At 47.6% G+C, this 72,089-nt stretch overlaps 1 long non-coding RNA gene across 1 annotated transcript; it reads right to left on the bottom strand.

Moving 5' to 3' along the window:
- Positions 1-32,339: 32,339 nt before the first annotated feature.
- Positions 32,340-39,702, bottom strand: LOC143936031 (uncharacterized). The gene is made up of 2 exons (XR_013263605.1): positions 39,126-39,702; positions 32,340-34,541 (listed from the first exon to the last, which is right to left on the bottom strand). It is a non-coding gene; the product is annotated as an uncharacterized LOC143936031 (long non-coding RNA).
- Positions 39,703-72,089: the final 32,387 nt, after the last annotated feature.

The following is a 72,089-nucleotide window of genomic DNA, read 5'->3' as shown; positions in this document are numbered from 1 at the left end:
TTTACACTCGAACATTTGGCACACAGAAGCCTACCTTTTTCCAGAAAAAAGTGAGGACGGCATGATGGAAGGTGGAGTGGAAGACAATTGTGAGGAGAGAGGAGAGAGGAGAGAGGAGAAGGAGAAGTAGAAGACGAGGCTGGATGGTGAGAGCCTGGAGTGTGGCTTTGCGGGTTCCGTTGCTCCCACTGGGCTCGGTGATGGCAGCTCATGTGCTTAAGGCGGTCATCCCTAGGTGAGTGTTGGGCTTACCGCGACTTATGCGTTGACTGCAAAGGCTGCAGATGGCAACACTATTGTCAGCAGAAGGCACGTTAAAAAAAGACCACACTGCAGAGCCATGTGCCGGCAGCCTGGGAGCACCAGATGTAGACCGTACATGGTTGATGCCTCGCTCCTGATACATTAGCAGTCTGGTTTGTCCCTCCTGTGCAATGTAAGTTCCGCCTGCTTCTCCTCCCTATCTGCTGGTCCATATCTCCCTCTGAACTCCCCTCCTCTTCCTCTCTTGTGGGCACCCATTTGACATCACTAGACACGTCATCATCGACATTACCTTCCCCACCGCTATAATTAGAGATCTCGGAGTAGGCAGCAACACCGGGAACCAACCTCCTCCATGGGCTGGTCTGGGTACTGTCGTCAGACTGCTGAGTGGCGGTTGTTGCTACCTCCTCTTCTTGATCCAATGCCAAGAGTGGCTGCGCATCGGCACTGTCTTGTGATGGATCGGAAAATAATTCCTGTGACTCAAGCGGAGGGTATATGGTGGTTTGGGGGTGCACACAGCAGAGAGTGAAAAAGAGGGTGCAGATCGAAAGGATGAGGAGGGTGCAGAAGAGTAAGGCTGAGTGAGCCACTCAACCTAGTCTGGTGCGTCCTTTGACGTAATCGAACGCACCTTCTGCAATTTCCTACTTTGGCTCAAGCCTGTTGCTCCTGCCCTACCCCTACCATCCCTGCGGAAGGGCCTGCCTCTTCCTCTGCCTGTCATTTTTTAAATGACCCTGTGACAAAAGTCTCTAGAGAAGTGCAGTATGTATGTGGAAGAAGGTATATAACACCCCGCTTCAATCTGTCGTTTTGGGGGGCCACTGGTCTATCACAACAGGTATAAAACTTTTTTCTAATTGCGTTTGTCACTCTTTGTAGTATCGCTGCAGAACCGCTCAGCAGTCACAATGCTGCACAGTGGAAATGCACTATACTATGCTTTCTATATTTGCAATTATTTTATACGTGTATTACACCCCTATATACTGCACACCAAATAGTACACCTATACCAGTCCTTAAAAGGAACTTTGTGGACCGAACAGTAGCTAGCTAGTAGCTAGTGGATTGCAGACTGTCCCTGCTCCAAACACCAAGCTGTCCCTCCCTACACTGAGAAACGACAGCTGCAGAATCGGTCAGCAGCACAGCAGTGCAGTGCACTATAATATGCTTTCTATATTTGAAAGAAAGTATATTATACATGTACAACCCTATATACTGTACACCTATACCAGTCGTTAAAAGGACCTTTGTGGACCTAGTAGCTAGTGATTTGCAGACTGTCCCTGCTCCAAACACCAAACTGTCCCTCAGTCCCTACACTGATAAAAGACAGAATCGGTCAGCACTCAGCAGCACAGCAGTATAATAGGCTTTCTGTCCTGGCCTCGCCCCCCGTACTCCAGGAGTCTATGGGTAGCTATCCAGGCAGATAACCCTTTTCTGCGCACACAATAAGTGACTGCTGCAGAATCGGTGAGCACTCAGCAGCACAGCAGTCAGCAGTGCACCATAATATACTTTCTATATTTGAAAGAAAGTATATTATAGATGTATTACAACCCTATATACTGTACACCTATACCAATCCTTAAAAGGACTTTTGTGGACCTAATAGTAATAGCTAGTGATTAAACTGACTGTACCTGCTCCACACAGCGTCCTTTCCCTACACTGAAAAAAGACAGAATGTAAAATGGCCGCCAGATCAGGTCTATTTATAAGGTAGGGGGTATGTCCAATTGTCCATGTGCTGAAATGTCTCGATTGGCTGTCCTGTACCCCATGATGGATGTGTCATGGGTCAAAGTTCTTCACAATGTAAACGCATATGTCTGCCGCGCGAGCAGTGCCAGAAGTCCGCTGGTTTGGCGAATCGCGAACGAGCAAAATTCGCCACGAACCGACCGCCGGGCGAACCGCAAGGCCTACACTAATAAGGACTATATATCTAACTTCTGGGTCTGTTTTTTATTTGCACAACCTCTGCATGTAGAGATTTAGCCAGCAAAACTGAGATCCCTCGGGAGTAAGCCGTATGAGTAGCATGAAAAGATTGAGTGAACCAGGGCCACCCGAGGGACCTTGTTTTAGAATCAACCAAATGTGTTTCCTGGAGATAAATAATGTGGGGACACTGCTTTTTAAGGACTGGGAACACTAGGGAGCGCTTCTGGGGCGAGTTCAGTCCTCTAGTGTTCCAGGAAATTATCTTTAGCAGTCTAGCCATGGTACATTAATCAGTATAAGGTATATAACCCGAGGGCTAGTGGCAGAGATGCACCATTGCATGCCATGCCATTCGGGGGATATACCACCAGAGACATACAATAACAGTCATAAGGCACAATTCAAGTTAGAGCAGCACAAATACATATGAAAAACCAAAGTGCAAAAACAGAAAGTGTTCAGAAACCTGGCCAAAAATAAGGTCAGCCAAAAAGAGAAAAAAATTGGAAGTTCCTGAAAAACCCTTGGCCATCCCAAACATAGCGAGCCTTGGATCCCTGAATGTGAAAAAAACTTCACTTGAGTGAAGAGAGAACTGTTCTGTGGCCTTGCCCCTAACTGGTGTGGGGGTTTGTGGTGTCTGGTGTGTCTCCCGAACCACAAAGCAGGAGTTGAGAAAAAAATGCCTCAGCATTGAAGCGGTCCAGGTTCAGGATAGTCAACACTTGCTGTTGAGGGGATATAAGAAGGATATAATAACTTAGTAACATCTTCAGCAAAGTGGATTTGCCTCAGGAAATGAAAGGGTTTTGATCTGAATTGGTTCAACTTGAACAGGTTGGAAACATTAGGGTTCTATTTCTAAAACCAATAGGAAAGGGGTTCTGGCGCCGTCTTGACACCTGAACCGGGCAAGCTGTCCCGCTGCGGATGGCAATGCGGGTGGCCGGTATTTCACCATGTGCTCCAACTTGAAGTATCCCCACAGCTGTGGGGAGTATTGCGGTGCCGGTCCAGAGGAAAATGGATCTAGGATGGCTGCAGGATTCGGTTTGGTAGCTGGAGCTGTGCCTCTAGATGTCTGCTCTCTTCACCATCAAGCCACACCCCCGTGGGAGTATTTTCTCACCAGCGCTATAGTGAATACCGTTTTAGCGCTAATTAGTGCTAATTACTGCAATTAGCACAAATTTGGGGTAATTCATGCTAATTAGAGCCACAGTGTTATAGTAAATGACCCCCATAAACTCCATAGTGCTATCTGCTGGTTACTTTATTAAAAACATCCCCATAATTAGGCCCTACAAGTAGGGATGAGCTTCGAGTTCACGGCAAACCCATGTTTGACTCGGACATCACCTGTTCGGTTGTTCGTCTAATTGTGAATGTTATAGGTCATTAACGGCAAATTCGAGTGGCGCGCCACAACCCCTAATTCACTGCGGCATCACAGTGCATTGCTGGCTGATGATTGGCTAAGCATGCACTATGACCCGCATGCTTGGCCAATCACAGCTCCGTCTGTACAGAGAGCTGTAATTGGCCAAAGCCAGGGTGGCTTTGGCCAATTATGGCTCAGGAGGTTTAGTACACGCCCCACACTATATAAGGCCGCCTGCATGGCGACCTTGTGTAATGTGTTGCGGGGGCAGAGAGAGAAAGACAGAGAGACAGTGTCATTTGATTTAAGTTAGATAGAATAGGTAAGCGAGTCAGTTAACTGCAGGTACAGTGTATGGAGGATATATATGCATCCTAGGTATTGTGTGTATTCAGTTTAGCTAGATCCATTCCTGCTATTCTTCCTAATATACTGACAGGCAGGCAGGTGATTTTAGTACTTGCAGTATTTACAGTTAGCGTGCTGTGTCCTCTGCACAGTGTGCACCTAAAGCAACCTGAAGACAATTTCTGGTGTTCTTTTGATCCTATTAATACCACAGGCAGGCAGCTGCAGTATTTACAGTTAGTGTACTGTGTCATCTGCACAGTGTGCACCTAAAGCTACCTGAAGACAATTGCTGGTGTTCTCATAAAAATAATACATCCCAGCTTTGTGCAGCTACGTCTCACTGCAGGCCATTAGTATGTCTGGAAGGCTAACAAGGAGAGGCAGACAGTCACAAGCCAATAAAAGAGGGCAAGCAGGCTCTGTGTCTAGAGGCAACAGTGCTGGTCGTGGACACAGTGCATACTCATCAGCACGTGGCCGTGGGACACGCTTGTCCTTTTTTTCTGCAGCTGGCCACGTTGAGCCGCAACATGCTGAAGACTTGGTAGAGTGAATGACCAAGCCCTTCTCATCCTCTCTCACCCAGGCTCAGGGTACTTTGTCTGGCAAAGCAGCTGCCAACGTGGCCTCTTCCCTCGTCTCATTGGCATCAGTCACTCCTTCCCTAGCCCCACCAAATCCTCCTGAGGAGTCCCCCGAACTGTTTGACCACAGTGTTGGGTACATGCTCCAGGAGGATGCCCAGCGTTTTGAAGGCTCCGATGATGGTATCCAGTAGGGATGAGCTTCGTGTTCGAGTCGAATATACGTTCCACTCAAACATCGGCTGTTCGCCCGTTCGGCGAATTCCGAATGTTATGGGCCGTTCACGCCAAATTCGTGTGGCGCTCACGGCCCACAATGCACTGCATCATCGCAGTGCATTGCTGGCTCATGATTGGCCAAGCATGCACTGTGACCCCGCATGCTTGGCCAATCACAGCGCCAGCAGCGAGGAGAGCCATGACTGGCCACAGGCAGGATGCCTGTGGCCAATCATAGCTCAGGCTGTGTAGTACACCCCCCACACTATATAAGGCCGCCAGCGCGGCGGCCTAGTGTAGTGTGTTGGCGTCTGAAGCAGTTAGTGGGTGTTCTGTGTACCTTCAACACAGTACACACCGATCGTTATCGGCCGATTTTCGATCTTGCTCTTCTGTAGTGGTTGTTGTCTGCTTGCCCTGACCGCAGTATACACCGCTATATTTACCTCACCTATATAGCTAGTGATCTATCTTTTATAATAGAGCTTGCAGTCAGTAGTGTTAGGAGCTTGTGCGTGCTGTCTGCGTGCTCTGTACCCAGTACACACCGCTATATCCACCTACATAGCTCTTCTCTATTTGAGCCCACTTGCCATCTGCAGGAGTTATTGGAAGTTGTGTGTGCCTCCAGCACAGCACAGTATACATCTGTATATACCCCTTTATCTCTGGTGTTCTATAATAAAGGCATCTGCAGGAGTTAGTGGGTTTTTTGTGCCTCCAGCACAATATACACCTGTATCTACCGTTTATTGCTGTTCTCTAATAGAGGCATCTGCAGGGCTTAGTGGGTGTTGTGTGACTCAATTACAGTATACCTCTTTATCTCTGGTGTTCTATAATAAAGGCATCTGCAGGAGTTAGTGGGTGTTGTGTGACTGCAGCACAATATACACCTGTATCTACCGTTTATTGCTGTTCTCTAATAGAGCCATCTGCAGGGCTTAGTGGGTGTTGTGTGACTCCATTACACTGCTGTTTTACCCAACTCCCTTCAGGCCATTACCATGTCTGGAAGGCCAGCAAGGAGAGGCAGACAGGTGCGAGCCGATAAAAGAGGGCAAGCAGGCTCTGTGTCTAGAGACAACAGTGCTGGTTGTGGACACGGTGCATTGTCATCAGCACGTGGCCATGGGACACGCTTGTCCTTCTTTTCGGCAGCTGGACATGTTGAACCGCAACATGCCAACGACTTGGTAGAGTGGATGACCAAGCCCTCTTCATCCTCCTCATCCTCTCTCACCCAGTCTCAGGGTACTAGCAAAGCAGCTGCCAACGCATCGTCTTCCCTCCTCTCAATGTCATCATCAGTGACTCCTTCCCTAGACCCACCACGTCCTCCTGAGGAGTCTCCTGAACTCTTTGAGCACAGTGTTGGGTACATGCTCCAGGAGGATGCCCAGTGTTTTGTAGGCTCTGATGATGACACTCAGCTAGAGGAAGGAAGTAGCGTGAGCGCAGAGAGAGGGGATGCTCAAGAAGGACAGCAATCTGGCAGTCATGTTCCACAAGCTGCAGCATACTGCCAGGTTTGCTACAGCGATGAAGAGGGAGGGGATGATGAGGGCACTGACTCCACGTGGGTGCCTGGTAGGAGAGAGGAGGAGGAGGAGGCACATGTCCAACGAGGCAGGATGCCCTCCGGGGGCCAGCTTAGGGGCAGCACACCGACTGAATCACACCGCAGAGCTCCGCCTGTGCAGGGCGCTGCCTCTGCGCGTTATTCTAAAAGTTCTTTGGTGTGGGCCTTTTTTGAGACGAGTGCATCAGATCGCACCGCTGCTATTTGCAACATATGTCTCAAGCGTATCTCACGTGCCCAAAACATCAGCCACTTGGGCACCACATGCTTGACCAGACATATGTTGACCTGCCATGCAGCTCATTGCCAAGTGTACCTCAAAGACCCACACCAAAGAACAAAGCGGACCTCACCTTGCTCCTCATCAGCTGGCATCTCCAACCCCACTAGACCTTCAGTCCTCTCTGAAACCTGCTCTGAGAGGAATGAAGGTGTAGAATTAGGTGTGTCACAGCCAAGTGCTTCCGGGCACTCTGCTAGCAGTACACCCACGTCCGATTATAGCAGGCAAATGGCTGCTGGACCGGCGAAAGAAGTTCACTCCCAGCCATCCACATGCCCAGCGGTTGAATGCTAGCTTGGCTAAATTGCTAGCACTTCAACTGCTGCCTTTTCAGTTGGTAGACTCGGCCCCCTTCCGTGAGTTTGTACAATGTGCGGTTCCTCAGTGGCAGGTCCCCAAATGCCACTTTTTCTCACGGAGGGCGATTCCGGCTCTCTACCGGCATGTGGAAGGCAATGTCCTTGCCTCGCTGGACAGGGCGGTCAGCGGTAAGGTGCATATTACCGCTGACTCATGGTCCAGCAGGCATGGACAGGGATGTTACCTGTCTTTCACGGCCCATTGGGTCACTCTTCTGGCTGCTGGGAAGGATGCAGGACAAGGTGCAGTAGTGTTGGAGGTTGTTCCGCCACCACGCCTCCAAAATGCTACTATTGGTTGTGACACACCTCTCTCCTCCACCCCTCCTCTTCTTCTTCCTCCATGGCCTCTTCCAGTGCTCTGTCCTCAGAACCAGCGGTGCTCCGTAGGCGTTCCAGGGGCTACGCAAGTACGCAGGCAAAACGATGCCATGCCGTGCTTGCGCTGGTTTGTTTGGGGGACAGGACCCACACTGGGGCGGATGTTTTGTCAGCTCTGCAGGGGCAGGCCGAGAGGTGGTTGACGCCACGCCAGCTTAAGCCAGGAATGGTGGTTTGTGACAATGGCACCAACCTCCTCTCCGCCCTCCGACAGGGACAACTAACCCATGTGCCCTGTGTAGCTCATGTCTAGGGATGAGCCGAACACCCCCCGGTTCGGTTTGCACCAGAACTCTCGAACGGACCCCGCGTTCGTAACGAACGTTAGAACCCCATTGAAGTCTATGGGACTCGAACGTTCGAAATGCAAAGTGCTAATTTTAACGGCTAATATGCAAGATATTGTCCTAAAAAGGGTTTGGGGACCTGACTCCTGCCTCAGGGGACATGGGTCAATGCAAAAAAAAGTTTTAAAAATGGCCGTTTTGGCGGGAGCACTGATTTTAATGACGATTAAAGTGAAAAAAAAAAAGTGAAATATTCCTTTAAATATGGTGCCTGGGGGGTGTCTGTAGTATGCCTGTGAAGTGCCACGTGTTTCCCGTGTTTAGAACAGTCCCTGAACAAAATGACATTAAACGGAAATAACACCATTTAAAACTGCTTGCGGTTTTAATGTTATATCTGATTCCTGCAATATGGTTGAAAATCATTCAGAAAAATGGCATGGGTAGCCCTCCCTGCCCATTACCAGCCTATTTGTGTCTTGTACGCATATTAAGGGGAACCCCGTACCCATATTAAAAAAAGGAAATGCGTGTGGCCCCCAGGCCCTATATACTCAGAACAGCAGTATACAGGCGGTGCAAACAAGACAGGGACTGTGTAGGTTTGTTGTGTTAAGTTGAATCTGTTTGTAATTTTCAACTGGTACATTTTTAAAGTGTAGCTCCAGTCAAAAAAACTATTTTTAAGCTTTTTGGAAAACATAGGGAAGGGTTATCACCCCTGTATAATTTGTTTTGTCGTCCATCTTTTTTCATCTCACTTGCTGCTGTCTCCTTGCGTTTGCAAGTAGGAGATGTTTGTAAGTTGGATGTTTGAAAGTAGGGGCCTGCCCTATATGCTCTGCAGAAATGGCGGAACAAGGTGTTGGTTTTGCCACAACATTGTAAGCCCTCAAAGTGACTCTTGGTGGGCGCTGGAGCGCCCTGCTGTGAACGATTATATCAAGAATTGTAATCACATGCCATTGTTGAACAGTGGTAGAAAAATTTACCTTTGGTGGTTGTGGTGCTGGTGCCACAACATTATAAGTCCTCACCGTTACTCTGGGTGGGCACAGGAAGGGGCCCTCCTGTGAAATATTATATCAAGAATTGTAATTACATGTCCCTGTTAAACAGGGGCAGAAAAATTGGGCCTTAGGCACTGGTGCCATCACACTGCAACCTCTGCCATATACTCTAGTTTTATTGCAGGAATTAGCCCTGCTGCAAAGCATTGCATCAAAAATTGTACTTAAACGCCCCTGTTAAACAGGGGCAGAAAAATTGGGCCTTAGGCACTGGTGCTGGTGCCATCACACTGCAACCTCTGCCATATACTCTAGTTTTATTGCAGGAATTATACCTGCTGCAAAGCATTGCATCAAAAATTGTTCTTAAACGCCCCTGTTAAACAGGGGCAGAAAAATTGGGCCTTACGCACTGGTGCTGGTGCCATCACACTGCAACCTCTGCCATATACTCTAGTTTTATTGCAGGAATTAGCCCTGCTGCAAAGCATTGCATCAAAAATTGTACTTAAACGCCCCTGTTAAACAGGGGCAGAAAAATTGGGCCTTACGCACTGGTGCTGGTGCCATCACACTGCAACCTCTGCCATATACTCTAGTTTTATTGCAGGAATTAGCCCTGCTGCAAAGCATTGCATCAAAAATTGTACTTAAATGCCCCTGTTAAACAGGGGCAGAAAAATTGGGCCTTAGGCACTGGTGCTGGTGCCATCACACTGCAACCTCTGCCATATACTCTAGTTTTATTGCAGGAATTAGCCCTGCTGCAAAGCATTGCATCAAAAATTGTACTTAAACGCCCCTGTTAAACAGGGGCAGAAAAATTGGGCCTTAGGCACTGGTGCTGGTGCCACCACACTCCAACCTCTGCCATATACTCTAGTTTTATTGCAGGAATTAGCCCTGCTGCAAAGCATTGCATCAAAAATTGTAATTAAACGCCCCTGTTAAACAGGGGCAGAAAAATTAGGCTGCTGGCATCACCCAGAACCAAAAATGTTCTTCCAACATATCAGCGGAGGAGGAAGAGGATAGACAATCAACATAACAGGACAGTCACTCAGCATCAGCATAGGCAGTCTTGAAGGGATGTGGTATTTCAAAAAAAATTATTCGGTTACATCAGCTTCAGGTGCTTGGTAGCTGTGGGTGATCCAAGACTGATTCATCTTGATGAAGGTCAGTCGATCAACTGATTCGGTGGACAGGTGCACCCTGTGATCTGTAACAAAGCCACCAGCAGCACTGAAGGTGCGTTCCGAATGAACGCTGGATGCAGGACAGGCCAGTAGCTCAATTGCATACTGTGCAAGCTCTGGCCAGTGATCCATCCTCAAGACCCAGTAAGCCAGAGGATTTTCAGTGGGAAAGGTGTCCAAGTCTGACCTTGCCTCTAGGTATTCCTGCACCATGTAAATTAGACGCTGGCGATGGGTGCTGGAACCAATCATACCTTGGGGCTGCGGACTAAAAAATTGTCTGAAAGCATCAGTCAGACGGCCACCTTCTCCACCGCTCCTTCTGACTGATGCCTCAGCAACACGTTGTCCAGGACCAGGAGTTTGTGACCTCCCAGTCTCTGGGAACGCGTTGCACAGAGCTTTCTTCAAGGCCTCCCGGAGATGTCTCATCCTCTGCTCCCTCTGCGATGGCAAGATAAGGTCGGCAACCTTACCCTTGTACCGTGGATCAAGGAGAGTGGCCAGCCAGTAATGGTCCCTCTCCTTGATCCGAAGAATACGAGGATCCTTCCGCAGGCTTTGCAGGATCAGGGAGGCCATGCAGCGTAGGTTAGCTGAGGCATTCGGTCCGGAGTCCTCTGGGTCACTAAGGACAACATGATCCGCAGCTACCTCCTCCCAGCCACGTACAAGTCCACGTGTTTCTTGGGACTGTAAATCATCCCTATAAGACTGCTGCTGCTGATGCTGAGTGCCAGCCTCCACCTCCATGCTGACACAATCATCCTCCTCCTCCTCTTCCTCCTCCTCACCCTCTTCCTGTGTGATGGGTGGCACAGCAGGAACACTGTCTGAATAAAGGGGGCCTTGAGAGGCAAGGAAGTCCTCCTCTTCCTGCCTCTGTTCTGCCTCAAGTGCCCTGTCCATTATTCCACGCAGCGTATGCTCCAAGAGGTGGACAAGAGGTACAGTGTCACTGATGCATGCACTGTCACTGCTCACCATCCTTGTGGCCTCCTCAAACGGTGACAGGACAGTGCATGCATCCCTGATCATGCCCCACTGGCGTGGTGAGAAAAAACCAAGCTCCCCTGACCCTGTCCTGGTGCCGTAGTCGCACAGGTACTCATTGATGGCCCTCTGCTGCGTGTGCAGCCGCTGCAGCATGGCCAATGTTGAATTCCATCTGGTGGGCATGTCACATATAAGGCGGTTCTTGGGCAGGTTCAACTCCTTTTGGAGCTCAGCCAGCCGAGCACAGGCATTAAATAATCGGCGGAAATGCACACAGACTTTCCTGGCCTGCTTCAGGACATCATGTAAGCCGGGGTACCTGCCCAAGAACCGCTGCACCACCAGGTTAAGGACGTGAGCTACACAGGGCACATGGGTCAGTTGTCCCTGTCGGAGGGCGGAGAGGAGGTTGGTGCCATTGTCGCAAACCACCATTCCTGGCTTAAGCTGGCGTGGCGTCAACCACCTCTCGGCCTGCCCCTGCAGAGCTGACAAAACATCCGCCCCAGTGTGGCTCCTGTCCCCCAAACAAACCAGCGCAAGCACGGCATGGCATCGTTTTGCCTGCGTACTTGCGTAGCCCCTGCAACGCCTACGGAGCACCGCTGGTTCTGAGGACAGAGCACTGGAAGAGGCCATGGAGGAAGAAGAAGAGGAGGGGGTGGAGGAGAGAGGTGTGTCACAACCAATAGTAGCATTTTGGAGGCGTGGTGGCGGAACAACCTCCAACACTACTGCACCTTGTCCTGCATCCTTCCCAGCAGCCAGAAGAGTGACCCAATGGGCCGTGAAAGACAGGTAACGTCCCTGTCCATGCCTGCTGGACCATGAGTCAGCGGTAATATGCACCTTACCGCTGACCGCCCTGTCCAGCGAGGCAAGGACATTGCCTTCCACATGCCAGTAGAGAGCCGGAATCGCCTTCCGTGAGAAAAAGTGGCGTTTGGGGACCTGCCACTGAGGAACCGCACATTGTACAAACTCACGGAAGGGGGCCGAGTCTACCAACTGAAAAGGCAGCAGTTGAAGTGCTAGCAATTTAGCCAAGCTAGCATTCAACCGCTGGGCATGTGGATGGCTGGGAGTAAATTTCTTCCGCCGTTCCAGCAGCTGGGGCAGGGACATTTGCCTGCTATAATCGGACGTGGATGTACCACTAGCAGAGTTCCCGGAAGCACTTGGCTGTGACACACCTAATTCTACACCTTCATTCCTCTCAGAGCAGGTTTCAGAGAGGACTGAAGGTCTAGTGGGGTTGGAGATACCAGCTGATGAGGAGCAAGGAGAGGTCCGCTTTGTTCTTTGGTGTGGGTCTTTGAGGTACGCTTGCCAACGAGCTGCATGGCAGGTCAACATATGTCTGGTCAAGCATGTGGTGCCCAAGCGGCTGATGTTTTGGCCACGTGAGATACGCTTGAGACATATGTTGCAAATAGCAGCGGTGCGATCTGATGCACTCGTCTCAAAAAAGGCCCACACCAAAGAACTTTTAGAATAACGCGCAGAGGAAGCGCTCTGCGCAGGCGGAGCTCTGCGGTGTGATTCAGTCGGTGTGCTGCCCCTAAGCTGGCCCCCGGAGGGCATCCTGCCTCGTTGGACATGTGCCTCCTCCTCCTCCTCCTCCTCCTCCTCCCTCCTTCCAGGCACCCACGTGGAGTCAGTGCCCTCATCATCCCCTCCCTCTTCATCGCTGTAGCAAACCTGGCAGTATGCTGCAGCTTGTGGAACATGACTGCCAGATTGCTGTGCTTCTTGAGCATCCTCTCTCTCTGCGCTCACGCTACTGCCTTCCTCTAGCTGAGTGTCATCATCAGAGCCCACCAAACACTGGGCATCCTCCTGGAGCATGTACCCAACACTGTGCTCAAAGAGTTCAGGAGACTCCTCAGGAGGACGTGGTGGGTCTAGGGAAGGAGTCACTGATGATGACATTGAGAGGAGGGAAGACGATGCGTTGGCAGCTGCTTTGCTACTACCCTGAGACTGGGTAAGAGAGGATGAGGAGGATGAAGAGGGCTTGGTCATCCACTCTACCAAGTCGTTGGCATGTTGCGGTTCAACATGTCCAGCTGCAGAAAAGAAGGACAAGCATGTCCCATGGCCACGTGCTGATGACAATGCACCGCGTCCACGACCAGCACTGTTGTCTCTAGACACAAAGCCTGCTTGCCCTCTTTTATCAGCTCGCGCCTGTCTGCCTCTCCTTGCTGGCCTTCCAGACATGGTAATGGCCTGAAGGGAGTTGGGTAAAACAGTAGTTGGGTAGTTTATATTGTGCTGGAGGCACACAACACCCACTAACTCCTGCAGATGCCTTTTTTATAGAACAGCAGAGTTAAAGGGGTATATACAGATGTATACTGTGCTATGCTGTGCTGGAAGCACACACAACTTCCAATAACTCCTGCAGATGACAATTGGGCCCAAATAGAGAACAGCTATGTAGGTGGATTATAGCGGTATGTACTGGGTACAGAGCACGCAGACAGCACGCACTATCTCCTGAGTGACACTACTGACTGCAAGCGCTATTATTAAAGATGGACCACTAGCTATATAGGTGAGGTGAATATCACGGTGTATACTGCGGTCAGGGCACACAGACAATAACCAGAAAACAGCAGAGTTAAAGGGGTATATACAGATGTATACTGTGCTGTGCTGTGCTGGAAGCACACACAACTTCCAATAACTCCTGCAGATGACAATTGGGCCCAAATAGAGAACAGCTATGTAGGTGGATTATAGCGGTATGTACTGGGTACAGAGCACGCAGACAGCACGCACTAACACTACTGACTGCAAGCTCTATTATTAAAGCTAGATCACTAGCTATATAGGTGAGGTGAATATAGTGGTGTATACTGCGGTCAGGGCACAGACAATAACCAGAAAACAGCAGAGTTAAAGGGGTATATACAGATGTATACTGTACTGTGCTGTGCTGGAAGCACACACAACTTCCAATAACTCCTGCAGATGACAATTGGGCCCAAATAGAGAACAGCTATTTAGGTGGATTATAGCGGTATGTACTGGGTACAGAGCACGCAGACAGCACGCACTATCTCCTGAGTGACACTTCTGACTGCAAGCGCTATTATTAAAGATGGACCACTAGCTATATAGGTGAGGTGAATATCACGGTGTATACTGCGGTCAGGGCACGCAGACAATAACCAGAAAACAGCAGAGTTAAAGGGGTATATACAGATGTATACTGTACTGTGCTGTGCTGGAAGCACACACAACTTCCAATAACTCCTGCAGATGGCAATTGGGCTCAAATAGAGAACAGCTATGTAGGTGGATATAGTGGTATGTACTGGGTACAGAGCACGCAGACAGCACGCACTAACACTACTGACTGCAAGCTCTATTATTAAAGCTAGATCACTAGCTATATAGGTGAGGTGAATATAGTGGTGTATACTGCGGTCAGGGCACAGACAGTAACCACTACACAAGAGCAAGATAGTAAATCAGCCAAAAACGATTGGTGTGTAACTGTGTTGAAGGTACACAGAACACCCACTGCTTCAGATGCTAACTAACACACTACACGAGGCCGCCTCAAAGGCGGCCTTATATAGTGTGGGGCGTGCACTACACAGCCTGAGCTATGATTGGCCACAGGCAGGATGCCTGTGGCCAACCATGGCTCTCCTCGCTGCTGGCGCTGCGATTGGCCAAGCATGCGGGGTCACAGTGCATGCTTGGCCAATCGTGAGCCAGCAATGCATTGCGCCATCGCAGTGCATTGTGGGCCACACAAATTTTGCCGCGAACGGCCCAAACGTTCGGAATTCGGCGAACACACGAACGACCAATGTTCGAGTCGAACTTACGTTCGACTCGAACACGAAGCTCATCCCTACTCACGTCCTTAACCTGGTGGTGCAGCGGTTCTTGGGCAGGTACCCCGGCTTACAGGATGTCCTGAAGCAGGCCAGGAAAGTCTGTGTGCATTTCTACCGATCATTTAATGCCTGTGCTCGGCTGGCTGAGCTCCAAAAGGAGTTGAACCTGCCCAAGAACCGCCTTATATGTGACATGCCCACCAGGTGGAACACAATGTTGGCCATGCTGCAGCGGCTGCACACGCAGCAGAGGGCCATCAATGAGTACCTGTGCGACTACGGCACCAGGACAGGGTCAGGGGAGCTCAGTTTTTTCTCACCACACCAGTGGGGCATGATCAGGGATGCATGCACTATCCTGTCACCGTTTGAGGAGGCCACAAGGATGGTGAGCAGTAACAGTGCATGCATCAGTGACACTGTACCTCTTGTCCACCTCTTGGAGCATACGCTGCGTGGAATAATGGACAGGGCACTTGAGGCAGAACAGAGGCAGGAAGAGGAGGACTTCCTTGCATCTCAAGGCCCCCTTTATCCAGACAGTGTTCCTACTGTGCCACCCATCACACAGGAAGAGGATGAGGAGGAGGAAGAGGAGGAGGAGGATGATTGTGTCAGCATGGAGGTGGAGACTGGCACTCAGCATCAGCAGCAGCAGTCTTGTAGGGATGATTGTAGGGATGATTTACAGTCCCAAGAAACACGTGGACTTGTACGTGGCTGGGAGGAGGTAGCTGCGGATCATGTTGCCCTTAGTGACCCAGAGGACTCCGGACCGAATGCCTCAGCTAACCTACGCTGCATGGCCTCCCTGATCCTGCAAAGCCTGCGGAAGGATCCTCGTATTCTTCGGATCAAGGAGAGGGACCATTACTGGCTGGCCACTCTCCTTGATCCACGGTACAAGGGTAAGGTTGCCGACCTTATCTTGCCATCGCAGAGGGAGCAGAGGATGAGACATATCCGGGAGGCCTTGCAGAAAGGTCTGTGCAACGCGTTCCCAGAGACTGGGAGGTTACAAACTCCTGGTCCTGGACAACGTGTTGCTGAGGCATCGGTCAGAAGGAGCGGTGGAGAAGGTGGCCGTCTGACTGATGCTTTCAGACAAATTTTTAGTCCGCAGCCCCAAGGTATGATCGGTTCCAGCAACCATCGCCAGCATCAGATTTACATGGTGCAGGAATACCTAGGGGCAAGGTCAGACACCTTTCCCACCGAAAATCCTCTGGCTTACTGGGTCTTGAGGATGGATTACTGGCCAGAGCTTGCACAGTATGCAATTGAGCTACTGGCCTGTCCAGCGTTCTTTCGGAACGCACCTTCAGTGCTGCTGGTGGCTTTGTTACCGATCACAGGGTGCGCCTGTCCACCAAATCAGTTGATTGACTGACCTTCATCAAGATGAATCAGTCTTGGATCAGCCACAGCTACCAAGCACCTGAAGCTGATGTAACCGAATAATTTTTTTTTAAATATCACATCCCTTCAAGACTGCCTATGCTGATGCTGAGTGACTGTCCTGTTATGTTGATTGTCTATCCTCTTCCTCCTCCGCTGATATGTTGGAAGAACATTTCTGGTTCTGGGTGATGCCATCAGCCCAATTTTTCTGCTCAGGGGCGTTTAGGTACAATTTTTGATGCAATGCTTTGCAGCAGGGCTAATTCCTGCAATAAAACTAGAGTATATGGGAGAGGTTGCAGTGTAGTGGCACCAGCACCAGTGCCTAAGGCCCAATTTTTCTGCCCCTGTTTAACAGGGGCGTTCAAGTACAATTTTTGATGCAATGCTTTGCAGCAGGGCTAATTCCTGCAATAAAACTAGAGTATATGGGAGAGGTTGCAGTGTGGTGGCACCAGCACCAGTGCCTAAGGCCCAATTTTTCTGCCCCTGTTTAACAGGGGCGTTTAAGTACAATTTTTGATGCAATGCTTTGCAGCAGGGCTAATTCCTGCAATAAAACTAGAGTATATGGGAGAGGTTGCAGTGTGGTGGCACCAGCACCAGTGCCTAAGGCCCAATTTTTCTGCCCCTGTTTAACAGGGGCGTTTAAGTACAATTTTTGATGCAATGCTTTGCAGCAGGGCTAATTCCTGCAATAAAACTAGAGTATATGGGAGAGGTTGCAGTGTGGTGGCATCAGCACCAGTGCCTAAGGCCCAATTTTTCTGCCCCTGATATGCCAGACAATGTCTAAGAGACATTTTTTTAATTAATTTTTCTTTGAAACTACAATCTTTTTTTTCATTTACTGCTTGGCTTGGTTTTAGGTGTCTCATAGGTATTTTTGCTTTTTTTTTGTTGGGCCTTTTTCGACAACAGTGCAAACCCAAGTTCTGAGCGAGATGAGGTGACAGTCTCTTCTTCAGATAATCTTATTATGTTGTGGGTCTGCAAAACACACACCTTGTTTTTGTTGCTAATGTATGTAGTGCATTACTGACAAAATTTTCAGCACCATGGCAGAAATATGTGGGGTCAGGAAAATGGTATGATTGGGGAAATGTAAACATCATTGTAGGTGTTATTTACTAAAGGCACATCCACTATGCACTTGGAGTGCAAAAGTGCACCTGAAACTGCACTTGGAGTGCAAAGTGGATTTGCCTTTAGTAAATAACACCCATTGCTACAGAAAACAACAACTTTACTCCAAATACTGCTTTGGCACATTGAAAAAGGAAGCCACACATTGTTGATAATTTCACTTTTTAATCAAAGTTTAGAACAGGGTTTTACAACAAACCAACATATTGAGTGTATAGAAAACATTATTTTCGGTAACATTTTTGTAACTTAGCATTTTTGTGGAAACAGGCATGTATCAAAGCATAACATACAGAACACAGGAACTTACAAAGTTCAACTTTGAAAAGTGAAGACAATATCAGACATAAGTATGTACAAACTGGGCTGATATTGCCTTCATCACATGGGGTGTCACCCCTGGAAAAGACAAATTTGGAAGATGCACACAGTGTGTCAACATGTGCTATCTCCCATCATGGGGGATCAATGTACATGTTTTGAGGGTGCAACCCCTTCATCTCAGCCACTTTCCACAAAACACGTACATTGATCCCCCATGATGGGAGATAGCACATGTTGACACACTGTGTGCATCTTCCAAATTTGGCTTTTTGTAAAATACAAAAGTTGTTTGTTAAAATAATAAAAAACCCAAGCTAGTTTGGGGTGTTTCAGACTCTCCCCAAAACATCAATGATGTTCTTCATTTTATGTTGAACATCATTGATGTTTTTCTGTATATTTTCTAAATTGTGATTGCATCCCATTATCTCCCCATGTGAAATGTGATTCTTCTTCCACATCACCTAAAAAAAATAAACACACCATGTATTATAAATATGCTAACATACATTGATTAGCTTACCGTAAGCTGTGGTCTCCGACACTCACCTGTTGTGGTGACAATTTGTCCAACTTCGACAATCTCTCCTTCCTCCTCCTCCTCTGCTTCTGGTGTTGGAATTTCACCTTCTTTGGGAGGTGTGGGGTCCCTGGTGTCCTCAGACTTCCTGAGTCTTCTCTCCCCTATGAGAATGTAAAAAAGGAATACTTAGCACACAGAGGGCAGAAATAGGAATATGAAACATTGCTTGGAAGCGTCGTCCAATTGTGTTTTTTGGCCGAGTTCAAAGGTGAGAACATTATTTTGGACACTTTCTAAAGCTGGAATACTTACCTGCAGTGTGAAGAAATGTAGTGAAGTGTAATTTGGGAAAACATCGTTTTGGGAGTGGGCTAACGAACAATGTTTATTATGAACGAATGAACCCATGAACTTGAAAGTGGCCATTTTAAACTGTACAACATTAAATCAAAGCACGTGGAGCAGTATGCAAGCAATAATAATCATATGAACACACGACAACTACTTACTTTTTTGAAGAACTTGCTTGATCCTTCTGTACTGATCGTGCTCCCTCTGTTTCAGGTCTGACCAGCGTTTTCTCAGTTGATCCTTGGATCGTCGTACCCCAAAATTCTTCTGAAGACTCTTCACAACTTTAGTCATGATCTTGGCCTTTCTAATATTTGGGTTTGGGTAAGGTCCATACTTCCCATCATAGTCGTTCCTCTTCAATATGTCCACCATCTGCTACATCTCTCCAAAAGACATATTTGAAGTCTTAAATCTTCTCCCCCGGGATGGGGACGTTTCAGGCTCCGGGCTTTCCTTGCCCTCCTCCTCGTTAGTGGAGCTCTGATTGCGCACCTGCTGTGTCTCCGCCATGTGCTCTCCCCACTGCGCCGAAAGAGAAGGGGCGGAAAAATAGTCTAGAAAGAATGTCAGGGGCGGGTGGAGTTTCACGCATGCGCACTGTATATAAAACGCAACACGCGTGTGTCGTACGTACAATCTGTGAGTAGAGAAAGGAGGACCGGAAACTACGATCGTGCAAACGAAGGTACAATTTTAACTTGGTACATCACTAGCCTATACTGTTTCTAGATTGAGGCCTATATTGGCACAAGATTATAGAGAGTTTAGCCTGAAATTATTAGGTTTTGTCTTGTGTTGTGTCTTGCAGACAAGATGGATCCCTTCAAGGAACCTAATTTTCTAGAAATAATCATTGATATGCTCAGGGAGCTGCCCTGCCTGTGGCAAATGAAAAACCCCCTTTCTAAGGACCGAAGAAAGAGGAAGGCAGCGCTGTAGAAAGTGCTTGGTTTGGTTAAGATCATGCTTCCCACGGCAGACATGACCTATGTGATGGCCAAAATTGGTGCCCTAAAGAGTACATATCTCAGGGAGCACAAGTTCCAGGATTCCCTGAGATCAGGAGATCCAGACGCCATTTATATCCCCAGGATGTTGTACTACGAGAGGCTGCATTTTCTGGCAGACCAGGGGGAACCCAGACCACCACTCCCCAGTCTTCCTTTAAGGCTTCCTTCAACCCCAGCTGAGGCTTTCGATGTCCAACCTGGGCCTTCCAGGCAACAACATGTGGAGGGGCCCAGCTTGAGACAGGTATAGTGATGTTAACTAGATGTTATCAATGATTAGTAAGTTGTGATTTAACAAAGTGGTTTACATCTCAATAGACAGTAGTGACCAAAAAATGATTGGGACAAGAATGAAAAATGCTGGGGTCAGAATGATAGTCTGTTCTATTTGGTAACATTCAATTTGCAACAGTCATGAGCACAAAATTGTGTGATTGATGAGCAAAAAACTAAAACTATGTCCCATTTTCATACACAGGAAGACCTCAGCTGGGAGGAGGCTGTGGCAAGTGGCAGCCGGGAAGAGGCTGTGGCAAGTGGCAGTCGGGAGGAGGCTGTGGCAAGTGGCAGCCGGGAGATCCACCATCGCCCCCCTCTTCCTGTCACAACTATAGGAGCCGAGCCACAGCCTGGAAGGAAGCCTGGCGGGAAGTGCCTAAGGAAGACTACAGAGTGATGGCCTGGGTAGAGTCTGGTCTGACAGAAGATGCAGCCTCTTGTAGGACCACAGCCTGGGGACATAGATGGAATCTGCTCTTCCTGATCTCTAGGACTTCTGGACCAGACTGCTCTCCCTGAGATATGTACTCCTCAGGCCACCAATTTAGCATTTTTTAATTATTTAATGTCTGCCATGGGGGCCAAAGGCTGCGCCAAATTGACCAGTTTCTCCAGCGTTGCCTTCCTGTTTATTTGTTTGACACCTAAATAAAGGGTTTTTTTTGGTTAAAGAAATACTTGCGTATGTGTTTTACTTAAAAAAGGACAGTTTATTTGTGAGCAGGCAGGTACATTTAAAAAATACAAAGTGAAATGAATAACAAGGGGCACCAACACCAAACAACCTCCTGTAGATTAAAAAAGAAAAACAAAATTAAAAAGATAATAATGGTGTTGTGGTAAGTTTATAAAAAAAATAAAAAATTGGGTAGATGTGACAAATTAAAATATTGTATTGCTGAAATGAGTAAAAAGAATAAAGAAATAAGTTTGTGAGAAATGTGTGTAAATATGAGCATCAAAACAACTTCATTCTTGCAGCATTGTAAAGAAAAAGAGAATGCGCTGCATGAAAGAATTTTTAACATTGCAGCGTGACGAATGTGCTATATCGATTACGAGCAGTAGTTTTACCTGAGCGAGCGCTTCCGTCACCGAAATTGATTGTGAGCATGCGTGGCACCTTGTCTGTCGGAGTAGGCTACACATGATCGGACTATGTCCGATCGGAGCATGTTGTCGGAAAATTTTATAGCCAAGTTGGAAAACTTGGTCCGTCGGATACTCAGACAGAAACAGTCCGATGGAGCTCACACACGCGGTCCATTGTCCATCGAAATATCCGACCATGTGTACAAGGGCTAACTGTACATCACTTGTTCCATTTTTGTCCAGGGATGAGGTTTAGGCTTGCGGATCCCATGGGTTTGAAGAAAATCTTGCAGGTTTGAAATTCGTGGTCCTGGTGACTTTATGCAGAGATTTTTGAAACCATGATGCACTCGATGGTCATTGAACCAGTCTTTGAAGGATCAATAATGCCACGTACACACGTATCAGACTATCCGGCGGACTTAGTCTGGCAGACAAACCGCCGGACTGTCTGCTGGATTGTCCGAACGAGCTACCCGCCCACACACGGTACTTTTGCAGCGGACTAGGTCCGGACTATCCGCCGTACTTTTGAAATGAACAGACTCACCCACACACACACAGAGGAAAGTCCGTTCATTTTGAGCGTGGCTTCAGGTAGCGGGGACCAGTGAAGGAAGCGTCGCTGGCCCCGTCACCTGGTATGGAGTTAAAGGTTAAGCCCTACGCCGAAAAAACAGCGTGGGGGTCCCCCCTAGGTCCATATCAGACCCTTATCCGAGCACGCAACCCGGCCGGTCAGGAAAGTGGGTGGGGACGAGCGAGCGCCCCCCCTCCTGAGCCATACCAGGCTGCGTGCCCTCAACATGGGGGGGTGCTTTGGGGAAGGGGGGCCGCTTGGCCCCCCACCCCAAAGCACCTTGTCCCCATGTTGATGAGGACAAGGGCCTCTTCCCGACAACCCTGGCCGTTGGTTGTCGGGGTCTGCGGGCGGGGGGCTTATCGGAAACCGGGAGCCCCCTTTAATAACGGGGCCCCTGGATACCGGCCCCGCACCCTATGTGAATGAGTATGGGGTACGATGTACCCCTACCCATTCACCTGTAAAAAAAATGTTAAAAAAAATACAACACACAAGGGTTAAAATAGTTTATTGCACCGATCTGGGGGTCTTCCGTCTTGGGGGTCTTCTCGCCGGACTCCTCCGCTATCTTCTGCTAGCTCTTTTACGAGTGGAGGAGCCCGGCTTTCTTCTTCGTTGCCGCCTGGGGATCTTCTTACGACTTCGGGGGTCTTATCCCACTCTTCGGTTCTTCTTGCCGGGCCTCTGCGCCTTCTTCTACAGGCGGTGGCCCGGTCTTCTGTCGCGCTGCCGCTGTTGCCCTCTTCTCTTCTTCTTCTCTTCTTGAGCTGTTGCCTCGTCGCTGTCTCTGGCCACAATGACAGGCACGCGGTGTGCGGCGGGATGCTGGGACTGTGACATCATAATGGGTGGGGACATCATCCGGCAATGTCCCTATATAAGTCGCCGCACGCCACGTGCCTGTCATTGTGGCCAGAGATAGCGACGAGGCAACAGCTCAAGAAGAGAAGACAGCGACAGCGGCGACCGAAGACTGGGCCACCGCTTGTAAAAGTGCTAGAAGAAGACACGGAGGCCCGGCAAGAAGAACTGAAGAGGGGGAAAAGACCCCTGAAGTCGGAAGAAGACCCCCGGGCGGCGACGAAGAAGAAAGCCGGGCTCCTCCGCTAGTAAAAGAGCTAGTAGAAGATAGCGGAGGAGTCCGGCGAGAAGACCCCCCAAGACGGAAGATCCGCGAATCTGTGCAATAAACTATTTTAACCCTTCTGTGTTTGTGTGTTACATTTTTTCACAGGTGAATGGGTAGGGGTACATTGTACCCCATACTTATTCACATAGGGTGGGGGGCCAGTATCCGGGGGCCCCCTTATTAAAGGGGTCTCATGGATTCCGATAAGCCCCCTGCCCGCAGATCCCAACAACCAACGACTAGGGCTGTCGGGAAGAGGCCCTTGTCCTCATCAACATGGGGACAAGGTGCTTTGGGGTGGGGGGGCCACGCGCCCCCCCTTTCCCAAAGCACCCCCCCATGTTGAGGGCACGTGGCCTGGTACAGCTCAGGATGGTGGGGACCGCTCGCTTGTCCCCACCTCCTTTCCTGGCCGGCCGGGTAGCGTGCTCGGATAAGGGTCTGGTATGGACCTAGAGGGGGATCCCCACGCCATTTTTTCGGCGTAGGGATTCCCCTTTAAGTCCATACCAGGTGACAGTGTCAGCAATGCCTCCTTCGCTGGTCCTTCGCTACCTGGAGCCATGCTCAAAATGAGCGGACTTTTCTCCGGGCGGGAAAAGTCCGTTCATTTCAAAAGTACGGCGGACTAGCACACACACTGCCGTATTGTCCGCCGGACTAGCACACACACACGGCCGTATTGTCTGCCGGACTGCGAGTCCGGCGGACATATTTTGGTGAAAAACTACTTTCTTAGTCCGCCGGACTTTTGGGTAAAAAAAGTCCGCCGGAGCCCACACACGGGGGGATTGTCCGGCGGACTTGAGTCCGCCAGACTTGAGTCCGCCGGACTTTTCCACCAGATTGTTTGATCGTGTGTACGCGGTATAAGAGGGATTTTGCAACTAGAGTGTCAATGAAATGGAAGCTGTTGTAGGGAAAGAATATGGAAACCAGCAAACCACATATTGAGAGATTGGGGCAGTTTGGAAACTCTGTACTGTGCTAGTTCTTTGGGCAATCATCCCAATTATTTGTTTTTGGGGCTTTTTGTCTTTCATTTTCTTTTGAACTTGAATTGAGGTCAAAAATTACTTTTAGCTGCTGTTCCATTCATAGAAAACTTTTTTTTGCTGCATTCCCTTAAAAAGGAGGTTTTTATTTCAGGTGGGTGGAATTTTGGTGTTTTTTTTTGTTTGTGGGTGTCATAGGGTTCTTTAAATGGATGTAAGCTGGAGCAGTAACTTCCATTAGCTTCTTTTATTTTGCAAAGCAACAAGTAAACCATCATGAGCTAAGATTGTAGTCCACGGCATGACTCCCCTCCCACATCCTGGGAGGAACATTTAAACAGGCCTGAAACAACATAAAACATGAATACATAATAGAATGCAACACAATATATACAATAGATACAATATTTACATTATAAATACATGCCGGTATAGAAAAATAAATATCTTAGACACTCAAGGAAATGGTGCATAATAATAATCCTATCTGACACTGTATAATTAGCACACACCTGAGCACACGTTAGTTCTCGTAACGTTGGCTTGGTATTGGAAATCAAAATGGTTTAAATGTTTAGGCACCATTCACATGGGCATTAAGGCATTCTGCAAATTCCCGTTGCAAGAATCTATTGATTTCCACAGTTAGGTTTGGCAACTGTATGTGGATAGCTGCAATGACAGGCTATCCGTAGCTGCAGCTATTCGTGACTGTACACGCAGCCAGTGATTACCTGAGGTGATCACAATGGAACACACACATAAAGCATCTAGCTACAAGCTGAAATCTCTGGCTGTGCGAACAGTCACAAATAGCTGTGGCTGCTGACTATCTATCCCCATAAAAAATAAAGGTTAGCCAAACATCAGTTACGCCTATTAACCCTGATTAAAAGTGTCCTACTACTGGCCAATTTTACATTGCTGTATGTTCTGTAGTATATTAGGTCTTATAGTAAAACTCCAGCCTGTCGTCTTTATTTCTACTAAATTTGAACCTAGTCTTGCTCATTAACCACTTGCCTGCTGGCCACTTTTACCTCCTTCCTGCCTAGGCCACTTTTCAGCTTTCAGAGTTGTCGCACTTTGAATGACAATTGCGCCATGCAACACTGTATCCATATACATTTTTATTTTATTTTTTTACACATAGAGCTTTCTTTTGGGTGGTATTTAATCATCACTGTTTTTTTTTATTTTAAATAAACGAATAAAGACCTAAAAAAAACAAAAAACAAAAACCCTTTTTTCATAGTTTTAAAAATAAGTAATATTTTGCAAACAGGTAATTTTTTTCCTTCACTGATGTGTGCTGATTAGGCTGCACTGATGGGCACTGATAGGCTGCACTGATGAGGTGGCGATGATGGGCATTGATGGGAACTGATAGGCTGCAGTGATGGGCACTGATGAGGCGGCACTGGTGGACACTGATTAGGTGGCACTGATATGTGGCACTGATAGGCGGCAAAGATGAGGAAGCACTGATGGACACTTATTGGCAGCAGTGGTGGGCACTGTTGGGACTGCACTGATAATCAGGACAGTGATAATTAGTGACTTGATTATCAGTGTACATGTCCCTATTAGAGAAGCTGGTTATCGGCTCTCTTCTCCTGTCCTCATGCTGTCAGCACGAGGAAAGGAATGCCAACAACTGGCTTCTATTTACATCCATGATCAGCTGTGATTGGACACAGCTGATCATGTGGTAAAGAACCACTGATTGGCTCTTTACCTCAATCTGTAATCAGCAGTGTCCTCCGGACACTGTGATCACAGAGTGGGCCCACCACGCGGTGGGCACGATCACGGGACACTGCCATATGACAGCGTCCCAGAAATAGTCGGCCATTTGGCTATAGTGAGATTGGCAAGTGGTTAAAATGTTCCTGCTGCCGGCTAATTTTACATTGCTGTTTTATCTGCACACTAGCCTGTGCTCTTGTCTCCGATACATTTTGGCCTAGCCTAGCTATTAAAAATCATGGTATTGCTGGCTAATGTTCTACTAGTGTGCCATCTGTAGTCTTGTAATTATTGTAGTAAAACATATAACTGTACTCCTTTTTTGTGGTATATTTTTCCCAATGCTCCATTAAAATATCCTGCAGCTGACAAGCAATACACTACTCTATTACAGTTGTGCTCATAAGTTTACATACCCTGGAAGAATTTATGATTTCTTGGCCATTTTTCAGAGAATATGAATGATAACATAAAAACTTTTCTTTCACTCATAGTTAGTGTTTGGCTGAAGCCATTTATTATCAATCAACTGTGTTTACCGTATATACTCAAGTATAGGCCGACCCGAATATAAGCCGAGGCCCCCAATTTACCCCCAAAAAAACTGGCAAACTTATTGACTCGTGTATAAGCCGAGGGTGAGACATGCCTGTCCATCCCTGTGTGTGTGTCCGTCCATCCCTGTGTGTCCGTCCATCCCTGTGTGTCCGTCCATCCCTGTGTGTCCGTCCATCCATCCCTGTGTGTGTGTGTGTCCATCCATCCATCCATCCCTGTGTGTGTGTGTCTCCATCCATCCATCCATCCATCCCTGTGTGTGTGTGTGTCTCCATCCATCCATCCATCCATCCCTGTGTGTGTGTCTCCATCCATCCATCCATCCCTGTGTGTGTCTCCATCCGTGTGTGTGTGTGTGTGTGTGTGTGTGTGTGTGTGTGTGTGTGTGTGTGTGTGTGTGTCCAGCCTACCTTTGTCCCGAGCCTCCGTCCCGTGCCTTGCCTCCTTGCCTCCGTCCCGTGCCGTGACTTGCCTCCTTGCATCCGTCCCGTGTCGTGCCTTGCCTTGCCTTGCCGCCGCCGTCCCGTCCCGTCCCGTGCCGTGCCTTCCCTTGCCTCCGTCCCGTGCCCTCTTCGTCGGCGGCCATTGTAAAGTTCAAAAGCTGCGCCGCCGCCTTCGCCTGTGATAGGCGGAACACTGAATTTCCCAGCAGCCTGTGTTCCGCCTATCACAGACGTCGTATCATCCTCGTCCGTAGTACGAGGATGATACGATGTCCGTGATAGGCGGAACACAGGCTGCTGGGAAATTCAGTGTTCCGCCTATCACAGGCGAAGGCGGAGCCGGAGGCGCGGCTTTTGAATAGAATGGCCGCTGTCTGTCTGCTCGACACGCTGATCGAGCGGGCAGACAGCGATGACTCGAGTATAAGCCGAGGGGGGCACTTTCAGCCTCAAAAAAGAGGCTGAAAATCTCGGCTTATACTCGAGTATATACGGTACTTGGTGGTATTTGTGGATGAGGCTCTTTATCTTCTTAGATGGTAAAGCTGCCCATTCCTCTTTGCAAAAACCCTCCAGTTCCTGTAAATTCTTGGGCTGTCTTGCATGAACTGCACGTTTGAGATCTTCCCAGAGTGGCTCAATGATATTGAGGTCAGGAGACTGAGATGGCCACTCCAGAACCTTCACTTTATTCTGTGTAGCACTCTCTACCATTGGTAGGTAGGTGCTAGAGTAGTGGGCTTGTTTTGTACTGTCAGCGCAGGTAAATTTAGGCAGGCCTATGCTGTGAGCTAGGCGTGTCTGTTTTGATCTGGGGGCAGGGGAGTGGTTTAGTGTCCCACAAACATAGGAAATTTGATAGGGAGGGGCTTAAGACTGCCCAACACTCCCTTGCGGGGACCCACATTAAGAGGTCCAGGGGGAGAGTCAGACTAGCATGTGTCTCCAGCCTGACCCAGTCAGGCTTGTACGTCTCAACATAAATTTGATACAGCTGGACCAAATGAGTCACTCTATAGTGGTGCAAAAAGGGGGGGACTCCCAGCCCTCCTCGCCATTTGGATATATACAGAGTGGAAAGGGCCAGAGGGGTACCTAGGGTCTTCAGCGCCCTTGATTAGAATTTCAGTTTGTTTTTCTACATCAATTTCCTTTCATTTTTAATTGTCTGCATATCCATTAAAGATAATGTTTAGGCTATACAGTTGCTTTTCAATGGTTTTGACTTTTGAAAAAAGATATTGCATATAAACATAGTAGTCAGATGAGATTTAGGATAAACAGGTGGTATCACATTCAGAAGAAATATAAAACCTTATAAACCTTAATAGGTTTTATATTTTTTCTAATATAACTAATTTTACATTTTTAAAGGTGCTAAATATAATAAAAGATAATAATCTGTATTCATATTATGCTTATGCTTCATATTGTGCTTAGCTTGGCCATCTAAAATTTCAGTGTGACCTCATATCAGAAGAGGTTCCTGGTGTGTGCTGGTAAGGGAACAGAGTGATGTGCTTATTACAATGCATCACACTATTCAACTTTTTCTTTTTTTCATTTTGTAGCTTTTTGAAATGTCACAAACTCTTATATCATTCCTGTGTATGCACCACCGTACACAGTGTTGTAGTGCACCAAAAACAATATGGTAATAAAGAACATCCTACTTGTTTTCACTTCTGTGGTGTGAACTGAACACGCGGCACACAAAGCAAATTGCCCCTTCTATCGGCTACACATCACAGCTCAATGCAGGGTGGTGTGAATGGGCTTGGTAGGCACTATTGCTTGCGTGGGTGCCTCTCTGCATGCTCTTGCGCATAGGACAGCCCATTCACTTTAAAGTGAGTCCCGCAGCTAACAGCCACAAGGGGGGTGTAGGCATAGGGACGGCATGACATGTGCTGGACTGCACAGTCGCCGTTATAATTAGAGGTTGCTGGCCGCTTTAAGGGGTTAGGGGTGGGCAGAGCTGGGGGCGGAGCCACGGCATCTATTACTTTCTGGCTAGGGAATTGCTGGCAGTCGGAGAGCGGAGGAGGAAGCAGCGATCCCCACCCACCCTCCCTGTTTTTTTGGTACTGGGGTTGGTCACAGGTATGGCGGAGTGTGCTCCGTTGGGCGGTTCTTGGGGCTTTAGAGGAGGAAGTGAAGTACAGGAAAAAGGTCTGTTGTACCCATCCATGGGATGGGGGTGGTTATGTACTTCCAGGTTAGGAGGGGTTAACCTGGAAGGGTTTAAAATGGTAGGCCACTGCTAGAGTTGGTTATAGCCTCCGAGACAGGGGTTGCCGCCTGGAGGTCAAGAGGTCAAAGTTGAAGTTGTTTGCAGTGACCATTTAGGTTGTGATGCTACGTACCCATGACCCCTTGGAAAGGCTGGGAATGTTTACAGTGTTTAAAGTTTTGGAATTTATTAAAAGTTATATTTTGTTAATAAAGTTTAGGCCTGATGGCCATTTACTCCATAATTTGTCCTGTCATTTGTTAAGAGGGATGGGGTTTGGAGGGGGGTATGAGGTAACATAAAATATAACACTGGGTTGAGTCCTACAAATGTCATTCACTTCCCTGCCTGGGAAAAATACGGAAAAGAAGTCCCTGGCTGTTTTCCTAAAACATGCTGCATAGAACCGCATTCTGCTTCAGCACCATTCAGTTTAGGATGTGTGTTTGCAGATGCATGGGGGTGCCAATGACAATTAGTGGCACCCCCACTCAAGTGCAGTGCATTTCCCTGTGTGTTGGGAAAGCATGTGATTTTGTGGGCTTTCCCAGCACACGTAGATGTCGATCTAGAATGAATGTTCTATTTAAACCAATAGGTTCCTGGGAATGTCCTGTGTTCTATACAATCAGCAGCACCATAAAACCTGCCACTGTTATTGAAACATCACCTGTTCATATTCTCCTGACAGGGTATGAATATTAGTGTCATGGTTGCCAAACAATCTAGAATAGGCTGTCGGTAAAAAAGAGAAAAAAAAAAACTGTAAAAAAAAAATCTTATCCAAATTAAATAAAAAGTGGAATGCCTTTAGATTGTAAGCTCTTCTGAGCAGGGCCCTCCTAATCCTCTTGTATGTTATTGTATTATAACTGTATTGCCTGCTTTGGTGCTATATAAATTCTGTACAATAATACTTATAATAATAATGATAATAATAAATGTTGTAGTACAGGGGTAGGCAACGTTTTGAGCACAGTGTTTCCCGAAAAATGTTTTCAAAGAAATTGAGAGTGCTGATTTTATAACAAAAAATATGCCAACTTGGGGGGCGTGGCGACCGAGCGCCAAGATGGACGCCTGAGCTGAGAGCTCCGTTCGACCACCGGAGAGAACAACCCTATCGCAACTCCATCGGTGACATATTTCTACATAAACCTATCTACAACGCAGTGTAGACACCTTCGCTTCCACCGAAGATGGCAAAAAATAGAAAGAATCAGCAACCGCCGCGGAAACTTCCGAACCTCTTCAGAGCGCGCGGAATCACACAAAATGGCGCCGGATCGCGTGTGACTGAAATTCAGGAGCAGGCCTCGCAACAACCTCACCTCCGAACGACTTCCCTCAGCGGTTCCTCCTCGGGGACGAATAGCCCAATGACTAGAAGCCCAGCCAAACAAAGGCAACGGATATCTTCTCCAGACGCAAACCGAGCGGACCGCGACATGGAGGTAAGCGGATCCGCTCCTGTAGGCCATGCTATACATCCACCGGCATCCGACCTGATTGCGGCCTACCCTACATCCGATCGACCGGTCTCAGATACGGTCCTTAAGGAGATGCTGATGTCACTCAAAGCCTCCATACAAGCTGACCTCACTGTAGAAGTCACTAACTGCCATAGGGAAGTATTGGCCCTAGGTAATAGAGTGGATTAAGTGGAGCGCAACATGGGGGAATGCACTACCTCCTTCAATACTTTAGTAGAGGCTCACAAGTCCCATGACGAAGAGATAGCATGGCTAAAGAGTATAGTTGCAGACCTCGAGGACCGCTCTAGGAGGTGCAATATTAAAATCAGAGGTGTTCCTGAAGCCATACCTCCAAACCAATCACTGCAGTATGTACACACGCTATTCTCCACCATTATCCCTACATTATCTCCTCAAGAACTGACCATTGACAGGATTCACAGAATCCCCAAGCCAGCATTTCTCCCTGAAGGTACCCCTCGGGATGTTTTGCTCAAGATGCATTACTATCATATCAAGGAACAAATTATGACTGCGTTTCGTACTCGGGGCAGCAACCTCTCTCAATATGCAGAATTGATCCTCCTCCCTGACCTGTCAAGGCATACTCTGCAATTGCGCCGAAACTTAGCGACCATCACGAAGGCCTTGCGCAACCACAATATACCACACAAGTGGCGTTACCCAGCAAAGTTGTCCATCTCACATGATGGTACCATGCACACAGTTACCACTTTAGCTGAAGGTATCGCACTCTTGCGTCAATGGGGCATACTTCCACAACAAAGCCCTCTGGAACCACCTGCAACACAACTACGCCCTATTCCGGACGAGTGGCAAGTAGTTTCGCGCAGACGAGCCCCCAAAAATGTCACTGATGGCAGTAAATGATCATACACCGCTAACAAATATGTTCTCTCCCTGGACACAAGGATTTCTTCATCTCTCCTTGTTCTTACCCCTGACATTTGTCATTTCTGCAGCTTTGTTTGCATATGGATCGCTTATATGATTCTATTTTTACTATTCTATACGTTATTGTTTATTTTTGTGGTTACACCCTTTGTTTCATTAGCACTGGACCTACACATTATGGACCCTTCATCTCCTGTCCTACTACATTTCTAACTACCATGGCAGCATCTCTTCTGTCAACCTCATGGAGATCAGATGACTCTAATAACTCTCGAAGGACACTGTGAGTACACCTACACATTTTTTCCCACCTGAAATATGACTATTACTTTTGTTTCCATTAATGCCAGAGGCCTCAACCACCCCGTGAAACGCTACTCGCTGTGGACCGAAGCTCATAAACTAAAGGCGGATATTTTATGTGTGCAGGAAACTCATTTTCAACAGGACAACCATCCCAAATGTACACACAAAAACTACCCACATGTATTCCTGGCAAATAATCCAAATAAAAAAAGCGGAGGTGTTCTTCTTGCCATCCGTGACACGGTCTCCTTCCATCTCAAGAACTCCATCACAGCCGACAATGGTCGCTATATTATTATCCAGGGTGATATTAACTCTAAACCGTACACCATTGTATCCATATACGCCCCAAACACCCGACAGATTAGGTTTTTGAATAGACTAATCCGTAAAATACAATCTATCCAATACGGTAGTCTCATTATTGGTGGCGATTTCAACCTCATTGTCGACCCACAACTTGACACTTCTAATGTCAAACGTAACAACAACACCTACCTAAATAAGGTCCTACATTCAGAATAACTGTACGACGTGTGGAGATGCACACATGGCAACGAGAAAGACTTTACCTTCTTCTCCCATGTACATGGGTCTTATTCCAGAATAGACTTCTTTTTATCAGATCAATGGACTTTACAAAATGTTTCATCCTCTGAGATATATGATATTACGTGGTCTGACCATTCTGCCATATCACTTTCTATACATGAGAAGGGTGTCTCCCCCTCGTCACCCATCTGGCGATGCAGTGTTAGATTACTACAGGACCCCAGTACCAGGGAACTGATTTCTCAAAACCTTAAAACATATTTCCAACAAAATGAACATTCAGTAGAGAGTCCTTTCACACTCTGGAACGCCCATAAAGCGTTTATTAGAGGCATCCTTTTCAAAAAGAAGTATACTGCAACCATAGACTCCATTACTTCCGACATCCACAATTTAGAAGCCCTTAATAAAGCATCTCCCTCCTGTAAGGGTTAATCCTGTGTCTAGGGTGGTCCCTTCAACCTCTCAGACCTTAGATCCAATGTATTGTATAAATTCAGATATATCTGGAATCAATTCTCAAAGGACAAATAAAACCACACACACACCATGGCGTCCTTCGAGAACTAATTGTATTGAGTTGTTACAAAGCAATTGATATAGGATATTTCACGTCATACAGAATAAGACATGCGCAGTAGACATCAAGACGATTACAGCTGGTCAAGACAAAAACGCTATTGTTCTTTGTTCTAAGCTAGCTGAATTAATATAAGAAAAGATACATAATTCCTTCTGTAGCTAAAAGATGCTGAGAAACAGTGTGAAGGTTATAGATAAGTGTGTGAGAACACACGAGTTAGAAGAATCTCATGTTGAGACAGTTATCTGAGAAGTTAAAGGGGTGTTCAAACTGTACATATTGTGAAATGGAAGTTTGTGAATATTAAGATGGCTGACAGAAACAAGATGGATGCTTAACATAACCTTTCAACCCCCTCTTAAGTCATGGAATGACTTCTACAGATCCGCAGCCTCCTGAAATCTACGGTTCTTGCTACGTTTGTTATATTCTTTTACATAAAGCTGTAGATATTGTGTATATGCGTGAGAAGGTTGGTCTGGTGTAGTACACTTGCTAATACAAAGTAGAATAAGCTTGAAAATCAAGTAGCCTATCAATCCTAACAATAGTACTATGATAATCATAATCACTATGTCCTTTAACCATGAAAACATTCCACCTAAACCCAAACTAGAAAAGGGGTTCCATCCATAATTACCTATGTCCCTTGCTTGTTTCATTAATTCATTTACCTGTGTTCGGTGTTGATTAATAACATCATAGTAGTCTGGGATTTCCAGGCTGGTATTGTGAAACCATGTACAACATTCATAATCTTGGGTCATTTCGCATAAACCTGTCAGAGCTGCACTCATGCTTTCAATAGCTAATTCGTGTAACTCTAGTTGTCTTCTAATTGCTTTGAGCTCGACATTGAGTAGTCCTATATCTTGGGAGTTTTTTTCCATAACATCATTTATTAAACTAATGTAGTTATTTAATTTGTCCATCATGGTTATGCCCCATCCTGTCCAGGATGGAAACCATGTCCATGACTTATCTGAAGTAGAAAACATAGGTGGGGCTTCTCTCTTGTATTTATAAGTTAACCTATGTACTGGACTTGAAGTAACTTGTATGTGATGTTCCTGATTCTGGCCTAGGGCTGACATGACTGGTACCAACTGTGCTAAATAACACCATCCTTTCACTCCTGCGGGGATCCATGGGTAACAAATTTTAGCACAGCATACATATGTATTGTTTCCCAATGAAAAGCTTCTTAGAGAACTACGTTGGGGCTCAGTTCCAGCCTCAAATGCAGCACTAACAAATTTACTCACAAGTATCCCAGAGGTTGTGTTCCTGTATGTAGTAAGTTCACTAATGGTGTTGTTAAGGGATTGATTTTTGTAACTACACATATGACCTATGATAATGTTACTGGTGTGGAAGGGAATACCCTTTGAAATGTTAAATACAGACTTGGAACACATACCTATTCCGTTGGATGTATTGCCTAACTGAACACACCACTCAGGTTCATGTGTCCTTCCTAAAGTGTAAAACATAATACTCTGATTGCGGTACCCTTCCGAGACATTCTTAATAACTTAAGGTTCAGAGGGACAGCTAAAAGTGGGATTTTAGCAGTTTCTGGGTGCAACTTACTACAAATCCAGCATTTTTCATATCCTGACTTTCTAGCATAAGCATATTTAAATTTTAACAGTAACATTTTTCCAGAAAAACTTGTTTCTTTGATCAATTCATTAGAGACATCTCTTTTACTGCGATTTCTGAGGTGAAAGTCAGTATGGTTGGTGTGTATTTCGCTTTTACCACATATGAGTTTCAAGGCACCTAAGTCTTCAGGATGAAAAATACAGTTAGTTATTATCCACACTGGGACAAAGATCAGAAGTAGAAACATCACCAGAAGGCAAAAGGCCTTCCCAGAAGTCTGTGGTGAAATGAGTGACATCACTGTCCTTTATGTCTGTGCTTGTCTTTTGAGGACTTAAAACACCTGCTTCACCTCTTTTCAGCCTTTCTTGAATTCCTGGGCTTAGATCAACCTTCTTTACTCTGCTGGCATGGATCCAAGTAGGACTTTCCTCTGTAAGGATGGCGGTCCTGGTGACGGCTACCACTTTGGTCACTGGTCCGAATGGAACCTCTTGCGGCTTTCGACCTTTCTGAAGCCTCTGGACCACAACTTGATCACCGACCTGGAACGGGTGGGTTGGTACCTGTGAAGAAGAAGGAGAGGTGCGAGCAACTCTTCTTTCGACAATATCAAGAGTTTCAATCAGTTTTTTTACATATTCCTCCTGTATTTGTTCCAAATCACCTTTCTCTACCATCAAGGGATGATTAGCCCACGGTGTGGGGAATGGCCTACCCATGAGTACCTCAAAGGGGGAATAACCCGTCACACTGTGAGGGGTCATTCTGATTTCAGCTAATACAGCTGGGAGAACTTTTTTCCACTTGCCAAAATTCCCACCCGTAGCTTTCCTTATCCTGTCTTTAATTGTTCTATTCATTCTTTCTACAATTCCTGAACTCTGTGGATGGTAGGGGAGGTGAAATTTCCAGTCTATTTTTAGTACTTTTACAAGATCTTGGCATATTTTAGCTGTGAAAGCTGGGCCATTGTCTGAATTTATTTGCAATGGACACCCCCATCTAGGAATAATTTCCTGTGTGAGGATCTTCACTACAGTTTGTGCATTTTCATTGTTGGTGACAAAAATTTCGGGCCAGCGTGACATCATGATCACTATGACCAAAAGATATTATTGTTTCTTTCCTTCTTTGGGCATATGTGTAAAGTCTATCTGTAAATGGGTAAACGGTGTTGTTGGGTACTCAAGATGTTCATGTTTTGATTTCTTTGGGTTTGTTGGATTGTTCCTAATGCAAGTGACACATCTCCTTACAAAAGCTTTGACTAGATTAGGTAATCCTGCAATGAAAAAATCTGCATCTAGAAGTTCACATGTGGCATGCCATCCCTTGTGACCCAGTCCATGGTATTGTGCAATGAACAGGGGGGCGCTAGCAACAGGAATACACGGCTTCCCCTCTTTGCAGATTAATCCTGTTTTAGGATCCTTTTGTACCATCCCATCACAATTCCATTGCGCAATATCATCAGGGGTGGCAAAAGCCTGTAGTTCCGTGAGCCAATGTGTCTCTTTCAGGGAACATGGCTGAGGTGTTAGCATGGGCATTTGAATGTTTGCCTTTTGTGTAGATGCAGCTTCTTTAGCTATTCTGTCAGCTAGTGCATTACCTTTGGCTATATCAGTCATTTGGCCTGTATGTGCCTTACAGTGCATGATAGCTAGTTTTGAAGGCAACTGAATTGCATCTAGTAATGCTGTGACTAGGTCAGAGTGTGAGATGCTCTTTCCATCTGCTGCCACATATCCTCTGCGAAGCCATATTACACCATGATCCCAAACCACACCATGAGCATACCTGGAATCAGTGTAAATGTTTACTTCTTTTCCTGCAAACAGCTGGCATGCACGGGTTAATGCTATCAATTCAGCAGCTTGTGCAGACTGATAGGGTATTGCATTGGCCTCGAGGACAGTATCCGGCAGTTGGACAACAGCATATCCTGCATGATAGACATTATCACTCGGTCTGCTGCAAGAGCCATCAACAAAAACTGTTTGTGCAGTAGGAATTGGTACTGAAAGCATATCTGCTCTAGGTGAAGTGTCCTGATGTATTGATTGTGTACAGTCATGAGGTGGTGGTAAGTCATCCTGTTCTCCTTTAAGACCTAATAAGGCATTCAAAATTGGAGCTGGGCCAGAGTTTGTGTGAACTTTTTATTTTCAGGTTTGGATTGGACAGGAGGATGACTTCATACCCACTCAATCTTTGTGCTGACATATGCTGAGTATGTAAAGTTTTGAGGAGTGTGGCAACGTTGTGTGAGGTGTGTAAAGTAGTGTTATGGCCCAAGGTAAATGGTGCTGCCAACTCTGCAACCATAGAACAAGAAGCCAACGCTTCAAGCTTCAACGAGACAAGCAGGCATGCCTTGCACCTGTACTGGAACCACCTTTTAGAAAAAAGCTACAGGGCGCAGTCTCCCACCATGTTCCTGTGCCAGTACTCCCGCCATGGTTCTGCAATTTTCCCTAGCAAACAAGTCAAACATTTTGCTAAAATCAGGGAGGCCGAGGCTCGGGCTGGTAACCATTGCACTTTTCAACATGGTAAAAGCATTTAACATTTCATCAGACCATTTTACAATATCACACATTTCAGAGAGGGTTGCTTGTCTCAATATATTGTCATAGAAAGAACAGTCAGGCGGCAGTAACCAATCATTCCAAGAAAGGTTAGCAGGTCTTTCTTGGTAAGTGGGCGGGGCAGACCCACTATAGCAACAGTTCTTTTGTGACTGACTTTCCTAACTCCCGGAGACAGCACAAACTCTAGGTACTCAACCTCCTGTTTACACCATTGTAATTTTTTCTTAGACACTTTGTGACCACACGTATGTAACCATTTCAATAAGGATAGGCTATCAGCTCGGCAGTCCTCCTCTGAAGAACTACAAATCAAAAGATCATCAACATATTGCAACAGTACAGAACCATGAGGGGCAGTCCAAGGCCTGAGGGTGGCTTGGAGTACTATAGAATAGACCACAGGTGAGTCTATATATCCCTGGGGCATTCTACACCAGGTAAACTGGCGACTGTGTTGGTCAATCGACACAGTAAAAGCAAAGAGTGGCCTTGTCTCCTTGTCTACAAGGACAGAGAAAAAAGCATTCTTTAAATCAATCACAGTAAAACATTTGGCTGTTGCTGGAATGGAGGACAGTAGAGATGGAACATCAGGTACAATGGGTGCTATTGGGACTATGAGGTCATTTATGGCCCTCAAGTCCTGTACAAATCTGAAGGAGCCATCCGGCTTCTTTACAGGGTTAACAAGTGTGTTGTATGGAGAAATAATTTCCTCCAGGATTCCATCCTGCAGAAACTTTTTCACCATTGGCACTATGCCATCCATCTTTTCTTTAGAGAGTGGATACTGTTTGTGATAGATAGGAAATGCACCTTCTTTGAGAGTGGCCCTGTATGGTGTGCATGAAACAAGTCCTACATCCAGATCTGATGTAGACCAGACCTGGGGGGTCTATATCCTCAAAATCTTCTTCACTATTTTCTTGTGACAGCATCAATAAACCTGGTTTGCATGCTACTATAGTGATTTTATCTGAGGAAATGTCTAGACCTCCTTCTGAGTTGGTTCTAATTGTGATTCCTAGTGGCCCAAACAAGTCTCTTCCCAACAAATTTACAGGACACCTTGGTATTATCCTGAAAGAATGTGTGCATATGGTGTACCCTTCATCATCTTCAATTGGTAGGGGTGGAGTCCTATATGTTTTTGTCAGTATCCCATTAATTCCCAAAGAGGGTTCCGCTGGTTCCCATTTGCCTCTGAAATGATCTTCACAAATAGTACTCCTAGTGGCCCCGCTATCGACAAGATAGGGGAGGAGTCTCCCATTTATTGAAATAGCAACCATTGGACTGTCAGTGAAATCATCTGAGACAAAAGGAAAAGCTGGGACACTACCCTCCGGGCCCCATCATTGTTGTTGATTTCCCCATTTGATTGGAAATGTTGGACCTAGTTGGATGGATGCCTGTGGTTGCTGTGTCTGGTTAGGGACAGAGCTGGAATCGGGAGTCTGAGGAGGGGTGGGGTGAGGACACTGACTCACCCAGTGATCCTCAGCACCGCAATTGAAACATCCATTGTTTCTAGAGCGACTCATCCCTCTTCCATTTCTGCCTTTAAATCTGCCTCTAAAATTTCCTCTGCCTCTAAAGTTCCCCTTCGTATGGGATTTGAGATTACTCAGGAAAGTCTGGATCAATAATGGATCCAAAATTGTCAGAATACCCAAACCGGCTTTCTGTCCATCCTGCCATATGATCCACCCAAGGGTTAACTAGGCATTTAATTTTCCTATGAAAACAAAACAATTTATCATGGTTGACTGCCACCTAACGGAGGCAGACAATCAGACAACGGTGTGAATCAGACAATTAGACAATACCTCAACCTAGATTCCTTTACCAAAAAAAATCAGTACTGTCCGTGATACTTTTTTTATACTAATACAGCTACAATCACTTCAAGACTGTAACAGAATAAATTTGGAACAAGTTCAAGAGTATTTCAGACATACAATAAACGCACAATCTTGCTCATGGAGCTGCTGTTTTGTTTCAGACAAATTTAAACCACAGATGAATTTAACTTGCAATGTACATTAATCTGTTTACCTTCCCTAAAATATGGACCTCTGCCCAAATTGTGCCAGTACCCTCCAGGAACACTACTAATCAAGTATTCCCTTTTGGTCCTGGAAACAAAATAGCAGTCCACATATACACACTCAGCGCAATTCATTCAGCGTGATACTTTTAAAGCGAAGCAGTTATACAATCATACACAAAGTTTACACAATACATTGATCATCAGTCACCAGTTCTGTCCCGAACAGAACTAAAACTCTAGAGTACTCTGTAAATTTTTCTAGGTCCCCAAAACCTATTCTTCTAAGATCGCCAAGATCTTTTCTTTTAAGGTCACCAAAACCTTTACAAGTGTCCCCAAAACACTATATGACCTCCAAGGTCATGACCGGTCAACTTATGTATACTTATGAGAGGTTCTATAACCCAACAGCAATCTCTGTGGGATGGAAGCCAAGTCACACACCTGACACCTGGACTCCGGCAAGTCAATTTCACTCAATAAGAATAGAATTCACTTACCGAGCCGTTAAAAGTAGCAGCTTTCCACGTCCATTAAGGGTAAATAAACATCCATCCCGGACGAGCCCCCAGTTCTGTAAGGGTTAATCCTGTGTCTAGGGTGGTCCCTTCAACCTCTCAGACCTTAGATCCAATGTATTGTATAAATTCAGATATATCTGGAATCAATTCTCAAAGGACAAATAAAACCACACACACACCATGGCGTCCTTCGAGAACTAATTGTATTGAGTTGTTACAAAGCAATTGATATAGGATATTTCACGTCATACAGAATAAGACATGCGCAGTAGACATCAAGACGATTACAGCTGGTCAAGACAAAAACGCTATTGTTCTTTGTTCTAAGCTAGCTGAATTAATATAAGAAAAGATACATAATTCCTTCTGTAGCTAAAAGATGCTGAGAAACAGTGTGAAGGTTATAGATAAGTGTGTGAGAACACACGAGTTAGAAGAATCTCATGTTGAGACAGTTATCTGAGAAGTTAAAGGGGTGTTCAAACTGTACATATTGTGAAATGGAAGTTTGTGAATATTAAGATGGCTGACAGAAACAAGATGGATGCTTAACATAACCTTTCACCTCCCACCAGCGGACTACTCAAATAACTTCACTTAGAGAAAAATTGAGAGATCACCTGGCCCAAAACTATGATTTCTACCTTAGACGCTTGAAGTTACGTACCTACGCCTGTGCAAATAGAGCAGGCAAATATCTTGCCAATAGGATTAGAGCAATACGCACCAAAACTAGGATTTCCCATTTGATACACCCTACATCCCATCATAAAATCATCAATCCTCAGGAAATCGCAAACCACTTTGCACAATATTACAGTGAGCTTTATAACCTTAGCACTGACCCCCACACTTCTCAACCTACTGTTCCCAAAATACAGCATTTCCTCAAAGATTTAGATCTCCCTAGACTCTCCGAAACACAGCTTGAATTGCTGAATTCACCGTTCACAAGCCATGAAATAACATCAGTCATCACTTCACTTCCTCATGGGAAATCCCCGGTCCTGATGGACTAAATAATGAATATTTCAAAACCTTTTCCACTATTCTTTCCCCGCATCTCCAAAAAATGTTCACACAGGCAGCACATTCAGCATCCTTTCCAAATGAAATGTTAAAAGCATACGTGACCACCATACCCAAACCTGGCAAAGATCCCACTAACCCTAGTAATTTTAGACCTATTTCTCTCCTAAACACGGATATAAAGATCTACGCCAAACTTATCGCCCTTAGACTGTCAGAGTTTATGCCTTCCTTAATTAAGAGCGACCAGATGGGCTTCATCAGGGGGAGACAAACTTCTGATGCTACAAGACGTATTATTAATATTGTTCATTATGCTAATTTAACTAAAACGCCTTCTCTGCTGCTCTCCATAGACGCAGAGAAGGCGTTTGATAGGGTGGAATGGTGTTATATGAAAGAAGTCCTCAAAAAATTTGGCTTTCACGGTCTCATCTCCAACGCAATGTTGGCTTTGTATTCCAATCCATCCGCCCAAGTCTTAACAGCTGGTATGCTCTCCACACCGTTCCCTATTTCTAATGGCACCCGTCAGGGGTGTCCACTATCCCCAACCATTTTTAACCTTATGATAGAACCCCTGGCGGAGGCCATTAGATCCCAGGCCGATATTACTGGACACGTGTTAGGATCTCGTAACCACGTTATCAATTTGTTTGCCGATGACGTTGTCCTGATGCTGACAAACCCATCCAGGTCTCTCCCCTTAGTCCATGAAACTTTGAAAAACTTTGGTGAGATTTCGTACTATAAAGTTAATATTGCAAAATCATTGATTCTAGATTTAGGAATTGACAAACGTATCAAACTCCAACTTCAGAACACCCTTCCGTATGTATGGAAAGAGGATATCATACCCTACTTAGGTATAAAAATCACAAATTCTACGAAAACCCTAGTCTCTGTCAACATTAAGCCACTGCTTCTAAAGATAGATGAAACGCTTAAATGCATAGCCAAGACTGAACTATCCTGGATGGGTAGATTGGCAGCGTGTAAGATGTCAGTTCTCCCTCTCATATTGTATATGTTCAGATCCATACCTATACCTATCCCAACCCATTTCCTTAAGACCTTGTCTAGTACTCTGTGGAAATTTATATGGAATGGTAAAAAAGCTTGCTGCTCTCCTAGCAACCTGATCCCGCATAACCGAGTAGGTGGAGTGGGACTAATTGACGTTTATGATTATTTGTGGGCATCTAGACTAGACCAACTCCAACACTGGTTCAAAACTATAGATTCACCACTTTGGGTTGAGCTGGAAAGGCATATGGCCCCTATGCCAGATCTAGTGGCACTACTCGTGAGTGATGTCTGGAAACCCTGGGCTCTCCATTCCATGGCTCCCACCCTCATAGCCTCCCTACAGGCATGGAGGTTCTTCCTCCATCATACCCATAAATCTCAAAACGCTGTGGAATACAAATTTCCGCTTAGCTTGCTCGAGAATAGAATCCCTATGCTGTCCCTAAAGCAGTTTCCCAACCACGTTATCCATACCATCCAAGACCTATTGTCTAATGGTACAGCTCTCTCCAGCACACAGATTATGGCTCAATACGATCTCCCCAACAAGTACCAATTTACATGCATCCAAGTGGCACATTTTCTGAAATGTAACCCTCCCCCCACACTAACAATGCCATCCAGTGCATGGACCTTCTTAACTCGCGAACGACCCCACCAGGAAAGGCATTTCGCTTTTCTACTCCCTTCTACAGGATAAACAATCCTTTGTGAAAACAAAATCGATTAATAAATGGGAGGCAGATTTAGGGAAAACGTTCACGGATGACCAGTGGACAACTGCATTTCGAGAAATCCAAAAAGCCTCACGTTCTATTAATCATTGGGCAATGACCATTAGAATCATCAACAGATGGCAATACACACCGTGTAGACTGGCAACATTTTCTCCATCTGCCCAGAGTACATGTTGGAGAAATTGTGGACAGCCAGGACACCTACTACATATGTTTTGGGAGTGCCCCAATTTGGTTAGTTACTGGAACCAAGTGTTCTAAATAATAACATCACTCACGGGTATCGTCACTCGTCCCAATCCATCCCTAGCGATCCTACATCTGGGTATTGAACAATTTCCACATGATATGCGGATTGTTATTTCCAACATCCTTCTTTCTGCTAGATCCATGATATTACAACATTGGAAAACTGTCATGACGGTAAACATTTCTGACCTGATTAGAAGAGTGAACCAACACCACACTATAGAGCGTGCCCTTGCTATAAATACATTGAAGTGCGGTCTATTTGATAAGCAATGAAAAATTTGGACCAACAAATATAAGAATTCTGTGACCTAGATCTTAATCCTGATAAGATACATTCTGTGTAGTAACCAGTATTTGCATTACTGTTTGTGTAACCACCTACTTATCCATTTCTTTCTCGTTTCTTTCTTTTTTGTTTTTTTTTTCTCTACCTTCTCTTTCTCTCTCCCTTCTTCCCTTCCTCCATTGCATCGACTGTAAATTACAACTGTAAAGTCAACATGTCCTGTACCAATTACCTGTGTATCACCTTTATAAAACAATAAAAATGTATTGACAAAAAAAAAAAAAATATGCCAACTTCACATTCTCAATCACTAAAAGGATTTTTTTCATAAAGTAAATGCTGTAAACTACTTTTGTAGTGAGAAATTTACATCCTGCACTCTCGCCTCAGATCAGCCCCAATTCCTGCACCTTCACACCTCAGATCACTGTCCCCCCTGCTCATCTGCCCCACCACTGTACCCCCCTGCTCATGTGTTCCACCGATATACCTCCTTTCTCCTCTACCCCACCGCTGTAACCCCTGCTTTTCTGTCCCACCGCTAAACCCCCTTCTCATCCCTTCCACCACTGTACCCCCTGCTCATCTGCCCCACCACTGTACCCCCCTGTACATCTGTCCCACCACTGTAACCCCCTGCTCATCTGCCCCACCACTGTAACCCCCTGCTCATGTGATGTACATCCTTTCTCCTCTGCTCCTCTGCCCCACTGCTGTAACCCCTGCTTTTCTGTCCCACCTTTAAACCCCCTTCTCATCTCTTCCACCACTGTACTTCCTGCACCTCTGCCCCACCAATGTACCCCCTTGATTTTCTGTTCCACCACTGTAACCCCCCCTGCTCATCTGCCCCATCAATGTACCCCTTTTCTCATCTGCTGCACCACTTTACCTCCCTGCACATCTGCTCCACCTCCTTATACCCATGCTCTTCTGTCTCACTACTGAATCACCTTCTCGTCTGTCTTAACACTGAACCCATCTGCCCCACCAAAGTAACCCACATTCTCATCTGCCCCACCAATACACCTCCTTTCACATCTGCCCCACTGCTTTACACCCCCTGCTTTTCATCCCCAACACTGTACCTCCTACACATCTGTTTCACCCTTGTACCCCCTGGTATTCAGCCCCACCTCTGTACCCCCCGGCATTCAGCCCTGCCTCTGTAGCCCCCTGGTCTGCAGCCCCACCTCTGTACTCCTCTGGTCTTCTGCCCCACCTCTGTAAAGCATACTGGTAATGGTCACAGGCTGTAATGCTCCTGCAGAGCATAGTGGTACTTTTAGTTCTATCTTAGGCTGCAATGAAATTGCAGAGTGTGCTGACACTTGTAGTTCTATCACAGGCTGCAAGAGAGGTGCAGAACATGCTGGGACATGTAGTTCTATCATAGGCTGCAAGAGAGGTGCAGAGAATGCTGGGACTTTTAGTTTATATCACAGGCTGCAAGAGAGGTGCAGAGCTTGCTGGGACTTGTAGTTCTATGATAGGCTGCAAGAGAGATGCAGAGCATGCTGGGACTTGTGGTTCTATCATAGGCTGCAAGAGAGGTGCAAAGCAGTGGGCGGCACAGTGGTGTAGTGGTTAGCACTCTCACCTAGCAGTAAGAAGGGTCACTGGTTCAAGTCCCAACCATGACACTACCTGCCTGGAGTTTGCATGTTCTCCCTGTGCCTGCGTGGGTTTCCTCCGGGTACTCTGGTTTCCTCCTACAATCCAAAGACATGCAGGTAGGTTAATTGGCTTCTGTCCAAAATTGACCCTAGTATATGAATGGGGGCCTTGGATTGTGGGCTCCGAGAGGATAGGGACTGATGTGAGTGTGTAATGTACAGGGATAGGGACAATTGTAGACACTCACTCACTCAGGATGGACTGGTGTCTTTATTCAACCTTTACTATGAAGCATGCTGGGACTTGTGGTTCTATCCCAGCCACCCAGTAACCTATACTATAATGAAAGTACAGAGCATGAATGCTGGGACCTGTAGTTCTATCACAGGCTGCAATAGAGGAGCAAGGCATGCTGGAGCTTCTAGTCCCATCACAGGCTGCAATGATCATGCACAGCATAGTGGGACATTTAGTTCTATCACATGCTGCAAGAGAGGTACACAGCATGCTGGGACTTGTAGCTCTAGCCCAGTCACACAGGGTCCTAGGCTACAATGAAAGTGCAGAGCATTCATGCTGGGACCTGTAGTTCTATCACAGGCTGCAATTGAGGTGCCCAACATGCTGAAACTTCTAGTCCTATCACAGGCTGCAATTGAGGTGCCCAACATGCTGGGACCTGTAGTCCTATCAAAGGTTGCCATGGAGGCGCAGAACATGCTGAGACCTGTAGTTCTATCCCAGGCTGCACTGTATGTACAGGCTGTACATAGTTTTAGTTTCCTCCTTCCCAATCCCAGCAACTCTCACCCTCCTCCCTATCTATCTATAAAGCATAGAAAAGTTTTTACAGACTAGAGAGGACCGGATCGAAAATGCAGCGAAGGGGAATGTAGGGGAGGGCCGGACATGATGGTGTGTTGAGTGACACACTAGTAGGTGGAGTTTGGGAAGAAAGTAGGCGGAACGGAGGAGGGGGAGCGGCCATATATAAAGGGGGCGGAGCCACGAGTGGGCAGTCGGGACAGAAGAACACACGAGGAGGCAGTTTTTTCACTGCTCCTCTTATACCTTTACAAGATAGCGGACGCAACGGCCCTGTTGGCACAGCTGAGGGCCGCGGCGGCATCCTGGGGGCCCGAATTGATCCAGAGGCAGGTCGTGGCGGTGTTGGCGGAAGTGGGAGGACGGCAGGCCGAGGACAGACGTGCGGGAGAGAAGGGCGCGGCAACACGCGGCAGGATATCTAGGCCGCTGACCAGGTACTCTCCAGGGGCTGTGGCGTGGCCTTGCCGGGGTGCCAGGAGTCCGAGGGGGGACCAGTCCATTCCACCAGCTAAGTGGAGCCAGCCAGCATTCCTGGCGGGGCCAGGGCAGCCTGCACGCCGTGGCCTCTTGACGGGGGGCAGGGCCACGGGCCTACATGGCGCCGCTTCCCCAGGGGAGAAGAGGAGAAGATCCTCGGCAGGATCATCCCCAGTGGCTCTGCACGAGTCAGGGGGAAGCAGAGGGCAAACATCCAGAGGCCCTGGAGGGGTGGATGGGGACTTGTGGGTGGGGCGGGAGGCCAGGGACCCCACACTGGTGTCGCCCCCAGCAGCTCTGCACGAGCAGAGGGGGAGGGGGGTCGGGCAGCGCATGGCAATGCAAGGCTGAGGATGGAGCCAGGACACATGTCATCTGGGACAATCACCCCTGCAGCTCTGGATGAGCCGAGGGGGGTCGGTGGCAGGACACCACGCAGCGCGGCGAAAAGAGGGAGGCCAGGGGCGTCCAGACGGGCCACGACAAGCCCCTCGGCGGCTCTGCACGAGCCGAGGGGGGGGGACAGCAGGGGGGCGTCAGCAGCAGCCTCCGGGGGTCGTGCTGGCATTTCGATGGATGGTGCTGTGGGTGGGCGGACGCCACCAGGAGACAGTGGACGGGACTTACGCGGCAGGAGTGGTGCCAGGTCCCCCCCACCTGCGTGCGCAGAGGGAGGACAGCAACGTCACTTGGCCGGCGCTGCGGCGGCTAAGAATCGGTCGCAGCGCGGAGGCGCCCGGTGTCCAGGAGCCCCTCTCTTAGGGGGTTGCCACTTCTCGAGGACCAGGATGGAGGGAGTCGGTCTGAGGGAGAATTGTCAGATGACGAGGAGGAGCCTGGAGGTCGGCGCGCGACAGGGGAGGTCGGCTCAGCGGCTGTTGGAGCGGCGCCCAGTCAGCCCGGTAAGTCCCATGATAATGTTGATTTTGCCAATGTTTTGAAGGGTTTATTGGGTGTAGCTTCTGTAAGGGGGGTGGAAACGGTGCCTCCCGCTACGCTGTTGGCAGGTCCTGTCCAACCATGGGTGGAGAGTGGGGATATGGTCACGGGTTCCGGGGGTCAGTTGCAGGCCTTGCTGGATGGCCTGCGGGTTTTGGTAGGCCGGTTTGAGGGTGGCCAGTTGAACACGCCGGGGGTTGCCCCTGGGGGCGGGGCCGTGGCTGGAGTGGTGCCGGTCGCAGTAGGAGAGCAGGGTCCTTCGGATACGGTGACGCAGCCGGTCCAGGCGGCGGCGGAGGCCACGGAAAAGGTGAGTGCATCGGTGTCAGGGTCCACGGAGCCAGCAGGGAGAGCCGACATTGTGAGGATCGCGGATGCGGTGCGATGCGAAGTGTATGTGTGCTTCGAGGGACCGTTAGGAGCCCACCTGAAGCAGGAGGTCCGGGAAAAAATATGGAAAGGGGAATATGTGGAGATTTTCTCCCTGTTGCCTCTTGAGAAGTTTAACCTGGACAGGGTCAAACCGGACAATACGAAGAAGGAGGATGAAGAGAAACAGCGTTACCGTCTGATTCTGCATACCTTTGCAAATTGGCTGCAAGCCTTTGCTATCTTTGCAAGTGTTGTCGGTGAGAAGAACCCCGAACATTGTTCGGCGTTATTTTGTTACATGGATGCCATTGGGGAGGCGTATCGGGTTTATGGGGGCTCGGCATGGCTGCGCTATGACGAGCAGTTTCGCCAGCGCAGGGCGGTACGCCCGGCCCTGCGTTGGGACCATAAGGATATTAGCCTCTGGATGCTGCTAATGGCATCGGCTCGGGCCCCGCCACAGTCCTTTCAAGGGGGGGCCAGGTGTAGCAACTTCTTGGGACTGCCGGCCGGAAAAAAGTGGGTAGTATGCTGGCAGTTCAACGAGGGCTCTTGCAAGTTCGGTGGTGGCTGCAGATTTAAGCACGAGTGTTCAGGATGCGGGGGTGCGCATACCCTCGCCAAGTGTTTCAAGAAAGGAAAGCGTGCCGGGGAGCCTGCATACAAGAGGGACGACTCCAGTGATGCGGGAAAGGATGCAGCCTTTCCTAAATAGGTACCGGATAGAGCGGCGGCGAGGTTGATCAGCGTTGGATTTCGGGACGGTTTTAGGATCCCGTGTGCATTGACTGTGATTCCCCCGATAGCGAATAATTTGAAGTCGGCTATGCAACACCTGGCGGTGGTCTCTGAAAAAGGTGTCATTGGGGAGAATGGCGGGGCCATTCACTCAGGTTCCTTTAGACGATTTAGTGGTGTCCCCGCTGGGGGTGGTTCCCAAAAAGGAGCCGAATAAGTTTAGATTGATTCACCACTTGTCGTTCCCGAAAGGGGGTTCGGTGAATGATTTAATCGACCCCAAGGTCTGCACGGTTTCTTATACCTCGTTCGATGCAGCGGTCCGATGGGTTTGGCGTTACGGCCAGGGGGTGTTAATGGCTAAGGCCGATGTGGAATCGGTGTTTCGGCTATTACCTGTGCACCCCGACAGTTTTCATTTGCTGGGTTGTTGTTGGCAAGGAAGCTATTACGTGGATAGGTGTTTGCCCATGGGCTGTTCGGTTTCTTGTGCTGTGTTCGAAGCATTTAGTTCCTTTTTATTTTTAGAGTGGGTAGTGCGGGACGTGGCTGGATTGGAGTCCGTCATCCATTACTTGGATGATTTTCTCTGCATGGGCCCTCCTTCGTCCAATGTGTGTGCGATTTTATTGTCAACGTTGCAACACATCACAGTGAAATTTGGGGTGCCTTTGGCTGCCGACAAAACTGAGGGCCCGCGGACGGAGCTGAGTTTCCTGGGTATTGTAATTGACTCCGTGGCCATGGAGTGCAGGTTGCCGGAAGGGAAGCTCAGGGATTTGCAGGCGGAGATTAGGGCAGTTCATGGTTGTAAGAAGGTTCAGTTATGTGCATTGCAGTCCCTGCTGGGAAAGTTGAACTTCGCTTGCCGTATCATTCCCATGGGTAGGGTTTTCTGTCGTCGGATGTCGGCCGCTACGGCGGGGGTTAGGGCGCCTGCGCACTTTATCAGGCTGAATAGGGAACATAGGGAGGATCTCCGGATTTGGTATCAGTTCCTTTCCGAGTACAACGCCAGGTCAGTGTGGATGTCGGGCCCGGTGAGCAGCTTCGATGTGGAGTTGGTTACGGACGCCTCGGGATCTACAGGATACGGAGCGTTTTTTCAAGGCCGTTGGAGTGCTGCGCCGTGGCCTCAATCGTGGGTTGAAGCCGGGTTTTTAAAGAACTTGGTACTATTGGAACTTTTTCCGGTAGTGCTGGCTTTAGAATTGTGGGGGCAGGCTTGATGGAACCTGAAACTGCGGTTGAATTGCGACAACATGGGAGTAGTGCAGGTTATCAATAGCATGTCGGCGTCTTCACAACCTGTCATACGCTTGATGCAACAGTTGGTGTTGCGATGCTTGCAATTGAATGTCTTTCTCTATGCTGTACATATTCCGGGAGTGGACAACACCCTAGCTGATTCTTTGTCTCGCTTCCAGTGGGACAAGTTCAGGGCCCTGGCGCCGGAGGCGGACAAGGAAGGAGTACCGTGCCCGGATTGGATATGGGACTTGGCGTTGGAATCGCCGCGAGGTGGATACAACAGTCAGTGAGTATGTCCACTTGGTCGGCATATCAAAAGGTATGGCAGGAGTGGTTAGAGTTAATTTTGGAGTCAGAGGTCAGCAGGGACGAGACAGATTTTCGGCTGCTGGTTTTGTACTTTGTTTCCAGGAATATGCAGACGGGGAAGTCTGCTTCGTCGATAGAAAAGAAGATGGCGGGCATAGCATTTTGGTTTAAACTACGGGGTATGTTGGATTGGACTAAGGACTTTTGGGTTAAGCAAGCCATGAAGGGGTACAGGAAGGGGCACAGGAGGCAAGATAAGAGGCGGCCTATTACGTTTGCGAATTTGTTGGCACTAGGGGAACAACTGGAGTTGGTGTGTTCCTCTTTCTACAAGGTTTGTTTGTTTTTGGCCGCGTTTTCGTTGGCCTTTTTTGGGGCGTTTCGCATTAGCGAATTGGTAAGCCCTTCCCGGAGGATGGTGGGCGGATTATATAGCCAGGACGTAGAGGTGTTCAAGGATAGGGTGTCGGTGCGGCTGCGGAGGTCAAAAAAATGATCCAAAGGGAGTTGGAGTTCAGACAGGGTTGTACGCCATTCAGGGGTGTGTGGTATGCCCTGTTCGGGCGGTGAGGAATTTTGCACGGGTAAGACCTAGGGGAGAGGGTCCTTTCCTGATACATGAGGGTCGAAGTTCCAGTTTGTGAAAGTGCTACGGAAATGTTTGGGGAAGATGGGCATGGAAAGTTCCGCATACGCTTCACACTCCTTCCGCATTGGGGCGGCCACAGAGGCCGCCAGGCACAGGTTGGATGAGGCGGCGGTGCGTAGGTTGGGTAGATGGGAATCTAAGCGATTCCGCTCTTACATTCGACCTCAGTTGGTTTGTGAATAATAATTTAAAAAAAAAAGGAATTTTTACTGATACCCTAAATGGGGGGGGGGGGGGGGTGTTATGTTAGTACTGGTTAAGATGCGGGGATACTGTTTGGCTCGCTGACAGTTGGGTTGTGTTTGTCTTTTCAGATGGAGGGCCTACACGCCTCATCTGGATCCTGGGGCACTCATATGTTTGTTGGGGTGCCCGGAGAGGGGACGCAAGACCAGGTGGGAGACAGTTGGGTATCTCTAGGAGGGAAGCGATGATACGGTGGCTGGGTAGACTGGGCATGCTGTGGGGCAAGTTGGTCCCGGAAGTAGAGAGGTATGCGAGGTTGGAAAGGCCGCCGGATGTATTGGTTATACATGCTGGGGGCAATGATTTGGGAGTACGGACTGTCAGGGACCTGATAGCGGACATAAAGTCTGACCTGGTGTACCTGCACGCGGCCTTCCCGGATACATTGCTACTATGGTTGGACATGGTGGCACGGACTACTTGGCGCATGGCCCGGTCAGTGTATAGACTTAATAAGGCGAGGATTAGGGTAAATAAAGTGATCGGGCGGTTTCTGGCCCAGGAAGGGGGGATGGTAATTCGCCATGGGGAATTGGAGACCAATGTGGGTCTCTATTTACGAAAGGATGGGGTTCACCTCACTGACGTGGGTATCGGCCTTTGGTCCCTGGGGCTTCAAGAGGGTATTCGGGTGGCTCTGCGGGTGTGGAGGTGCCATCAAGGGTGAGGTTTCACCCTTTCAGGCTGTGGCGGTATTTAATTGTTGGTCAGTGACGGTAGCTTTAAAAGAGGTGGTTAAGTGGGTGGGGGGCTCATCGGCAGATGGCCCCTCCGGTGTGTACATCAAAAGTTTTGATGATAATCGTGTTGTTGCACTGCAGGAAAGGTGGTTGTCTCCGAGCAGTACAGCAGGAGGCCGGTAAGGTTGTGGTAAAGGTCCCGCAGTGCCCCTTGGTGTGTATACAGATATGTATACTTGAAAGAAGTAGCTCCGTCACTGACCAACAAAATTGGGTAAAACATGTTGTTTCTCATATGTTGTTTCCACATGTGTGGAAAATGTTTATTATATTAAAATTTTATTTTGGAGTTTTATTTTGGTTGGTTTAATAAAGGCTGTTGTGGCCATTTTACTCCACAAAAAGAATGGTGTGGTCTCTTAATAAAGGGGGTAAAAGGTTGGGAGTAAAAGGGTCTGTTACAGCCGAGTGGGTCTTATCTGGGCTACTCTAGTCAAGAGAGGACTGGATCGAAAATGCAGCGAAGGGGAATGTAGGGGAGGGCCAGACATGACGGTGTGTCGAGTGGCACACTAGTGGGTGGAGTTTGGGAAGAAAGTAGGCGGAACGGAGGTCGGGGAGCAGCCATATATAAAGGGGGCGGAGCCACGAGCGGGCAGTCGGGACGGAAGAACACACCAGGAGGCAGTTTTCCCACCCACCCTCCCTAGTTGGTTATGGTTTAGTTTTGAATGTGTTAATGGTTTTCTTGTCATTTCAGGTTGGAACATGGTGGGTCGTCACGACAGCTGGTGGGTTGGCGGTATTTAATTGTTGGTCAGTGACGGTAGCATTAAAAGAGGTGGTTAAGTGGGTGGGGGGCTCATCGGGAGATGGCCCCTCCGGTGTGTACATCAAAAGTGTTGATTATTATGGTGTTGTTGCACTGCAGGAAAGGTGGTTGTCTCCGAGCGGTACAGCTGGAGGCTGGTAAGGTTGTGGTAAAGGTCCCGCAGTGCCCCCTGGTGTGTATACAGATATGTATACCTGAAAGAAGTAGCTCCGTCACTGACCAACAAAATTGGGTAAAACATGTTGTTTCTCATATGTTGTTTCCACATGTGTGGAAAATGTTTATTATATTAAAATTTAATTTTGGAGTTTTATTTTGGTTGGTTTAATAAAGGCTGTTGTGGCCATTTTACTCCACAAAAAGAATGGTGTGGTCTCTTAATAAAGGGGGGTAAAATGTTGGGAGTAAAAGGGTCTGTTACAGCCGAGTGGGTCTTATCTGGGCTACACTAGTCATGAAGTCAGCGTGTGTTCCTGCTCACTCTCTTCTTGTGTGTATACAGAGCTGAATGGGGAGGGGGAGACATCTTTGTTCTGCTGTGTGTGTGTGACAGGCTGCAGGGATGGGAGACATACATCTGAAGCGTGTGAAGTGATAGAAAGGTGGTGTGTGAGAACAAGTTAGAAGAGCAGGAGAACACTGCCAATATGCGGCCCCCCTCGGCCTGCGTCCCTGGCCGCCGCTAGTCTGGCCAACCTCTTGGTACGGCCCTGGAACAGGCCTTCCGGCTACCACCTTTTTTTCCAAAAAGATTTAAAGATCAAAGATTGCAGCTTTTGGAAAAATATGGATGGAACTGGGATCAGGAGAGACTGAAAGTAATATAGTACTCGAGGTAAAACTGTGCTCTTAACTATCGCTATTCTACCCATCCAAGAAAGATCATGGGCTTGCCAATTTTTCAGGTCACGTTCGATAGAGTTATAGAGGGGATTATAATTAACCCTATACAACATTGCAATATCAGAAGTCAGTTTAACACCAAGATAGGTTAGCACCTGCATACATCATTTAAAGGAGAAGGATGTCTGTGTTAATCCCAGGACTGAATCCAGGAGATATACATTTAACGCTTCTGATTTTAAATGATTTACCCGTAATCCTGAAATGGCTCTGTTAGAATATTATTCCAAATTCATAATTTGGCACTTATAGGTGTTATAATATATTTATGGCAAGCTTGCAAAACATATTTGGTTTTATGATTTATCATAATAAATAGTATGTGTGAATGACCTTGATCAAGTGTACAGTGAAACATATCCTCATCTGAAGCTGAGTTAGTAATAAGTTTCTGATGTAGCCAATTTGAGCATGACATATATGGTATCTTGGTACAGAATGTCATGAGAAGACAAAAATAGACATGTGTCTACGTAGCTAAAGAAATGATACATTGTGGATTATATCTTGTTAAAATAAGTTTAGAGTAGTCTCAGTCATGTTAATACATATTAGTATATAGTTATTTAATGTAAAGTTGCTAATATGTGTTCATATTATGTAAATGTAAGGTTATGACATTATATGAACAAGCACATTATGTCAAGTATGGAGTGTTACATGTGAGCTTGTCAATCAAGCTCCATATGACTCTCTGAGTTAGTATCTACTTTTGGATCGCACATTGCGGAAGTTAGCAGACATGAATGTGTGCCATACAAGGTTCTAAGTTTGTGAGGTTATGACGTTCACATGTAATATTTAAACCAAAGTTTCAAGATTGAAGGGTGCACTCACACGGACACTCACTCACACTCAGACACCCACACACACTCCCACTAAAGATATGATACTGACATATTCACACAGAGACTGATGACTTGGGACAGCTGAATTCTGCCAGAAGTCTAAGAACGTAATTTCCTGTTTTTTCTGGAAGGACACACAAGACAGCAAGACAACAAGCATTGAAACACACATGCTTTCATAAGCTTATTACAGCTTTATAATTATTCTATTTGATATATTTTTACCTACACTGAACTGAACTATTGTATTTTTTACATTGTATTTATGATGCCAACTGTGTGACAAATAAACTCACACTTTCTTTTAAGTCAGTTTGACTATCAATGCTATTGATTCGGAAACGCCTCTGAGATACAAGAATATTAGACATAAATAATATTTTACAGGCTCCAAAGCCGGACAACAGGGCAAATCTCTTGCCCGGTCTTCTAACTCAATTTAGCTCTTTGATTGCACTGCATGCCTTTTTAAATATGGAAAATGAAAATTGTTTTGCAAAAACTTGTCATTAAGGAGGAAGTGGTGGTTTTCACACCTGTATGGTAAGGTGATCAGATTTTTAAAATTAAATCCGGGGACATACTTTTTTTTTTACTAGTAATGGCAGCAATCAGTGACTCATAGCGGGACTGCAATATTGCAGTGGACAAATCGGACACTATTGCCGCGTACACACGATTTTTCCAACAGAGTTCCAACTGAGTTCCAATGGAGTTCCACTGAAACTGTCTTGCCTACACACGATCATACCAAGAACGCGGGACTGGAAAAAGAAAGTTCAATAGCCAGTAGCCAATAGCTTCCATCTCTTACTTGCTTCAGAGCATACATCAGCATACAGATGACCGGTTTTTCCGATAGGAAATGGTTCAGTCGGAAATATTTAGAACATGTTCTATTTCTAGGCCCATCAGAATTTTTGAAAAAAAAAGTCAGATGAGGCACACACACGATCGGAATATCCAATGAAAAGATTCTGTCTGACTTTTTCTGTCTGACATTCCACTCGTGTGTACGCGGCATTAGTGACACTTTTGACACTTTGTGGGAACCAGTGATACTAATACAGTGATCAGTGCTAAAAATATGTACCGTCACTGTACTAATGAGACAGGCTAGGAAGGGGATAACATCTAGGGCAATCAATGGGTTAAATGTGTGCCTAACAAGTGTTTTCTCACTGTGGGGGGGGGGGGGGGGTGCTTTTACTAAGGGAAGACAGGATCAATGTCTTCCACACTGACAGAATGGCGAACTGCCTTGTTTACATAGGCAGACTACTAGGCGAGTCCGCCGGATCTGCTGATTGGCCCTGATACCCAGAAATGCAGGATTACGTATATACGTGATCCTACGCAGCGTGACCGCCCCGGAAGCAGTATATCTGCTATCAGGTGATCGGCAACTGGTTAAGAGCATCAGCATTATAACTCACAGGCAGCAGGCACTCTATCATGGCTCTGGCTGGCTCTGTCACAGTGTGTCACATACCATGGCTGCTGGATGCTGATTTTGTTAACTTATGACCAATAAGTGCTTGCTGCCTGTGAGTTCTGATACCATCCATTATGCCAGAGACAGACACAGTGCAATGTAGTCTATTCACAGACACCCCCAAAGCACACCTGTGTTGAAGCCTTGAAGGCACTGGCAGCCCCACGATTGGATCTTCTTCCCCTCTATTGCTGCTGCTGGAGATCGTCAGCTGAGCTCAGCTGCCTCTCTGCCCGTTGCAGCCTCCACCCGCCTCACAGCCTCTCAGGTCTCATTTTCCGGACCCCGGCTACTACTGGGTGGGGATCAGAGGAAAATGATTCTGCCAGGGAAGATAAAGAGATAAGCATGCAGACAGCTGGCCGGGATTTGAGCCAAGGCAGAAGAACATGTGAGCGGAGCTGAATGGGCAACTGAAGAAATAGTCCATCCACTCTGACCAGCACATCATCATCAGAAAGGGACACTGGAAAAAATACACCCCCCTAAGCTAGTAGGAGCGGGGGTGTGTAATTCAGATTTTATTTTTAATCTGAACTGACTGTCTTTGAAAATTGCCACAGCTCCTGTTGAAGTCAAATCCGGGGACAAAACCGGGGACAGAATTGGTCTGGGGACAGTGTTCTCAATCCGGGGACTGTCCCCTGAAACCGGGGACATCTGGTCACCCTACTGTATGGTATCCTGTATACAATTGGTATGAAAACAAGTCATATTTTGTTTCAGAAGAAAACTGTCTTTGGGACAGGGAGAGCCCTCAAAGAAGATGTAAACCTTTTAACACTTTTCAGATGTAGCATGTTGCTCTAAATTACTAATTATTTTTCCTGACACTGGATGTCCTCAGCCCTCAGGGTTGAACCGAGCAATCGAACACTGACGATCACTCAGTTCTCAGGGCTTTGTGAGCAGAGAGCTGGTGCCTGTCAGTCACTGCTCTCTGCTCTGCCCCCCCCCCCCCCGCTCACTGTAGCGCTGGGCTGTGGGGGGGGGGGGGTCAGGAGATCGGGAAAAAGAAATAACGGGGAACAATATGGATATGTGGGCAAGCATTGGAAAATGAGTTACACCACTTGTCCCATTTTTTTCCAGGGATGAGGTTTAGGCTTGTGGATCCCATCGGTTTGAAGCAAATCTTGCAGGTTTGAAATTTGTGGTCCTGGTGAATTTATGCAGAGATTTGCTCAGGAGAATTTTTGGAAACCATGATGCACTGGATGGCCATTGAACCATAGCTTTCTCTTTGAAGGATCAATGAGGGGGATTTTGGTTAGGCAAGCCCCCTCACTATAGGGAGGCCCAGAGCAACTAGAGTGTCAATGAAATGGAAGCTGCTGTAGGGAAAGAATATGGGAACCAGTAAACCACATATTGAGAGATTGAGGCAGTTAAGAAACTGTACTGTGCTATTTCTTTGGGCAATTATCCCACTTATTTGTTTTTGGTTTTTTTTGTCTTTCATTTTCTTTTGAGCTTGATTTGAGGTCGGAAATTACTTTTAGCTGCTGTTCCATTCATAGAAAGTTTTTTTTGCTGCGAGTCTTCCCTTTAAAAGAGGCTTTTGTTCCAGGTGGGATGAATTTTGGTGTTTTTTTTTTGTGAGTGCAATAGAGTTCTTTAAATGGATGTAAGCTGGAGCAGTAACTTCCATTAGCTTATTTTATTTTGCAAAGCAACAAGTAAACCATCATGAGCTAAGATTGTAGTCCAAGGCATCACTCCCCTCCCACATTACCCCCATCCTGCCCAGACCAATTTTCAGCTCTGTCGCACTTTGAATGACATTTGTGCAGTCATGCAACACTGTATCCATATAAATTGTTTATCAATTTTATTTACACATATAGAACTTTCTTTTGGTGGTATTTAATCATCTGTTTTTTTTTTTTCATAGTTTGTTAAAAATAAGTCAAATTTTGCAAACAGGTAATTTTTCTCCTTCATTGATGTGCACTGATGAGGCTGCACTGATGGGCACTGATGAGGTAGCGCTGATTGGCATTGAGGGGAACTGATAGGCTGCAGTGATGGGCACTGATGAGGCGGCACTGGTGGGCACTGATTAGGTGGCACTGAAATGTGGCACTGATAAGCAGCACTGATGGGCACTAATAGGCGGCAAAGATGAGGAGGCACTGATGGGCACTTATTGGCAGCAGTGGTGGGCACTGTTGGAACTGCATTGATAATCATTACAGTGATAATTAGTGCCTTGATTATCAGTGTCCATGTCCCTATTAGAGAAGCTGGTTGTCGGCTCTCTTCTCCTGTCCTCATGCTGTCAGCATGAGGAAAAGAGTGCCAATAACTGGCTATTTACATCCATGATCAATTGTGATTAGACACAGCTGATCACGTGGTAAAGAGCCACTGATTGGCTCTTTACTTCAATCTGTAATCAGCAGTGTCCTCCGGACACTGTGATCACAGAGTGGTCCCGCCGCACGGTGGGCACGATCGCGGGACTCTGTCATATGACGATGTCCCAGAACTAGTCAGCCATGGGGGGTTGGCAAGTGGTTAAAATGTTCCTGCTGCTGGCCAATTTTACACTGCTGTTTCATCTTCACACCAGCCTGTGCTCTTGTCTCCAATAAATTTTGGCCTAGCCGTGCTATTAAAAAATGTGGTACTGCTTGCTAATGTTCTACAAGTGTGCCATCTGTAGTCTTGTAATTATTGTAGTAACTGTACTCATTAATTGTGGTATATTTTGCCCAATGCTCCATTAAAATATCTAGCAGCTGACAAGCAATACACTGCTCTATTACAGTTGTTATACAGTATTAAGTTTACATACCCTGGCAGAATTTATGATTTCTTGGCCATTTTTTAGAGAATATAAATGATAACACAAGCTTCTCAGATGGTAAAGCTGCCCATTCCTCCTGTAAATTATTGGACTGTCTTGCATAAACTGCACGTTTGAGCTCACCCCAGAGTGTCTCAATGATATTGAGGTCAGGAGACTGAGATGGCCACTCCAAAACTTTCATTTTATTCTGTGTAGCACCCTCTACCTTAGGTAGGTAGGTGCTAGAGTAGTGGGCTTGTTTTGTACTGTCAGCGCAGGTAAACTTATACAGGCCTATGCTGTGAGCTAGGCCTGTTTGTTTTGATCTGGGGGCAGGGGAGTGGTTTAGTGTAATAGCAGGGGCTTCAGCTCTTGGACTCCTCCTCTGGTTTTCAAAAGGTTCTGGAAAAGAGGCAGGGCAGAGTGCTGGAGTGACTTGGGGTGTATATGGGTGCCCTGACCAGTCCCCAACTAGGATTGGCAGGGGCAGGCCTCCTATATATACCCATGGTCAGCCTGCTGTGGGAGAGGTTGTTGGGTGGAAGAACTGAATGATGGAGTGTTAGACTGTCGTGGTCTGAGGAAACCCCCTTTCTGGGGGTGAACTCAGGCCTGCAGCTCGGAGGGAGCCTCTCTCTACACAGTCATTGAAAGGTGTCCTGGAACAGGAGCATGAAAGAGGACAGTTGGGAGCATGTACAGGAAAGTCATTCAGGAGGGATCCATGCTGGGGTCGGTAAGAGAGAAGCACAGTGTGGAGCTCTAAGAGAGACATGCCAGGAGTTGCATGTGGAGCCAGAGGGAGAGACTGTGGAGTTGTTTTGGAGTCAAGTAGTTGCAGCCACGAGGGCTGGCAGGATTTGCATCGGTATTTGGTAGTCATCAGTAGTTCATCAAGTGTCAGTAAGCACATTTATTCTTCTATACTAAAACGGTTGCTATCACAAAGGGTTGTGCAGACCCCCGCCTGAAATGGGCTATTAGGAAAACATTAGGACTTATTCAGAGTGAGGCCTAGCCATTGGCTAATGGTGACAGGAACCTAGATTTGGACAGTGAAGTGAAGCAATTGATCTCAAGAAGTGTGCTGGAGGAGATATGTAGAGGAAGAGACTGTCAAATCTAGACTTAACCAACATTGATATCATTGAGAAGTATTCATTATCTGGACATCCCATGTCCCTTTTCCCCATACAAGTTTAATCCCCTAATAAAAACAACAAAAACAAGCAAGAGACTGTTCACAGTCTGGAAAAGCGTTCCAAAATGGATGTCTGACCAACAGGGTGAAATGTGTGGATGCTAGCTCACGCAGCAACCCTATGGGGGCACTGCTACATCTGCTGTAGCCAATGACAGGTTGACTTGGCCTTGTGTTTTGGATCATCGCCATGTTGGAATGTCCAAGTACATCCCATGCGCAGCTTCCTGGCTGAGGAATGCAAATCTTTCTCCAGTATTTTTTGATAACATTCTGCATTCATCTTGCCAACAATTTTGACCAAATTTCCTGAGCCTTTGTAGCTCACACATCCCCAAAACATCAGTGATCCACCTCTGTACCATTCAGCATAGGCCTTGTTGACTCCTCTCCATATGTAGCAGTTATGGTTGTGGCCAAAAAGCTAAATTTTGGTCTCATCACTCCACACAACTTTGTGCTGTTTGACGCAATTGTAAGTGGGATACTTTGTGGCATTTGCATAGTAATGGCTTTCTTCTGGCGACTCGACCATGCACCCCGTCTTTCTTCAAGTGCCTCCCTATTGTGCATCTTGAAACAGCCACACCACATTTTCAGAGAGTCCTGTATTTCACCTGAAGTTATTTGTGGGTTTTTCTTTGCATCTCAAAACAATTTTCCTGGCAGTTGTGGCTGAAATTTTAGTTGGTCTATCTGACCGTGGTTTGGTTTCAACAGAACCCCTCATTTTCAACTCTTTGATTAGAGTTTGAACACTGCTGATTGGCATTCTCAATCCCTTGGATATCTTTTTATATACCGTTCCTGTTTTATACACTTCAACTACTTTTCCTGCAGATCCTTTGACAATTCCTTTTCTTTCCCCATGACTCAGAATCCAGAAACGTTAGCGCAGCACTGGATGAAAGGGTCTGTTAGGAGTCCAGAAACGCATTGACTTTTTATACACAAATACTAATTACAAGCAAACAGATCACAGGTGAGGATGGGTACTTTTAATAGCCATTCAAACACCTTTGTGTCAACTTGTGTGAATGTTAAACTTTTGATCAGGGTCATTTGGGTAGTTTCTGTGACCATTATGATTTAGCTGAAAACGTTTTTTTTTTTTCAAACTTAAATTAATCAGATTTAGATACTGATGTTGTCGGTAAGCCAAGGTAATTGAAAAAGGAAAAAAAAAGATTCCACAGCTAGTGCATGTTGTTGCAGAGAGTCTGTTAAAATTTTTATTTTTTCATAAGAGCGCGTGCAGCATCAAAGCATCCCCCAACATGTTTTTTTTAAAAGGATTTGTGTATTTGTAATGTTGACATTGAACATGGAAAATATAAAATTTTTAAATCTTTTTTTTTGTATTAGCAGTCCCCCATGCCAGTTTCCAGCTTCCCATTAGTGATGGACGAACTTCCTACGGGACATTTCGCGAACGCGGACAGCGAACGCGGCCGATAGTTCGCGAACCGTAACGTTCGCGGCGGGCCCCATTGACTTCAATAGGAGGTGAACTTTGCAAACCTACAGGTCAAATTTGCAGCCACAAAATAATTACTAGCTGTGCAAACATAGTCCCACCACATGGCCAATGACATAACACATGTATGAGGTGAATCTGGGATCGACAACTACAAGCATTCTTTTTTTATATGTGAAATTGTGACAATTCAGGACTGTGGAGCGCATGAAGGCAATGGAGGAGAGGGAAGGTCAGGGTAGACAAAGAAGAAGGTGCAGGAGATGATCACCAGCAGCGTGACATACAGCAATGACACCTGCACCGGGATAGAGTGATCTGACACCAGCACCGTGATAGAGAGCACTGACATCAGCAGCGTGACATACAGCAATGACACCTGCACCGTGATAGAGTGATCTGACACCAGCACCGTGATAGAGAGCACTGACATCAGCAGCGTGACGTAAAGCACTGACACCAGCACCGTGATATACAGCACTGACACCTGCACCGTAAGCAGCCCCAGGAGGAAGTCAGCATAGCACAGGGATGGTGGGAGCCCATCATAATGAGCATAGCACAGGGATGGTGGGAGCCCCTCATAATATGCACAGCAGAGGTACAGCCCCAGGAGGAAGTCAGCACAGCACAGGGATGGTGGGAGCCCCTCATAATAAGCAGCCCCAGGAGGAAGTCAGCACAGCACAGGGATGGTGGGAGCCCCTCATAATAAGCAGCCCCAGTAGAAATATGGCACCGCTCAACCTCTTCAAACAGGAGGGTACGGGCATATAGTACGGTGTGCTTTTTTTGGACAAGGAAGTGAGCCAAATGAAGAAAGAAGGTCTGTGTGCTTGATTAAAAAAATCGTTTATAGACATATACATGGTCTACTGGTCACATGTGTTGAATTCCTCTGAGATCCATGCCTCATTCATTTTTAGAAATGTGAGGTAGTTAACACTGTCGTGAGCTAGGCGAGTACGCTTATCGGTCACGATCCCCCCTGCTGCGCTGAACGTCCTTTCGGACAGGACACTGGACGAGGGGCAAGCCAACAGTTCGATTGCAAATTGGGCAAGCTCTGGCCAGAGGTCAAGCCTGCCCACCCAGTAGTCCAGGGGTTCATCACTCCTCAGAGCGTCCACATCGGCCGTTAACCCGATGTAGACGGGCACCTGACGGTCTAGGCGTTCCCTGATGCTGGAGCCGGATGACACCTGTCGATGGGTCGGCTGAAAGAATGACCTCATAACAAGTCACCAACACATCTTCAAACCGGCCTCTTCTTGCAGGCGCTGCTGGATTTGTACCCGCAACTCCTTCTCTGGGAGTGGGAATTGCTCCTCTGCCAGCGCACGCAAAAGCAGAATGCAGCATTTCTCGAAGCAAGGCCTAGAAGTGCTCCTTTCTGACAGCCGTCTGTGACGGCAGTAACACTTCCGCCATTTTGTATTTGTACCGGGGGTCTAAGTACGTTGCCACCCAGTACTGGTCCTTGACTCTTATGCTTTTTATACGGGGGTCCCTATTAAAACACTGGAGCATGAAGGCCCCCATTTTCACTAAACTGGAAGCGGTGTGGTGGCCTGGTTCCTGCTCATCATCCAGGATAATGTCGTCCTCTTCATTCTCCTCTCCCCATCCACGCACAACAACAGGGATCCCAGAAAGGTTTAAAGCATGCTCTTCTTGCTCCTCCTCATCCGCCCCGGCACCATCCTCCTCTGACTTCTCTTCAGACTCCTGTTGTTGACTTGTCTCAGATAGAGTAGCCCCCCCTGGGAATCCATCCAGCATTGCGACTTCCTCATCTTCCCGCTCCTGCTCCTCCACAGCTTGATCAATGACACGATGCAATGCACGCTCCATAAAGAAGGCATAAGGTACCATGTCACTGATGGCGCCATGGCTGCGACTGACAAATTTGGTGATCTCCTCAAATGGCCGCAGAAGTCTGCATGCGTGAGCAGCCACTGGCGCGGTGAAAAAAAACCCAGCTCCCCAGAACCTGTTCTGCCACAGAGCTCATACAGGTAGACGTTAAATGCACGTTTCTGCTGGAGCAGCCTATCAAGCATATGGAAGGTTGAGTTCCATCGCGTCGGGCAATCGCAAATAAGATGTGTGACAGGCAGATTGTGTCGCCGCTGAATGTCAACAAGGCGAGCCATGGCCGTGTAAGATCTTCTGAAATGGGCCGAGATTTTCCTTGCCTGCCGCAAGATGTCCTGGACCCCAGGGTATTTGACAACGAATCGCTGCACGACCAAGTTTAAGACGTGTGCCATGCATGGCACGTGCATAATTTTGCCCTGTTTCAATGCGCTAAGCAGATTGGCACCGTTGTCACACACCACTTTACCAACTGTCAAATTGAGCGGTGTTAGCCACTGATCTGCCTGTGAACGCAAAGCTGAAAGGAGTGCCGGGCCAGTGTGGCTCTTGGCTTCCAGGCACAACAGACACAGCACGGCATGGCAACGTCTCACCTAGCATGTCGAATAGGGGGAGGGAGGGAAGAGGATGGAGTAGGATGAGGAGAAGAAGAGCCAGGCCTGCATGCAAACCGCGGCGGTAAAACCAAATCTACACGGGTGCCACGGGTTAGATGCTTGACGGCCGTCAGAAGGTTCACCCAGTGGGCAGTAAAAGTGATATACCTTCCCTGCCCATGTTTGCTAGACCACGTGTCTGTGGTCAGATGTATCTTGGCACCGACACTGTGTGCCAGAGATACATTCACTTGCCGCTGAACCTGGCCATATAGCTCTGGGATGTCCTTCTGTGAGAAATACTTCCTTCCTGGGACCTTCCATTGTGGTGTTCCAATGGCCACAAATTTTCGAAAGGCATCCGAGTCCACCTGTTTATATGGCAGTAGTTGGCGGCTATCAGTTCTGACAAGCCAGCCGTCAACCGTTGGGCAAGAGGGTTATCCGGCGTCATCATTTTTTTACGCTCGAACATTAGGCCCATGGAAGCCTGCCTTTTTGCAGAAAAACGTGAGCTTGGCGTGATGGAAGGTGGAGTGGAGGACAATTGTGAGGAGAGAGGAGAAGTAGAAGACGAGGCTAGATGGTGAGAGCCTGGAGTGTGGCTTTGTGTTCCGTTGCACCCACTGGGCTCGGTGATGGCAGCTCATGTGCCTTCTTAAGGCGGTCGTCCCTAGGTGAGTGTTGGGCTTACCGCGACTAATGCGTTGACTGCAAAGATTGCAGATGGCAACGCTATTGTCAGCAGCGGACACGTTATAAAAAGCCCACACTGCAGAGCCATGTGCCGGCGTCCTGGGAGCGCCAGATGTGACTGTACATGGTCGATGACTCGCTCCTGATACATTAGCAGTCTGCTTTGTCCCTCCTGTGCAATGTAAGTTATTCCTGCTTCTCCTCCCTATCTGCTGGTCCATATCTCCCTCTGAACTCCTGTCACGTACCTGATGGTGAGCCTGGAATGCAGGAAGCGGCCCCTCGTATCCCCTGGCTATCGGACCCCTGAAGGTGGAGACAGGTATTCGACAGTCCAGAGGGCACAAGTGCCTGGTAGATGGTATTGGTCCGGAAGGTCAGCTGGGCACAGATAACAGACTGGTATAGCGGATGGTGCTTGACTGTCCCTGGCAGGCACAAGTGCGGGAACTGGCTGGTAAGCAGATGTTCTGTAATGCAGGAACTCAGGTAGGTAGCAGGAACAGCGGAGTCAGATACAGGCCGGGTCAGCAGGAGAGGATCAGCACGGTACAAAGGGATGAGGCAGAAAACGTAGTCAAACAGGCAGAAGTCGTAGGCAGGCAGCAATCAATCAGAGTCAAGGGAACAAGCCGGAGGTCAGGAATCAGATAACAGGTTCAGATGCAAACAACACGGATCACGGACACGCTGTAGACCGGACAGCACGGATGGAAGGGAGCCTGTGACTTAAGAAGGCCTTAGGGCGCCAAACGGACGTACGACGGGTCAGCGCGCCCTCGCACGTAGACGTGCACCCGTTCGTGACCCGCGTGCGTGTGCGTTCGTGTTGACGCGAACGCGTTCGTTGGCTTTAGCGCGCGTCAACGGGAAACGACGAGATCTCCACGACGGATCTCTACGGGTGAGTCTCTTGAATACGACCGGAGTGCCCGAGTGGCCATGACATTGCCCCCCCCCAAGGGGCAGCCTCCGGATGCCTAATCGAGCCAACTTATTCGGGTAGGATTTCTTGAAGGCGCGGATGAGTCTTTTGGCGTGGATATTGGTCTCCGGCTCCCAGGAGTTCTCCTCAGGTCCATATCCTTTCCATTTGACTAGGAATTGAGTCTGGTTCTGCCTTTTCCTACAGTCCAGAATAGCCTCTACCTCGAACTCCATTTCCCCATTGATCAGTACGGGTTCCGGAGGGTTGGAGATTCTGTCGGTGAAGAGGTCCGTGACGGTGGGTTTGAGGAGTGAGACATGAAAAACTGGGTGGATTCGGAAGGATTCCGGGAGCTTGAGTTCAAACGCCACATCGTTAAGTTTCCTCTTAATTGGAAAAGGACCTATGAATTTTGGGCCCAGCTTCTTAGAAGGGCAGGAGAGTTTAAGGTTCAGGGTAGACAGCCAGACCCGATCCCCAACCTTAAGGTCCAGCTCCCCTCTTCTCTTACGGTCAAATACGTCCTTATTATGCTCCTGTGACCTGGCCAGGGTTTCCTGTAGGAGCTTGTTATTCTCCTCAAAGAAATTCAGGTTCCTCTGAACCGCTGGCACGGAAGATTCAGGAAGGTCGCCAGACAGGAACAACGGGTGAAAACCAAAGTTTGCGTAGAACGGGGATTGCTTGGTGGCCGAATGAACAGTATTATTGTATGCAAACTCCGCCATTGGTAACAGAGAAGCCCAATCGTCTTGGGAGAAAGACGAAAAGCAGCGAAGATATTGTTCCAATGTTTGGTTTGTTCTTTCGGTCTGGCCGTTGGTCTGCGGGTGGTAGGCTGAGGATAGGCGAAGGTCAATTTTCAATGCTTCGCAGAGCGCCCTCCAAAATCTTGAGGTGAACTGCACCCCCCTGTCGGACGTGATGTTGGCAGGAATGCCGTGAAGCCTCACAATTTCCTTTATAAAAGTGTTAGCTGTCTCCGCGGCTGAAGGGGTGCCCTTCATGGGCAAGAAGTGCGCCATCTTGGTGAGTCGGTCAACCACAACGAAGATCGTGGAATGGTTTTCTGAAGGGGGGAGTTCAACGATGAAGTCCATGGAGATCATACTCCATGGTCTGTCAGGGACGGGTAGTGGTTTCAGAAGGCCCCAGGCTTTTAATTTGTCGCCCTTACTTCGGATGCAAGTGGTGCAGGCTTGTACGTAATTTCTACAGTCATCTTTCATCCGTGGCCACCAGAAGGTGCGTCTGAGTAGTTCCAGGGTCTTGAATGATCCAAAGTGGCCAGCCAAGGGATGGTCATGACAGGAGACCAAAACCAGAGTTCGGGCTGCCTGGGGGACGAAAATCCTGCTCTCATGCCAAAGAAGGCCATCACTGGAGGATAACGGAATGCCTGATGGAGGAATGGCGCCTATGGACGCCTGCTTAAGCTGAGAGATCACGTCTCCCTGGAGAAGAAGGAAGTTCCCAGCCGAGAGAATGGTGTCAGAAGATGGTAAGTTCTCCGGCTGACTGAACATACGGGACAAAGCATCCGGCTTGGTGTTCTTGGATCCAGGACGGTACGTTATATGGAATACAAATCGGGAAAAGAAGAGTGCCCACCTGGCCTGACGAGGCTTAAGTCTCTTGGCTGTCTTCAGGTACTCTAGGTTTTTATGATCTGTGTAGATCAAGATTGGATGAGTAGCCCCTTCTAGTAAATAACGCCACTCTTCGAGGGCGGACTTGATGGCTAAAAGCTCACGGTCTCCAACGTCATAGTTTCTTTCAGCCTCTGATAACTTGCGGGAGAAATAGGCGACTGGATGGAGTACGGACTTGGGTCCCTGCCTTTGGAAGAGTATTGCTCCTACTGCTATTTCCGAGGCGTCCACCTCAAGGGTATACGGTAGAGCAGGATCGGGATGTTTCAAGACCGATGCGGAGACGAATAGGTCCTTCAGAGACTGGAAGGCCTTTTGTGCTTCGGGAGTCCACTGGAACCTTCGGTTCTGTCTGGTCAGCTCAGTGATGGGGGCGATGATAGCAGAAAAACCTTTTATGAATTTGCGGTAAAAATTAGCAAAGCCCACGAATCGCTGGACTCCCTTTCTATCTGAAGGAGCAGGCCAATCTTGGATGGCTGAGATCTTCTGTGGGTCCATCTCTACTCCTCTTACCGAGATGATCAAGCCGAGGAATTGAATGCTCTGCTGTTCAAAGATACATTTGTCTGGTTTGGCATACAAACCGTGGAGGCGGAGACGGGTCAGTACCTTCTTCACGTGTTCCCGATGAATGGCTAGAGTGGAGGAGAAAATTAGAATATCATCCAAGTAAATTATTACAAACAGATCTAGATAGTCCCTAAAAATATCATTAACAAAATGTTGGAAGGTGGCCGGGGCATTGCATAGTCCAAAAGGCATCACCAAATATTCGTAATGCCCAAAGCGGGTACGGAAGGCAGTCTTCCATTCGTCCCCCTTCCTGATGCGTACAAGGTTATAAGCACCCCGAAGATCTAACTTTGAGAAGAACCTAGCAGATCCTAGTCTTTGGAAGAGTTCAGGTACCAATGGCAGGGGATAGCGATTTTTGATGGTAATCTTATTCAGGGCCCGATAGTCCACACAAGGGCGTAGTGAGTGATCTTTCTTTTCAACAAAGAAGATGCCAGCGCCTGCCGGGGAGGTGGAAGGCCGAATAAACCCCTTCTCCAGACTGTCATCTAGATATGATTTTAGGGCACTCAGCTCAGACTCAGAAAGGGGGAAAATTCTGCCGAAGGGGATTTCTGCCCCCGGGAGTAGTTCTATTGGGCAGTCATATGGCCTATGAGGAGGAAGGGTCTCTGCACCCTTTTTGCTAAAAACATCTAAGAAGGCGTGGTATTCCTTGGGTACCGCTAGTCGGGTATCATCATCAGATTCAGAACAGAGAAGAATCGAGGAGTCCCCGTCAGGATTCTGGCAGCAATGCCGGTGGCAGTAGTCCGAGGGGAATTCGATGGTTCCGGTGGTCCAATCAATCCGTGGGTTATGTGCCTTCAACCAGGGCATGCCAAGGATGATTGGAAACAGCGGGGACTGAATAACATCCAGGCACAGAAGTTCTTGATGAGTCCCGGCAATGACAGCAGGTAAAGGACTAGTCTCCAAAGTCACCGGTCCCGAGCCCAAGGTAGATCCGTCGGCCAGGTATACAGAGAGCCCCTTCTCCCTTGGTCTGAGGGGAATCCTATTTCTTCGGGCGAAGGACGAGTCGACAAAGCCACTGCAAGCCCCGGAATCAATAACCGCGTGGGTTTGGATAGTCCTTCCTGGGAGCTGCAAAAGGACGGGAATGGCCAGATGAGAAGTGTTATCAGGCAGCACAGAAGAAGGAACAGGAGGAACAAGAAGGCACTTGCGTAACTTGGCTGGGCAGGCACGAACAAAATGTCCTGGCTCTCCGCAATACAGGCAAAGGTTATTGGCCCGGCGACGTTGACGTTCTTCTGGCGTCAGAGACGGGCGCAGGAGCCCCAGCTGCATAGGCTCTGAGGTGTCCGGAGTGGATGCAGGTGGAGCAGGGGGAGTAGGGTGACTAGGCACCCGTGGTAGCATCCAGATTGGACGGGTAGCCGTGGAAGAGCGTTCCTGGCGGCGTTCTCTCAAGCGCCTGTCGATCTGGATGGAGGTGTCTATTAGAGCTTCTAATGTCCCGGGGATGCCTACACGGGCCAACTCGTCTTTCAAGGCCTCAGAAAGGCCCAGGCGGAACTGAAAACGCAGAGCCGCGTTGTTCCACTCTGTGTCCGCACTCCAACGCCGGAATTCAGAGACATAGTCCTCCACTGGTCTATGACCCTGCTGCAGGGCACGTAGGGCTGCTTCTGCGGTAGCAGCCAGTTGGGGATCCTCATAGAGCTTGGACATTGCCTGAAAGAAGGTATCCACAGAGTCTAGAGAAGGGTCTTTACGCTCTAACAGACGGTGTGCCCAGGTCTGAGGTTCATCTGTCAACAAGGAGATGATGAATCCCACCCTCGTTGCTTCAAGGGAAAAGGTCCGGGGTTGCAAAGCAAAATACAGCTCGCAGGAATTGCGGAAGGCCCTAAACTTGCTTCGGACTCCCGTGAATCGTTCCGGGGTTGGCACCCTGGGTTCCGGTGGCAACATAACTACTGAGGGCGAAGCATGGGCCCCTGGGGCGGCTGGTGCTGAAGCAGATAGTGCCTGGACTTGTTCTTCCAGTCTTCCGTAGCCCTCCTGCAGACTCTTGACTGCTTGAGTAAGGCCGGCCAGATGATGGCAGAGTTCGTCCATGGAGGAGGCTCCCTGCGCAGGCTCGGACATGGCTGTCCGGTACTGTCACGTACCTGATGGTGAGCCTGGAATGCAGGAAGCGGCCCCTCGTATCCCCTGGCTATCGGACCCCTGAAGGTGGAGACAGGTATTCGACAGTCCAGAGGGCACAAGTGCCTGGTAGATGGTATTGGTCCGGAAGGTCAGCTGGGCACAGATAACAGACTGGTATAGCGGATGGTGCTTGACTGTCCCTGGCAGGCACAAGTGCGGGAACTGGCTGGTAAGCAGATGTTCTGTAATGCAGGAACTCAGGTAGGTAGCAGGAACAGCGGAGTCAGATACAGGCCGGGTCAGCAGGAGAGGATCAGCACGGTACAAAGGGATGAGGCAGAAAACGTAGTCAAACAGGCAGAAGTCGTAGGCAGGCAGCAATCAATCAGAGTCAAGGGAACAAGCCGGAGGTCAGGAATCAGATAACAGGTTCAGATGCAAACAACACGGATCACGGACACGCTGTAGACCGGACAGCACGGATGGAAGGGAGCCTGTGACTTAAGAAGGCCTTAGGGCGCCAAACGGACGTACGACGGGTCAGCGCGCCCTCGCACGTAGACGTGCACCCGTTCGTGACCCGCGTGCGTGTGCGTTCGTGTTGACGCGAACGCGTTCGTTGGCTTTAGCGCGCGTCAACGGGAAACGACGAGATCTCCACGACGGATCTCTACGGGTGAGTCTCTTGAATACGACCGGAGTGCCCGAGTGGCCATGACAACTCCCCTCCTCTTCCTCTCTTGTGGGCACACACGTGACATCACTAGACACGTCATCATCTACGTCACCTTTCCCACCTCTATAAGTAGAGATCTCGGAGTAGGCAGCAACACCGGGGACCAACCTCCTCCTTGGGCTGATCTGGGTACTGTCGTCAGACTGCTGAGTGGCGGTTGTTGCCACCTCCTCTTCCTGATCCAATGCCAAGAGCGGCTGCGCATCAGAAATGTCTTGATATGGATCGGAAAATAATTCCTGTGACTCAAGCGGAAGGTATGTGGTGGTGGTGTTGTTGGTGGTAGTGTCTTTGGGGTTGCACATAGCAGAGAATGAAGAAGAGGGTGCAGATCGAGAGGATGAGGAGGGTGCAGAAGAGTAAGGCTGAGTGAGCCACTCAACCAATTCTGGTGCTTCCTTTGACGTAATCGCACATACCTTCTGCAATTTCCCACTTTGGCTCAAGCCTGTTGCTCCTGCCCTACCCCTACCACCCCTGTGGAAGGGCCTGTCTCTTCCTCTGCCTGTCATTTTTTAAATGACCCTGTGACAAAACTCTCAGTCCCTATACTGATAAAGGACTGCTGCAGAATAGGGCAGCAGTCAGCAGTAGTGCACCTCAACCCTATATATTGTGGACCTATACCAGTCCTTAAGGATTAGCAGACTGTACCTCACTCAAGCCTATATACTCTAGTACGTTATACCTTACCAGTCCTTAGAAGGACCTTTGTGCAACTAGTAGGTTGTGATTAGCAGACTGTACCTCAGTCCCTATACTGATAAAGGACTGCTGCAGAATAGAGCAGCAGTCAGCAGTAGTGCACCTCAACCCTATATATTGTGGACCTATACCAGTCCTTAAGGATTAGCAGACTGTACCTCACTCAACCCTATATACTCTAGTACACTATACCTTACCAGTCCTTAGAGGGACCTTTGTGCAACTAGTAGGTTGTGATTAGCAGACTGTACCTCAGTCCCTATACTGATAAAGGACTGCTGCAGAATAGGGCAGCAGTCAGCAGTAGTGCACCTCAACCCTATATATTGTGGACCTATACCAGTCCTTAAGGATTAGCAGTCTGTACCTCACTCAACCCTATATACTCTAGTACACTATACCTTACCAGTCCTTAGAAGGACCTTTGTGGAACTAGTAGGTTGCGATTAGCAGACTGTACCTCAGTCCCTATACTGATAAAGGACTACTGCAGTAGAAGGGCAGCAGTCAAGTATAATATTCTTTCTATATTTGGAAGAAAGAATATTATATGTGTACAACCCTATTACCATACCAGTCCTGAAAAGAACTTTTGTGGACCTAATAGCTAGTGATTTGGGTCACTGCAGTCTCTCCCTGCTCCACACAGCAACCTCTCCCTATAGTGACATACGAAAGAATGTAAAATGTCCGCCGGATCGGGTCTATTTATAAGTTAGGGGGAATGTCCAAGTGTCCATGTGCTGTAATGTCTCAATTGGCTGTCCTGTACCACATGATGGATGTGTCATCATAGGTCAAAAATCCTTTTACACAGTAAACATGGAAGTCCGCCGGGCGAACAGCGGCAATAGTCCGCCAATTGGGCGGACAGCGAACAGCCGAAATTTGCCACGAATCGACCGCCGGGCGAACCGTTCGGCCATCCCTACTTCCCATGGCTTTTTTGACAGTTGTTTGTCTAGTGGCCCTAAACATGACCATAATTTAGCATTAAGAGTCGACTTGAAGTCCCATGGATATCAGTGTAATCCACCTCTAAGTTTGAGCGCAACAAAAAATTCAACAAAACCTTGGGAAATAAAAAAAAAATGTAAACACAAAAGTACACATTTTCCCGCCACATTTTTGTCTGCAGTGTATAAAACATATGACCATACTTGTCCTTACTGACTTTCTGTTCTCTAATCAACGTCTTACTGTCCAGTGCAATTTTTTAAAATACATTAAGATCAGTATTTTTTTGTTTGAAAATGACTTTGAACCACCAAACAATATATATTTTTTTTGCAAGCAGAGGCCTTGGAGAATACAATGGTGGGTGTTCCGATCATTTTTTGTTAACCTCTTCCTGCCCGCCCTATAGCCAAATGACGGCTATAGAGCAGGCGCTTTAGTCCGGGAGGCCGTCCCTGGATGTCCTGGTGTTTACTTCCGCAATGTGCACCGCCGTGGGTGCGCATCAGGGAAGTTCTGTGCTGGCCATGTCCCTCGGACACAGCCAGTCACAGATCGCTGTAAACGGCCAATCACAGCGGCCATTTACAGCGTGATTGGCGTGTCCAATGTGAGATGATCTCATATGTAAACATATGAGATCATCTCTCAGCGCCGCTCTCCCTCCTCACACAGACAGCGTGTGGGAAGGGAGAAATGAACGGCTGCAGCACCGTAAGTGGGGAAATAAAAAAATGTATTAAAAAAAGTGCCATCCGCCCCAGTGCCATCCTCCCCCAGTGCCATGCTCCTCCAGTGCCATCCTCCCCCAGTGCCATCCACCCCAGTGCTACCTGCCCCCAGTGCCACCTGTTGTCAGTGCCATTTGTCCCCAGTGCCATCTGTCATCAGTGCCACATGTCATCAGTGCCACATAGTGCCATCTGTCATCAGTGCCACGTATTAGTGCCATCTATCATCAGTGCCACATATTAGTGCCATCTGTCATCAGTGCCACGTATCAGTGTCATTTGTCATCAGTGCCACCTGTCAGTGTCATGTGCCATCTGTTGTCAGTGTTACGTGTCATCAATGCCACTTATCAGTGCCATCTGTCATCAGTGTCACGCGTCATTGGTGCCACG

This window comes from Lithobates pipiens, unplaced genomic scaffold (genome assembly GCF_037356315.1).
Source record: "Lithobates pipiens isolate NorthernLeopardFrog02 unplaced genomic scaffold, aLitPip1_a1.2 Scaffold_1, whole genome shotgun sequence".
Classification (NCBI taxonomy): domain Eukaryota; kingdom Metazoa; phylum Chordata; class Amphibia; order Anura; family Ranidae; genus Lithobates; species Lithobates pipiens.
Note: the sequence above shows the minus strand (reverse complement) of the source record. Positions and strands in the feature narration are given on the sequence as shown.